We start from the raw sequence: 72,089 nt of genomic DNA on the forward strand, positions 1-72,089 counted from the left end.
ATCTTAATTCTGTGCACATGTGTGTTTATCATTGCTGAACTGTTGCATTTATTATCCTTTCGATTACTGTGTTGCTTGTTTCTTTAATAAAACTTTCTTAGTTCTAGTAATCCAGACTCCAACTGAGTGATCCATTTCTGCTGGTTTGGCAACCCAGTTACGGGGTACGTAACATAAGTGGGGTTCTCGTCCGCGATTTTGAACGCTAAATTTGGGACGGAGTAAATTGATTGGGTTAAAATTCCCGAAAGAAAGAAAAGACAAACAGCAGAAATGGAGGCTGAGGAATTTATAAAGGCGCCGACCTTGGAGGCATTAGAGGATGCCAGGAAATCGGAATTGGTAACTGTGGCCAAACGGTTGAATCTTGCTAAGGGGAAGTCGACAATGAGAAGAGAGGAGATACACAGAGCTATTGTAGAGCACTATGTATCTAAAGGTGTGTTTCCCCAAGGCGAGCTGGGGGTGGTGTCTATTGAAAAACTTGCTGGAGACGCGGTACAGGTACAGCTTGAAAAACTGAGACTCGAGCACGAGTTCCGGGTACGGCAGTTAGAACACGAAGAGAAGCAGTTAGAAAGGCAGGAGAGAGAGTTAAAAAGGCGGGAGAAAGAGAAAGAGGTAAGTCTTTGTCTTTGTTAAGAACAAATAGAACACGTTCTACAAATTGCCTGACTGGATCAGGCTAAACAAGTTACTCCCGGAAAGGGGAAAATAATACAGTATCCAAACAATTCAGACAAACAATTCAGACAAACAATTCAGACAAACAATTCAGACAAACAATTCAGACAAACAATTCAGAAATGTTATCGAATGTACTATTAATTTTGTTGTATTAGATTTAACTAGGTACAAATTGATTTATGGTGGTCAGATTCCAAGATCAGAATAAAAGTAAAATTCGATAGATACATTTAGTAATATTGTTTTGTAATTATGTTTTCAAGTCCCTAATTTTGTTACCATGGTAGCTAATTAAAGATTCTCCTTCTAATGAAAACATCTTGACATCTACCTCCTACCCAAGATCCACACAACCTTATAGTTCCCACACCCCGCACTTCCCGTTTCTACCTCCTACCCAAGATCCACAAACCTGCCTGTCCTGGCCAACCTATTGTCTCAGCTTGCTCCGGCCCCACCGAACTCGTTTCTGCATACCTCGACACGGTTTTATCACCCTTTGTTCAATCCCTTCCGACCTATGTTCGTGACACTTCTCACGCTCTTAAACTTTTCGATGATTTTAAGTTCCCTGGCCCCCACCACTTTATTTTCACCATGGATGTCCAGTCCCTATATACTTCCATCCCCCATCAGGAAGGTCTCAAAGCTCTCCACTTCTTTTTGGATTCCAGACCTAATCAGTTCCCCTCTACCGCCACTCTGCTCCGTCTAGCGGAATTAGTCCTTACTCTTAATAATTTCTCCTTTGGCTCCTCCCACTTCCTCCAAACTAAAGGTGTAGCTATGGGCACCCGTATGGGTCCTAGCTATGCCTGCCTTTCTGTTGGGTTTGTGGAACAATCTATGTTCCGTGCCTATTCTGGTATCTGTCCCCCACTTTTCCTTGGTTACATCGACGACTGCATTGGCGCTGCTTCCTGCATGCATGCAGAACTCGTTGACTTCATTAATTTTGCCTCCAACTTTCACCCTGCCCTCAAGTTTACCTGGTCCATTTCCGACACCTCCCTCCCCTTTCTAGATCTTTCTGTCTCTGTCTCTGGAGACAGCTTATCCACTGATGTTTACTATAAGCCTATTGACTCTCACAGCTATCTGAACTATTCCTCTTCTCAACCTGTCTCTTGCAAAAACGCCATCCCCTTCTCACAATTCCTCCGTCTCCGCCGCATCTGCTCTCAGGATGAGGCTTTTCATTCTAGGATGAGGGAGATGTCTTCCTTTTTTAAAGAAAGGGGCTTCCCTTCCTCCACTATCAACTCTGCTTTTAAACGCATCTCCCCCATTTCACGTACATCTGCTCTCACTCCATCCTCCCACCACCCCACTAGGAATAGGGTTCCCCTAGTCCACACCTACCACCCCACCAGCCTCCGGGTCCAACATATTATTCTCCGTAACTTCCGCCACCTCCAACGGGATCCCACCACTAAGCACACCTTTCCCTCCACCCCCCCTGCATTCCGCAGGGATCGCTCCCTACGCAACTCCCTTGTCCATTCGTCCCCCCCATCCCTCCCCACTGATCTCCCTCCTGGCACTTATCCATGTAAGCGGAACAAGTGCTACACATGCCCTTACACTTCCTCCCTTACCACCATTCAGGGCCCCAAACAGTCCTTCCAGGTGAGGCAACACTTCACCTGTGAGTCGACTGGGGTGATATACTGTGTCCGGTGCTCCCGATGTGGCCTTTTATATATTGGCGAGACCCGACGCAGACTGGGAGACCGCTTTGCTGAACATCTACGCTCTGTCCGCCAGAGAAAGCAGGATCTCCCAGTGGCCACACATTTTAATCCCACATCTCATTCCCATTCTGACATGTCTATCCACGGCCTCCTCTACTGTAAAGATGAAGCCACACTCAGGTTGGAGGAACAACACCTTATATTCCGTCTGGGTAGCCTCCAACCTGATGGCATGAACATCGACTTCTCTAACTTCCGCTAAGGCCCCACCTCCCCCTCGTACCCCATCTGTTACTTATTTTTATGCACACATTCTTTCTCTCACTCTCCTTTTTCTCCCTCTGTCCCTCTGAATATACCTCTTGCCCATCCTCTGGGCCCCCCCCCCTTGCCTTTCTTCCCGGACCTCCTGTCCCATGATCCTCTCGTATCCCCTTTTGCCTATCACCTGTCCAGCTCCTGGCTCTATCCCTCCCCCTCCTGTCTTCTCCTATCATTTTGGATCTTCCCCTCCCCCTCCAACTTTCAAATCCCTTACTCACTCTTCCTTCAGTTAGTCCTGACGAAGGGTCTCGGTCTGAAACGTTCACTGCACCTCTTCCTACAGATGCTACCTGGCCTGCCGCGTTCACCAGCAACTTTTATGTGTGGATCTTGACATCTACGTTGCCATGCTCTCCAAGGAACTAACGTATTTCAGTAAGATTACTTCTCATTCTTCTCAATACCAAAAGATTATAGATCTAATTTCTTTAACTGTTCATGATAGAACAGGCCTCTCATCCAAGGATTAGCTTGATGAATCTCTTTTGGACTATATCCAATGCCCTTATATTTTTTTCTTAGTTAAGGGGGTTTGAAAACTATGCATGGGGCACCAAGTATAGTCTCATTAGTACCCTGCATAACTGTAGTAATATGTCCTCATTGCTAAACTCCAACTCTTGTTGCAATAACAGCCAGCCTGCAAACTTGTTGTGACAATAGTTTAATTGGTTATGGAGCACACTAAGGGAGTTATATAGATGTTCCCTTTTGTCCTGAGATAGGTATTCATGATAGATATAATTGGACATAGAATTAGGCCATTTGGCCCATTGGGTCTACTAAAAAGGTGTATTGTATTACTGGTACTATAGAATCATAATGCCCGAAGTGCTTAAGTTAATTTTTCACAGTAAAATTTCACAGAAAGCAATGAGTTGATTAATCAGTTCACTATTAGCATCACAGATATTCCGTTTGTTTGTGATGTGGTAAAAATGGTATCTTCATCTTTCTCAATCTGTCCACTGCCTTTTACAAGCATGACCATACCTCTTTTCCAATGTCTAACCAGATGGGAGTGCACTTTCATAAAAACAGAAAATACTAGTGATACCAAATGGATAAGCCAATATGGAGAGAGAAGCAGAGTTACCAATTTAAGTCAATGACTAATCAATGACTGCATTAGTATGATTTCATTTTTTCCTGTTCTATCAAACCCAGAGATTGTTTGCAGTGGCTTTCATCCTCAAATCTACATATTCGCCTTCATAATCTTCCAATGATAAATTCTTGCCAACAACCATTTTCTCTTCGAAAAAATAGATTAAGAAGTGGAAGCTCACTAATTGCATAGTAAGATAGTGTCAACAAACTGTTAATCATGAAAACAAAACTTTTGACCCAAGTTGTTCATAAACACTGGTTTTAATGAATCTACAACTGGCAACTGCACTTTTCTGTTGCCTAGACCCCGAACTCTTGGATTCCTTCTTAGCACATTCTCCTTGAAGTTGCTCCTTAAAGCTGCTTCATTGACCAAACTCTAAATTTGACTGTTTTTGGAGGGACATTTGAAACAGTCGTGTATTATTCATGTATGTGCTGAACACTCATCCATGATGCACTTAATGATTAGTGAGGGAACCTATGGCAATTCTGATTCACACCCTTGGTCTAAATTATTCACACAGCTAAAATAAATCAATAAATGGTGCTGCACCCATTTCTGAAGGCAATTAGCACCCAGCAGAAATTGACTCCTCCTTTTGTAGTGGGATTATTGTTCTGTATGATAATTATTTTTCTGGTGTTAAATTCCCCCAAATGATATAAGAAGTAGAGCAATATGGATAATTCACGTACAATGAGATTTTCAAACTCATTGGTTGGTCTGAAAGATTTGTTATTTACTCACAGAAAAATAAGATCTTACTTTTGCACTTCTAAGAATGTGCCTTTTGAAAGGCTAACACTGGAATTTCATTATTTGCGCTCACACAGTTAAATGTCCACAGTTTCATTTTCCTGGGGGTCCACAGATCCGTTTACTGTGGGTGTCACGTGTCACGTGTATTTCTGCTTCCAGATCCATTTCTGGGATGTGCCTGGCAACGTGGTGGAGATGGGACTGGTGTAGCACTGCGCTTGGCGTCGGAATCTCAGATCGGTTATTCAAGATCTCATTGCACTCTAAGAGTGGTGGGAGACTGATGACAACTTTGCCATCCAGCAACTCGAGCTGGAAGCCTTCTGCCTTCCTGCCATATGTTTCTGCGATGCCAGAGCAAGTTCTGAGGTAGTATGTTTATGGATTACCCTTTACGCTGAACAACTTGAAGAACTCTGGTCTCACTAGTGAGCGGTTGCTCTGGTCGTCCAGGATTACATAGGCTTTGATGGCCTTGTCTTTGGCTCCCTTAGGGTATACCTTAGTGAGGCAGATCTTTGAGCACAAACGGCTCGACTGACCTGACTGCAAACTTCTGTGCAGCTCGAGCTGATAATAGTTGTATCAGAGTGATGCCCTCCCTCCCCGCCATCCTCTTGTGGGAGCGGAGGAGCCTTGGCAGTTTGCGGTGACAGGCCGGGATGCATGGCTCCATCGTGATTAGTGCTGTTACATTCTGAGCACTTTACGGGGAATGCACACTCTTTAGCGAGGTGTGAGGTAGAGGAACAGCACTTAAAACATATCCTTTTTTCCTTGAGAAGGGCCTTTCTTTTGTCAAAGGGTGTGTTTCGAGATTTTCTGCATTTTTTGAGGGGGTGGGGTTTGTTGTGCAATGTGCAGTTCTTGCTAGGGTCATCGTTGATTGCGGAGACTTCGGTTATATGCACTGAGACAGGTTTATTGATGACAAAATTTTTCGAAATGGGTTTGACTGGGTTGGTGTGAGTTGTGGTGCTGCCTTGATTCTTCAAGCTGGGGTCGTTTCGCCTCTTCGCCTCCTTGCACACAAACCTACTAAAATACTCAAAGGGAGGGAATTGACCACCGTTCTCTTCCTTGTACTCTGAGCCAATAGACACCCATCTTTCCTGCAGCCCAAATGGAAGCTTGTCCACAATTGGTCCAACTCCGCGTGAGGTATCCAGATACGACAGGCCAGTTAAATAGCCGTCTTCCTTAGCACTTTGAATCTCCATGAGTAAATCTCTGAGTTCTCGTAATTTAGAGTGGTCCTTGGCTGACACCCTAGGAAAATTGCCCAGCTGTTGAAATAATGCCATCTCAATAATTTCACGGGCCGCATAGCAGTCCTGAAGTCTCTCCCATGCTTTGTGTAAGGCTAAGGAGGAGAAGATGGCGGCGCGCCTGCGCGTGTGCAGTCCTCCGGTGAAAAATGATATCGTATCTGTTAAATAGGGGCCGTGGACAATTCTGATTTGATGGAGAATGGATGTGAAAGCACAGAGGAGCTTCTGGAGCATTTTCTGAAACGCCCGTTCGCTGCTGTCATTACTGCGTGGTCGGGAATCTTTCGGAGGGTAGGCCTCAAAATCCCCGGCCTTGCCTGCTTTTGGTGACCGAGAAGGAGGTTGAATCGTTTGGACAGAGATGGCACTCAGTACTCGGTGTCGGAGAGCTGATCAGAGCTCAAAGTTTTCGGATGACTCAGAGTCGGATTGTGGTCGGCATGGCAGGGAGAGTTTTTCTTCCTTCTCCCGTCTGCGTGAGATGTGGGACATTTGAGAAACTTTGAACTTTACTGTGCTCATGGACTTCTTCATCAATGGTATTGTTGCACTGTTGTAACTATATGTTATAATTATGTGGTTTTGTCAGTTTTTCCAGTCTTGGTCTGTCCTGTGTTTTGTGATATCACACTGGAGGAAATATTGTATCAATTCTTAATGCATGCATTACTAAATGACAATAAAAGAGGACTACGTGTCTTTATAATCCTAGCTTGGGGTTGTTGACGTACACTGAGCGTTTGTGTTTCACCTGTTCACTTGATTCCTTTCCCAGCCATTTAGTCATAAGATCCATCTCTTGGATTGCTGTGAGCTGGACTCCGCTGGTGGCACTGGTGAATGAGGAGTACCACATACACAGTAATTTTCAGGCTTATCATCAAACTGGAACAGTCCTGAATCGACAAGGTCTCGTCGCGCTAAATACTGTGCCAAGGGTTCTGCTGCAGGTGGCGTGCTAGCTGAGGGAATATGTTGGGGAACATATGACTGAGCGTGTACGTTCATGATGTGATTTGATGTTCTGACTTCAGCCTTTGTCTCTGATCTCACCAGATCTGGTAAGTTTGGTGTCCGGAAGTATTCGTAGTCACCCCTTTCATACTTGAATTTGTGGCAAGGTTGCAATTGTGAGTTTGTCTTCCCCAGGTGGATGCGATGGAACGGAGCTTCCCTGTGATTTCACATGAGATGGGACGCCAACAGGCAAGTATGGAGAGGGAGAATGAATCTGCAGGTCAATATGAGATTGGACATATTCGCTGGTGCGTTCCAATTTGGCCCTTTCTGACATAGATTTTCCTGTTTCGTCTAGAGCGTGCATTTCTTCGGTGTTTTCCAATACTTGTGCTTCCACTGCAGCTGCATCAGCTTCTTGTTGTAGTGTCAGCACTTCTAGCTCTGTATCTATCCTTGCCCTTTCCAACTGGATTTCCGCTTCTCCGGCAGCTTTTTCCATTTTCAGTTTTGCTTCTTGGTTAGCGTATGACACTCGCACCTTGGCGGCTTCTGCTTTAGCTCTTGTGAGGGAAGCCACACTTGTCGACGTCCTACTGCTCTTGGCGCTGAGTGCAAGCGACTTGGTGCTTGATTGCGAAGGCATCGTACCACTTGTCGAAACGTCTAATGACAACGCGTTTTCACTGTAGTGTTCTCATGCAATGTGTTGAAACTCTGACTAAACACCAAGTTAAACCAGAGCCAATGAGGACAGAGTCATAGTAAGGTTAACCATTTACTGTGCACTCTTCCACATTAACATCGTATGGTGAAAACTGTTGATAAAAAAATACAAACATATTCAGCCTCTGTTTCATTCTGGAGACCACGAGCGCTCTCTTCTTTTAGCGAGTGTCTCCAGCCGCCCCGAGTAGCGGGCAAGGGGGTCGCTTCAAACCACCACCGGGCTCAAGCCAACCCCGCATTTGAAATTGAAAAGCCGGCACGCGTGCCGCCCCAACCACCACTTCCTTAACAGAAACCACGTTAATATTTTTACTTCAAATATATTCTTATGAACTTACGGCGTTGCTTCTATAATGTTTCTTTATGGGTAGAAACAGAGCTCTTCACAATCATGCTGCACGCATGGCACCCACCTTCACACCTTTTGCGAACCGGAGGTTACACATAAGACGCGGCAAAACCGGAGGTGACATCATCACATGCCGCGATATACCATAGAAAATGAATTTACCTTTGTTAGACTGTAACTTAATTATCAACCTTTAACTTTAACTAGAAAATAGTTACAAACAAATCACTTAAAACGTGGACCCAACAAAGTCAAGTAAGTGCCTTAAAGGCAACTCACCAGTGATGAAGCTGCAGGAGCAGTGTTACTACAAAGGGATGATTATGATGGTGTTGACCATCCTGTGGCTTACTTTTCAAAGAAATTCAATGAGCATCAAAGAAATTATTCCACCAGAGAGAAGGAATTATTATCACTTATTTTGGCTTTGCAGTATGTTGATGTGTATGTTTGCACAGTTCAGAAACCACTTGTGGTTTATACAGATCATAATCCATTGGTGTTCTTGAGTAAGCTGAAAAAACAAAAATAGAAGGTTGCTGAATTGGAGTTTGATTTTGCAAGAGTATGATCTCATGATAACTCACATTGAAGACAAAGATGATGTAATTGCCAATTGTCTTTCCAGATGTTAAACTTGCAATGCAATTTTAATAATGGAGTGGAATTTACTATTTCTATATGCTTCTGCAATATATTGTCTTAGTTTGTAGTGTGCTGTATGATAACCATATATGTGTTGTTCTACATATTGTAGATTGTAGTTAAAATTTTGCTCTTACAGATCAAAATTTCCTCTTCTTGTGGGGAGGTGTTAAGTGTCCACAGTTTTGTTTTCCTGGGAGTCCATTGCTTTGTTTACTATGGGTGTCACGTGTCCCCAGTTTCATTTTACTGGGAGTCCACAGTTTCATTTCTGTGAACATTACCTCATAACGTATGCTGACTGTATAAAAGAAATGTGGACATAAATGCTGAGAGGGAGTCAAAGGAAAGAGAGAGAAAGAGTGAAGATCACAGGCTTCGAGCTATCCAGGAACAGCTCAGGATCGAGAAGGGTAAAGTCTAATGCTTACCCAAACCCAAAGGATTGGGTTAATCAGTGGCACACTGTACATTGTGGAGACGTGTCTGTCCTTCATATGATCTATGGGTGTGGATTTCGTGACAGTCACTTTGTGAAATAGCTCTTCATGAACTTTGGAACAGTATTCCTCGGCTGGGATCTTCGGTAACCGTTTCTTCGTTTGCTAGCCTTGGAATCTTTGGAATTCATTGTGATCGCCTTGTCGCTGCATTGGGAATCCACAAGTCTCGCCTCTCACCTATTTCGTGAACTACTGGGACTCTCTGAGCTGCAACTTTAAGACTGTGCTTGAGTAAGATTTGTTAAGAATGGGTTCTATGTTTGACTGTAAGGGAGCAGTAGATGCATAACACTGTTAACTTCTGTTTAAGAAAGTAGTTTATTTAATTTTCTATATTTTTGAGTAGATGTAAATAAATATAGTGGTTTTAATATTAAAACTCGACTCAATTTGTCATCTTTTGCTGCTGGTACATTACGAAATCGTAACAAATTGGGGGCTCATCCAGGATATGTACAAAATTGGAGCTTATTGATTGATTATCGATCTCATTAGCTACTACGCTTTTGATTGACTTGTGTGGGAAAACCAGCAGCAATGGATATTGGGGCATTTCTGGCATTGCTAGACCCTAAGGTGTTGGGAGAGGCCAGAAAGGACGACTTGTTGGCCATTGCTAAGGAGCTGGGACTTACTGTGGTAAAATGAGATATGAAAAAGGTACAGATTCCTGCTGGTACGTTATGAAATCATAACAATACAAACTTGCAGCCTCCTTTGACCCCAAATACAATCTCTCATGTACTGTGACTGCTTTCCCAAGGAAGTCATGGTCATGATCACTCTCAGCTTCCTAGTTTCAGAGTCATCCCAAACTGCTGCTGCCATTTTATACAGCACCTTATAGTTTGCTGCCAACCGTTGCATGTGTGAGGTCATCTCAGCTCAAAACTCAAGGAGAAGAAACCTCATTTACTTTTCCTGTAACCAAAAGGAATGTATATTTATCTATAATGTAGACTTCCCCCAAATTACAAGCACTTACAGATTGCTCACAAGTCTTTATGGAAACTTCCCTGGTGACTACCTGGCTACAATCTGGAGGATATCTGTGGCACCCTTGCAAAAATAAAATTTCTTTGTCACCATTGTTATTCACCAGCTTGTCCAGGTCCCTGAGACCATCAGGGAAAACTCTTCCAATTCTTCCTATCATTGCAGCATTTATTCACTCAGTATTAATGCTTACATCAGAATAGAAGTTGTTGGAAGAATGTTGCTTGCATTTTGGTATGTTGCTTTAAAAGCTGCAGAAATTATACACACTGGGAACTGCAAAGACTACCGAAATTAATAATGCCAGCTTTAGGTCAGTGTACACAGGGAAACCAATCAGTGCTGATCTGTGAATCTGGAAGTTGAAGTTCTTATATTTTAAGCAATTTAAAACACATGAAGTCAGAGTGATCCACAATGCTGCTTCCACAATAAAAACCAGTGTAGAGGAAATTCTAGCCAAATATCCCATACATGGCTCTGTCATATCTGTTTTGTCTTACTAAATTAAAGCTAATAAAGGCAAATTGTTTTTACTCATTCTCATTCAAAGTGTGACATCTGTAATATCATTACTTCCTCAATGTTGAATTTTTGGGATAATCTCATGAATATGTGAAAATTTGCAAATACTTCAGAACCCAGCATGATTTCTACCACAGGCCCATGTAACTATTGTAAAGTGTTTATGGTAACATTCACCACAAAACCCAAAATTTATTGATAATTTCTTTATTTTTGGTGGCAGGATAGGAATACGTCTCTACCAAAGGAGATGTAAGGCACTCCATTCCCTCTGCTAGCAGTTCACACTTGGGCAAGGTGTAGCACCTGCTTAGCTCCAACCACCACCCCCGTACAGAGCAGGGTCGTATGAACAGCTGGTGCACATCACAAGACCTGATAATGTGACCACTGATGCCAGGCAGACAATCTCTGAAAATATTGATAATGGCTGGGGTCACCCGTCTTGGAAAGACACTGCACAGAAAAAGGCAATGGCAAACTATTTATGTAGAAAAATTTGCCAAGAATAATCATAGTCACCCTGATCATCCACATCATATGACATGGGACAGAATGATGATGATGAATTAATTAATGTATTATTGTTTCTTATTTTGTATTTATAGTTTGTTATTTTTTGCACATAGGTTGTTCTGTCCTGTTGGATACCATCCTTCATTGATTACGTTCCTTGGATTTATTGAGTACACCCACAAGAAAATGAATCTCAGGGTTGTTTACATTGACATATATGTACTTTGACAATAAATTTACTTCAAACTTTAAATAGCCAAACAAAATGCAAATATATCTTAATTAATTCATATCTTTGGTTTACATTTTATGATCACAGTTTAAGACTCAAGTGTCTGCACACAGATGGCATTTAATCAATTATTTTTTTTCCAAAAATACTTTATTCAGAAATATTACAAAATAAAAATAATTACATACAAGAAAAGAAAACCATTCGTTGACTGTGAGTCCTTATTCAATACAGTTATTAACAATAAAAATTTTGCGTTGACTCTCTGTTCATTTACAAATGAAAGATGTTTACAGTAAATCATGCGTTTACTCTCAACCCTTGGTCAAGAGTTAAGACTTATTAACAATCAAAATTTTCAACAATAAAGGCAGGCAATGGCTCTAATACTTTCCCAAATTAACAATTCCACCCACTCCTTGGGCACCATGTTGATTATCTGTCCACACCGCTGACGAGGGTAGGTCTCCTCCCCACCCAAATGAGAAGGTGACAGCGTAGATGCTCAGAAGAGTTTCTCCTTTGGGTGAAATTCAAAACAAGAAGAGGAACTTAGCCATTTAGATGGTGATGAGAGGAAGTGTCTTCTCAGAGGGAAGTGAATCTTTCAAATTCTTCACCCCAGACACCGTGAATGCTGATCATTGAATATAAACAGATTTTGGTCAGTGGGAGGTACAGGAATGAACTGGAAACTAGGCTCTGGTAAAATTCAAATATATTCAATGGTTTAGGAGGCGGCTCTGTCGTGAGGCTTGCTGGGAAATGTAGTCCACGTGAGTCAAAGCCTTCAACTCCCGCGACTCCTCATCCATCTGGCGTGATATTGGTCATGTGATCAAGTACTTTCGCTCACGTGACTAGCCGGCTTGTCGCCGCCCCCGATCCCAGTCGACAAGATTACGGTGATCGAGGTGCGAGTAGAGTCGCGGAAAATGAACGGCTACACTTTACTTTACACCGGCATTACCGTGGCCTTCTGGTCCACCATTGTTGTTGTAGGTAAGGAACTGTTGAAGCGGAGGCCAGCTTCTTGAATGGTGCGTCGAGCCGGGTGTGGGGCCTAGCGCGGCTGCTCTGGTGCTGGGAGCCCGGAGCTTTGGGGCATTGATGTTCCTGCACTGGTTCTTCGTTATCCTCTGTGGGATGCCTGCAGTGTGCAAATTATGGGGAAGTCTGTGACGTTAGATTGTCATCTACTGTCTCACCTTGATGATTTTCTTTGAGTGAATTATTCCCCTCGCCCTTTTCCCAAAGAAAAGGTTAAAATTAAGTTACGAAATTCACCTAGAGATAGCCATCTTCCTGGAAATGTTGGTTCTAAACATCGTTCTGTTTTACGGTTAAACTCGAAGACAGAATTTTTCATAAGATAAGAGATTTAACTATTATGTTGTAGGAGAGGTTTTGGCAGTTTCCTTTTAAAACGCCTTTCTTGTCACCCCTGTGAATCTAAGCGAGAATTTGTCCGGCATATGCCAGGCGCGTAGTTGTCCCCTACTTTCGTCGTATATTTCTAATGACTCCTGTCCATTTTTACCCATTTCTCTCTCACATTTTCGTTGTCTTAATTGTGGTTCAATTAGTTTGTAGAATTGCTAGTCTTAAGGGTTACTTTGTGTGGAGAATTCATAAGCTGGACTAATAGAAGATTTAAAATTTTTGAAAATGAGTCGAATAGAAGTAGGGTTTTACTGCTTATGGGAAATTAGGAAAATACATTCCCATAAAGTCAGCAACTGTCATGAACAAAGGCGTTAGGGAGATTTCATAAAATGTGTCGGCATCAACTCTCCACAAATGCTGATTGACACAATTACTTCCAGTAAAATGACATGTGACTTAAACGGGGAATTTGCAAGTGTTGGAAATCTCAAGTGCTTTCTTGACCTTCTGGATATTAGAGGCCATGAGTTTGGAAGATACAGTTGTAGAATCCTTGAATTGTTTTAAAAAAACATTTTGACAATACTCATTCTAGCCATATTTACTAAGTAATTTAAGTTGTTTTATGAAGCATATTCAAGTAAGTTCAGTCTGGTTTTAAATTTGGGCTTTGTTGGAGCTACCCTCATCCACAAATTTGTGTACAGAAATTTAGATCATCACATTGGTGTACGAAATGAGAGACTAACTGGAGGCCCAATTGCTTCTATGGAATTGAGATCTAATGAACAGTAGCAGATTAGTTGATTTATGTACTTGGAGTTTTGGGCCCCATATCTCAGAAAGGATGGGTTGTCATTGGAGAGAGTCCAGAGGAAGTTCATGATGATTCTAGGAATGAAGGAGTTAACATATGAGGGGTGATTGGCAGCTTTGCGCCTGTACTCACTGGAAGAATGTGGAGGCATCTCATTGAGCCCTACTGTATGTTGAAAGGACTAGATTGGGTGGATGTTTTCTATTGTGGGGGTATCCAGAACTAGAGGGCACAGCCTCAAAATTGAGGGGTGACCTTTTAGAACGGAGGTAAGGAGGAATCTTTTTAGCCAAAGAGTGGTGAATCTGGAATGCTTTGCCACAGACTGTGCTGGAGGCCAAGTTCATGGGTATATGGAGGGGCAGGTAGTGTTGATGAAACAGGTAGGCTGCAGAAGGACTTAGACACTTTGGAGAATGGGCAAGAGAGTTGCGAATGAAATAGTGTTGGAAAATGCATGGTCATGCACTTAGGTGGTAGAAATAAATGTGCAGACTATTTTCTAAATGGGGAGAAAATCCAAAAATCTTGAGATGCAAAGTGACTTGGGAGTCCTTGTGCAGAACACCCTAAAAGTTAACTTGCAGGTAGAGTTGATGGTTAAGAAGGGAAATGCAATGTTTAGCATTTTTTCAACAGGTCTAGAATACAAAAGCAGAGATATGATGCTGAGGCTTTATAAGGCACTGGTGAGGCCTCACCTCGAGTGTTGTGGACAGTTTTGGGCTCCTCATCTAAGAAACAATGTGCTGGCATTGGAGAGGGTTCAGAGGAGGTTCACAAGGATGATTCCAGGAATGAAAGGGTTATCATACGAGCTCTGGGTCTGTGCTCGCTGGAATTTAGAGAAATGGGGGGCGTGGGGGATCTCATTGAAACCTTTTCAATGTTGAAAGGCCTAGGCAGAGTAGATGTGGAAAGGATGTTCCCTGTGGTGGGGGAGCATAGGTCTAAAGGACATAATCTCAGGGTAGAGGGCCACCCATTTAACCAGAGATGCTGGGAAATTTCTTTAGCCAGGGGGTGGTGAATTTGTAGAATTTATTACCACAGGCAGCTATGGAGGCCAGGTCGTTGGATGTACTTAAGGCAGAGCTTGATCGGTGCTTGATTGGACATGGCATCAAGGATTGCAGGGAAAATGCCGAGGAGTGGGTCTGAGCAGGGGGGAAAAAAGGATCAGTCATGATTGAATGGCGGAGCAGACTGGATGGGCTATGTGGTCGAATTCTGCTCTGCTATCTTGTGTGTTATTTGTGAGCCAATTTTAAAGTTAACTTTCAGTCTTGAAGTGGGATGAAAAGACATTAGAAAAGAGAAACTTCAGTTTTGTTTTAATCATTGAGTGAGAACGACATACCTATATCATAACACCATCTGTTGACCATGTCACTTTACCTATTAATACCTTTGGACAACACTTATTCCTTAACCTACTGAGCAAAATGGATTACTTGGCATTTATTCCTCGACTCACTGAGTAAGGTACATCATTTGGCCATTATCGCATTGCGCCAACGCCTACTGCACTGTAGAGAGTTTTGGCACCTCCCAAAAAAGACAGACATTATGAAGCAAGAGGGAGCTAAAAGAATATATGGTGCTTTTAATGAAATTCTGATTAAATTATTCGGTAATAGCTATATTGGTATGTTGAGAAGATGGTGTTTCTTCAAATCGCCTAGAACTTTCTTTCTATAGAGTTGAAAATGTGACATTGTGTGGTGTGTGAGGAGCAACAATATTAAGCAGCTATTTTTATGACGCAGCTTACTCACTGCAAGTTACCCAAAAGTGTGTCTGTTAAATAGACTGAATAATTTCCACTTTGTAATTTAAGTTTACATCCATGTGTTAAAAGCGTAGTATTCAGAAATTGTACAAGCCAGCTAACTACACATAAAAGTGTATTAAAAATGTTGTCAAGTGAAATGTTTTGCATAGAATTGTAAATTCCATAAACTACGCAAGTTAGTTTTGTGCAAGTACTTTTGCTATATTTAAACCATAAGACATAATAGAAGAATTGAGCAATTTACCCTATTGAGCGTGCTCTGCCATTCTATCATGGCTGATTTATTATTCCTCGCAACCCCATTCTCCTACCCCTCCCTGTAACCTTTGATGCCTGTACTAATCAAGAACTTGTCAACCTCCACTTTAAATATATTCATTGACTTGGCCTCTGCAGCTGTCTGAGTTCTATAGATTCACCACCCTCAGATTAAAGAAATTCCTCCTCATCTTTATTCCAAAGAGGTGTCCTTCTATTCTGAGGCCGTGCCTTCTGGTCCTAGATCCTCCCATCATAGGAGACATCCTCTCCACGTTGACTCTACCTAGGCTTTTAATATTTGATAGATTTCAAGTTCTAAGTGTGGAGCTGAAGTGGGATGAGTAGATGAAGGAGCTTGCTTTTGAGCAGTGGAGAGCACCACTGAAATTCTATTATCTATAATCACAAAATTGATCTATGCTGCAAGTATTGCAGTATCACCCTTTATCAAAAATGAAGAAATGAGATTTGAAACAAACAGCTTTCATCAGTAGTTGTATTCTTAAAAAATGTGCAGATTTGTTTCATGCTCATAAATGAATGCAGTTTTTAAATAGTTAAGTAGTGACCCAAGTTATTCTGGTATGGTTTACCACTGACTGTTTAAAAAGTAACTTGTGAAATATCTTTATAATGTTAAACTCCAACAAGAAACAAAGAAAGTAATCTGGACCAGAGATGTTTAAGCAATGCTTCCAGACTAGTAACTTTCCAACAAGACATTTTTGGAGTAATACATATGGAGAATTGCATACCTGAATACCAGATTTGTGAGCGTTGTGTGATTCTTAGAAATACATTTGTTGACTAGTTTCAAATTAAATACAAGGGTCAATCTGTTGATCAATAATTTACTTTGCAAAAGTGGGAATATATTAGGTGGTTAAAAGGCCATTTAAAAAAAAATTGGTTAAAATTAAGTAACAGAATGAGAAGTTACATTGGGCTTCTGTTACCAAAAACCAATGTAGAAGTTGTGGAGCAGCAAATCTGCAGGCAACTTTTTTAAAAATCTTAATAGTAGAATACAAACAATACTTCAAGCTCTTTAGTTTGACAGAACGTGTGTGTGTGTGTAATTTGTGTGAGAATACTGCAGTTGAGAGGAATTTATGTCAGTTTTCCAATATAACAGGGTGCGGCATTGGGGGAGATGTGGGTTGTGCCAGATTCCTGACATTGCAATGCACAGGAGTGGGAGCGTTACACTTGGCAGTAAGTTCCCAGCATTAGAGTGTTCAATCTATGCAAATTTTTTTAAGGAAGCTGCAGGGAAATGTGTACCTCTATTTTGAGGACCAAATATTTAAAATAAAACACTGCTCTGTGGGGTAGCGGTGGTGGGGCACCCATATATAAAAATGATGGAATGATGGGTACATAATGGAATAGTTGGATGCATCACACAATAATGCAGGTACCAATTGAGCTCTTTGAATTAGTTGTCATAAAAGGAGAAAATGTTATTGGTCCAGTAATGGAGGCTGTAAATAAATAAGCCATTTTAGCAATTTGTTTTTATGAAACTGGGTAAGTTGCAATATCTAAGTGGAAAGTAGATTAGTGATGGCAGAACCTCCATTTTCAATTTATGGTTTGCAGAGTGATTCTAGTGGAATCCTATTGCAATTCTGATTTTTAAAAAATTGAAAGAAGGATAAACCTATTAACACTAGCCAAGCAAGTTAATTGGAAGGAAAATAAATACGAGCTATTGCCAAGAATAAAATTTACCATAACACAAAGTATGATGCTGGTATGGATTACTGGCACCTGTAGTTTGACAGAATTAGATTTTGTTTTCAACTAAAATGGTTGATGAAGATGGTGTAGCGGATGTGGTATAAATGCACCTGAATGCTGAATGCCATGAATTTTTTTTTAGTAATTCCAGGCTGTTGTACCTCCAGAGATTGCTCAAATACACTTGGATAGTGGGTGCAAAATTTTCATTTTTAGATATTGTATAAATTATATTGGTCTTAAATAGTGAAGATGTGCATTTGTGAAATGACTTATTCATTCACTTTCGGCTGCATCTTCCCAAGAAGAAATTCTTTAGAGGAGATACTTTCTCTCAGGAGTTCTACTTTCAGAATATATTAGCCTTCATTTTTCTTTTACTAATATATAAATGTGTAAAGCTGATCAGAGTATTTAGCTGGAAGTAATCTGCATTTACATACTGTTTTTCAAAGTCTTAAGACATACCAAAGTATTTTAGTCAATGGAGTAATATCTGAGGTATGGTCACTGGGGAAAGACTACATGCAAGTTGTGTGGATCAATGTGTCAAAATAAATAATGAAACAAAAGTCTATTTCAGTGAACTGGTTTGGAGTAGATAGAGCAGAGGGAAGTGAAAGCCATGAGAACATTTATTGATGCACTTTGAGCCCCATATAAGTGGCAAAAGGAGAGTAGCGCCTGTAATCCACATACTGAAGAGGATTGAGTGGTGATTATTTAGTGGTGAAACCAGAATCATTTTGTAATGAGATATTCTGAAATGAATTTTTTTCTATTGCAGGCATTTGTTATACAATATTTGACCTGGGATTCCGTTTTGATATAGGATGGTATGTAATTTTTATTACTTAATTGGACCTTTTTAAACTGGTATGTAGTAACTAGATTCAATAAACTCTAGTGACAATCTCATCAATTCTTAATACTTTACTGGTGTGTTTGTATGCAAATATATGTTTAAATTTGTCACTGTTAAATAGTAAAAGCTCTTTTTCTCAAATTCAAGGTACGATAATACACAAAAAAAATTGTATTGTAGAATAGCAGAATTTTTTAAGGGCCTTCTCTCAGAATTCTTCTGAATTTGTCTGTAGTTTACCAATGCAGTAACGAGAAAAGTAAATTCAAGTCCTGCATTAGTCACTCCTTTGCTTGGTTGTGTGGCCATATTGTTCACTCATCTCCAGTTTGGACTTTATCAGTACTACTCTGTTCTAGCAATGCCAATTTCCTGGAAAATTTAACAAAAACACAGTCAAATCCTAGTGAAATTAATTTACCTTTTGGAATTCATCTGTAATCAACATTATTCCCCTTAAGACTTCAAGCCTAACCCACGGATAAATCTGGAAATCTTCCTTTGTTCGTGGTCTATTTCCAAATGCATTCCAAGTTTTCTTTTTTCTTGTGATTCAACAACAGCACATTTTGTGGCCAAGTTTAGTTTTCATGAAAAATACAGAGCTAGACATTGATAGCAAAAATCTGTCAGTTAGATTTGAAACCTTTGCTGTAGATAAGAAACTTTTAAGACCTGTGTCTTGTCTGTTAGAGCAATGGGTAGAGTGGCAAAAATACATAGTTAAAATCAAAAAAAATCCAAAAATCAGAATTTTGCTTCTTTCTACATTTACTTGGTTTGCTGACCCCTACAGCATGATCAAGACAAAATATGGCATGATGATAATAAAGTTGAAATAGGAAATTTTTATGTCATGTGACTTGTGAAGCCTGATACTGCATGTTCTCTAACTGCATTCCATTCCCGATATAGGTGTAGTCTATAAATTCTCTTTAATATGGTACAGAATTGACAATTCCTGGCCACTGTATCCTTTTGATATTAATATTTTATAAAGTAAATTCCATTTCAAAATGTTTCCAATCCATTATATGTATGATTGTCATTCACACTTCAATAAAAACACAAGACTACAGGTGCTGGAATCCAGAGCAGCGCAAACACTGGAAGAACTCAACAGGTCAGACAGCGCCAGTGGAGGGAAATGGGCAGTCAATGACCCTTCACCTAGATTTCATCATTCCAGATGAAGGGTCGCAACCTGAAATTTTGACTGTCCATTTCCCACCGTAGATGTTGCCTCAGCCTCTGAGTTCCTTTTGCATTTTGTGTGTCGATTCAGACGTGATGTTCAGTTGTGTCTGTTTATTGTCCTACATTATTAAAATTCTGGCATTTATAGAAGTTTAAATGCACTGACTAAATTTCAACTTCCCCTGTGATTTCACCAGCATTGGAGTTAGGAAGTTGCTTATCACATTCTTTGCTGGATTGGATTTTGCTCAGGACCAGAGCCCACTTGAGAATTTTAGGCCAGCTTTAGGTTAACGTCTTTTATTAAAGTTATTCCAAAGTAGTTAAGTTTTTAATAACTACTTTTGGCTTTTTTAAATTCACTAATTTTTGTAGTGAATTTTAGTTTGGCAGGGTGGAGATGCGTCTCTATATTAGGAGGTGTAAAGAACACCTTCCCGCTGCCTACCTGCAGGTCACCCTTAGACAAGGTGTAGCACTAGTTTAGCCCCCTGATCAGGGTCACGTGAAGACATGGGAGCAGGTGGTCCATGTTCATATGAGCAACTGCAGCACATCACAAATCAGACAGTCTCTGAAGATTTTCGATTATGGCTGGGGTCACCCATCTTGTAAAGACACTGCCCAAAAGAAGACAATGAGAAATAACTTCTGTAGAAAAATATGCCAAGAATAATCATGGTCAAAGACCATGATCTCCTATGTCATATGACAGGGCACATAATGATGAATTTTTATAGTGGAAATATAAGCAACTATTAAACTACTGTCAGATAAAAGCTTACCATACTTTCATATAGTAAAGATTTTAGTGTTCTTGGAGACCTTGCTATTGCTCTGGACTCTGAGTTACTTTGGACCACGAGTTCAAAGTAAATTTATTATCAGCATACGTAACTGTATACAATCCTGAGATTTATTTTCTTGCAGGCATACTCATTAAATCCATAATAGAATAAAGAAAGACTGCACCAATTTGGGTGTTCATCCACTGTGCAAAAGACAACACTGCAAGTACAAATAAATAAATAAGCAATAAATGCCGAGAACATGAGATGAGTCCTTGAAAGTGAGTTCGTAGATTGTGGTAACATTTCAATGACAGGGCAAGTGAAGTTGATTTAAGTTATACATACAAAATGCTGGAGGAACTCTGCAGGTGAGGCAGTATCTATAGAAAAGAGTACAGTCAGTGTTTCAAGCTGAGACTCTTCAAGACTGGAGAAAAAAGATGAGTAGATTTAAAAAGTGGGGGGAGCGGAGGGAGAAACACAAGGTGATGGGTGAAACTGGAACTCGCACTCTGGATCTCTTCAGTGATTTCAAGTTCCTTGTCCCCATCTTATTTTCACTCTGAATGTCCAGTCCCTACACACCTCCATCCCCCCCTCTTCCCCCCCTCCCACCAGAAAGGCCTCAGAGCTCTGTTTCTTTATGGACACTAGTCCCAACCAGTTCCCTTCCACCACCACTCTTCTTTCTGTTCAGCAGAACTTGTCCTCACTCTTAATAAATTTTTCTTTTGGCTCCTCCCACTTCCTTCAAACTAAAGGTATAGCTGTGGGCACTTGCATGAGTCCCAGCTGTACCTGCCTTTTTATTGGCTACGTGGAACAGTCCATGTTCCAAGCCTACACTGGTGTCCATCTCCCACTTTTCCTATGCTACTTCGACTGCATTGGTGCTCATTGACTTCATTAATGTTGCCTCCAGCTTCCACCCTGCCCTCAAATTTACCTGGTTCATTTCCGACACCTCCCTCCCCTTTCTTAATCTCTCTCTGTCTCTATCTCTGGAGACAACGCATCTACTGATGTCTGTTATAAACCCATGGGCTCTTTCAGCTGCCTGGACTGTATCGTAAAAATGCCCATACCCTTCTCTGAGTTCCTCCATCTCTGCCATATCTGCTCTTAGGATGAGGCTTTTCATTCCAGAACAAAGGAGGTGTCCTCCTTCAAAGAAAGCAGCTTCCCTTCCTCCACCTCCACCATCAACATTGGCCTTGACTGCATCTGTCCTATTTCATGCATGTCTGCTCTCACCCTATCCTTCTGCCACCCTACCAGGGATAGGGTTCCTCTTGTCCTCACCTACTACCCCACCAGACTCCACATCCAGCATATAGTTCTCTGCAACTTCCACCATCTCCAGTGGGATCCCACCACCAAGCACATCTTTCCATCTCCCCCCCCCCCCCCCCCACTTTCTGCAGGGATCACTCCCTATGCATTTCCCTTGTCCATTTGTCTCTCCCCACTGATCTCTCTCCTAGCACTTACCCTTGCAAGTAGAACAAGTACTAGACCTGCACCGTCTCCCTCACTACCATTCATGACCCCAAACAGTCCTTCCAGGTGAGGCCACACTTCAGCTGTGAGTCTGTGAGGTCATATACTATGTCCGCTGCTCCTGGTGTGGCCTGCTGTATATCGGTGAGACCTGCCATAGATTAGGAGATGGCTTCGCTGAGCACCTATTTTTTTTTTTTTTTTTTCCAAAAATACTTTATTCAGAAATATTACACAATAAAAATAATTACATACAGAAAAAGAAAACCATTCGTTGACTGTGAGTCCTTATTCAATACAGTTACTAACAATAAAATTTTGCGTTGACTCTGTTCATTTACAAATGAAAGATGTTTACAGTAAATCATGCGTTTCCTCTCAACTCTTGGTCGAGTGTTAAGACTTATTAACAATCAAAATTTTCAACAATAAAGGCAGGCAATGGCTCTAATACTTTCCCAAATTAACAATTCCACCCACTCCTTGGGCACCATGTTGATTATCTGTCCACACCGCTGATGAGGGTAGGTCTCCTCCCCACCCAACCTCTCCCCCTCCTACGGGTGATGAACGTTAAACTGTGGTCCTTCCCCACCGGGCCTTCGCGGTGGCTGCACCAAGTTTGAGTGCATCCCTCAGAACGTACTCCTGCAGACGAGAGTGTGCCAGTCGGCAGCATTCAGTCACGGACATCTCCGTCAGCTGGCAGACCATCAAGTTTCGGGCCGACCAAAGAGCGTCTTTCACCGAATTGATGATCTGCCAGCAGCACCGGATGTTGGTCTCCGTGTGCGTCCCCGGGAACAGCCCGTAGATCACGGAGTCCTCGGTTACGCAGCTGCTGGGCATGAATCTTAGTACTGTCCCTTCCATTCTCTTCCACACCTTCTTTGCGAACCCACAGTGTGCAAAGAGGTGAGCCACTGACTCCACCCCATCACAGTCCTCCCGTGGGCAGTGGGGTGTGGAGGAAATGTTCCGGGCGTACAGGAGGGATCTGACTGGGAGGGCCCCTCTCACCGCCAGCCAGGCGAGGTCTTTGTGCCTGTTTGTGAGATCTGACGATGAGGCATTTTGCCAGATGAACTGGACGGTCTGCTCAGGGAACCACGCCACTGTGTCCATCACGTCCTTCTCCTGCAGTGCCTGCAGGACACTACGTGCCGACCACTGCCTGATGGCCCTGTGGTCAAATGCGTTGGTCTTGAAGAATTTTTCTACGAAGGACAGGTAAGGGGGCAACGACCAGCTGACGGGGGCGTTGCGCGGGAGTGGGGCCAGACCCATCCTTCGTAGCCAGGGTGACAGGTAGAACCTGGGCACATAGTAGTACTTTGTGCCCACGTATCTGGGATCCACGCACAACCTGATGCAGCCACACACGAAGCTGGCCATCAGGGTGAGGGCGACATTGGGGACGTTCTTGCCCCCATTGTCCAGGGACTTGTGCATGGCGGTCCGTCTCACCCGCTCCATCTTGGATCCCCAGACGAATCTGAAGACAGCCCGGGTGATTTCTGAGCTGTAGGAGCGGGGGACGGGCCAGACCTGCGCCAAGTACAGCAGCCCTGAGAGCACCTCACACCTGATGACCAGGTTCTTGCCCGTTATCGACAGGGACCGCGCTCCCCACAGTCCCAGTTTCTGTTTCACCTTGGCAGTCCGCTCCCGCCAGTTCTTGTTGCACGCCTCGGCCCCTCCGAACCAGATCCCCAACACCTTCATGTGGTCAGACCTGATGGTGAAGGGGATGCTGGATCGGTCTGGCCAGTTGCCGAAGAGCATGGCTTTGCTCTTCGTGCGGTTGAGCCTGGCCCCCGTCGCTAGCTCGAACTGTTCGCAGATGCTGATCAGCCTGCGAACTGACCTCGGATCAGAGCAGAAGACGGTGACGTCGTCCATGTACAGGGAGGTTTTCACTTGGGTCCCTCCACTGCCTGGCAGCGTCACCTCTCTTATGCCCCCATCCCTCCTGATGGCCTCGGCAAAGGGCTCTATACAGCAGACAAACAAGACGGGAGAGGGGACAGCCCTGCCTGACTCCAGACCTGATGGGGAAGCTGTCTGTTTCCCACCCGTTGACCTGGACTGCACTACGGATGTCTGCGTAGAGCAGTCTGATCCAATTCCGGATTCCCTCCCCAAATCCCATTTTGGAGAGCACGTCCGCCATGTACGTGTGCGATATCCTGTCGAAGGCTTTCTCCTGGTCCAAGCTGACCAGGCAGGCGTCCACCCCCCTGTCCTGCACGTAGGCGATGGTGTCCCTCAGCAGCGCGAGGCTGTCTGAGATCTTCCTGCCCGGTACAGCACAGGTTTGGTTTGGTCCGGGTGGATCACCTGTCCCAGAGCAGACCTGACCCTGTTGGCGATAGCCTTGGACAGGATCTTGTAATCCACATTCAGGAGAGAGATGGGTCTCCAATTCCTAATGTCCTCCCTTTCCCCCTTCTGCTTGTAGATGAGGGTGATGATGCCCTTCCTCATGGACTCAGACATGCTACCCGCCAGAAGCATAGCGTTGTACGCTTCCAGCAGGTCTGGGCCCATCCAGTTCCACAGAGCCGAGTACAACTCAGCCGGTAAGCCGTCGCTTCCGGGAGTCTTACCCGACCCAAAGGAACGGATGGAGCCTGTAAGCTCGTCCAGGGTCAGTGGCTGATCCAGACTCTCCCACTTACCGTCGTCTAAGACCTGCGTGATAGACGACGCTGAGCACCTATGCTGTGCTTGCCAGAAGAGGCGGGATCTTCCAGTGGCCACCCCTTTTTATTCCATTTCCCTCTCCCATTCTGATATGTCAATCCATGGCCCCCTCTTCTGTCGTGATGAGACCACACTCAGGTTGGAGGAGCAACACTTTATATTCCGTCTGGGGAGCCTCCAGCCTGATGACCTGACATCAATTTGTTAAACTCCCAGTAATGCCTTCTTTTCTCTTTCACCCCCCCATTCCCTTTTCCCTCTCTCACCTTCTCCTTGCCTGCCAGTCGCCTCCCTCTGATGTTCCTCCTGCCTTTCTTTCTTCCATGGCCTTCTGTTCTCTCCAATTAGATTTCCTCTTCTCCAGCCCTGTATCTCTTTCACCAATCAACTTCCCAATTCTTTACTTCACCTCTCCCACTCCCATTTTCACTTATCACCTTATTTCTCCCTCCCCTCCCCCCACTTTCAACTCATCTTTTCTCCAGGCCTGCTGAAAGGTCTCTGCCTGAAACGTCGACTATACTCTTTGCTATAAATGCTGCCTGGCTTGCTGAGTTCTTCCAGCATTTTGTGTGTGTTGCTTGGATTTCCAGCATCTGCAGATTTTCTCTTGTCTCTGATTGAGTTAAGTTATCCCTTTTAGTTTAAGAACCTGATGGCTGAGGGGTAATAATTGTTCTTGAACCTGGTGGTGCAAGTCCTGAGGCTTCTGCATCACCTTCCTGATGGCAACAGCGAGAAGAGAGCATGACCTCGGGGTGGGTGGGGGGGGTCGGTTCATGATAATGGATGCTGCTTTTCTGTGACAACACTCCTTGTAGATGGGCTCCATAGTGGGGATGGCTTTACCCAAGATAAACTGGGCCATATCACTACGTTTTGTAGCAATTTCCTTTCAGGGGCATTGGTGTTTCCATACCTATTAATGTGCTCTCCACCACGCATTTGTAGAAGTCTATCAAAATTTTAGATGATATGTTGAATCTTTGCAAACTTCTAAGAAAGTAGGGACACTGCTGTGCTTTCTTCATCATGCCACTTGCATGCTGGGCCCAGGACAGATCCTCTGAAATAACACTGAGGAATTTAAAATTGCTGACCCTCTCCAGCTCAAATCCCCCCCTAGTGAGGACTGGCTCACAGACCTGCGGTTTCCTCCTGAAGTCAGTAATCAGTTCCTCCTTCTTGCTGCATCGAGTGTGAGGTGGTTGTTGTGGGACCACTCAGATTTCAGTCACCTTGTATGCTGATTTGCATTGGCAAATACCTACATTAGAACAATTGTGCCATCACTGGGTTGAGAATGTAGGATGTTCCAAGCTTCTAAAATTCTGACAGATTTAGAGAAAAATGAAGTGACGCAATGAAATTAACTTGAAACTTCCAAGGCCAATTTGGCAGACATATTAAATCCAGTGTATTTTGTTAGAATTTGGTAAAACTGCAAACACAAAAATTCTCTTTTCACTTCCGTCTTCTTTCTTAACTTTTTCTACGAACAGCATGCAACAGCATGGCAGAGTAATACAAAAACTGTACAAGTCTCCTCCAGAGGGACAATCATTATTACTTCCCCAAATGTATAGAATTCAAATATTATACTGGCCTCTTACTACTTGAATGCTCTACTTGGCACTGATCAAAGGAACAATTTCCTTGTGTTATTCAGTTTTGTTTTTTCTTTGGAACTAAATGTTACCTTATTTGAACCCCATTTTAAATAATGTGGTATTTACTGTTCACTTTTCTTTTCCTAGTTTGTTCTAATATAATTGAAACCCAATTGTGGGTTTGAAGACTGCTCCTTTAAAAATGGGGTTGTCCTATTTAAAGTAACCTGGGCACCCTGTTTTAAATACATAGAGTACGAAGGTGATCAATAGATCCTTACTGTTGTGCATCTCTCTTCACTCCCCCTTCCAACTATTGTGTAATACTTTGGACATGTTTTCACTGCTTGTGGATCAAAGTTGGAGGTAAAATAAACATTTGTTGTTCTGTTTGTGCTAATCAGCTTGAACAAAACAACAAACACCTGTGTTAATAGTTACATCAAAACTAGTGAAGATACAATTTTCCGTTACAATTTTTAATCTTGTACAACATGACCATACACTTGCCTACACAGTATACCATCTGCGACTTCTTTACCTATTCACCCAACCTGCCAAGTCCTCCTGCTTCCTCAGCACTACCTACTTCTTCACCTATCTTTGTATCATCTGCAAACGTGGCCACAAAACCATCAGTTCCATTATCCAGATTATTAACATACAACATGAAAAGTACTGAAACCAGCGGAACACCACTAGTCACTGGCAGCCAAGCAGAAAAGGTCCCCTTTATTTTCACTCTTTCCTTTTTACCAGTCAGCCAATCTTCAGTCCATGCTAGCTCCTTTTCTGTCATACCAAAGGCAATCTTTTCAGCAGTCTCATGTGCGACACCTTATCAAAGACCCACTGAAAATTCAAGTAAACATCGACTGACTTGCCTTTGTCTATGATGTCTTCAAAGAATTCCAACTGATTTGTCAGGGAAGATTTTCCCTTGAAGTCATGAAATAAAATGGTCGAGCTAACTGTCCTATCATTTCCTATCTTTTGCCTCCTTACCTTTTAAAGAGTTAAATGATGCTTGTGATTTTCCAGTACTCTGGAGCCATTCCTGACTTGTGAGCCTTGAAAAGTCATTACTAATACCTGCACAAATTCTTCATCTATATCTTGGAACCATGTGGAGGTAGTTAATTCAGTCCGAGTGATACTTACCACCAAAATGACTTTACTAAATGACAATAAAAGGGGACTGCATATCTTCATAATCTAAAGGGGCGTTTTCTGTTTGGCTGCCAGTGACTAGTGGTGTTCCTCGGGTCAGTATTGGGATCGCTACTTTTCAGTGTTTGTCAGTGATTTGGATAATGGAATCAGTGGCTTTGTGGCAAAGTTTGCAGTTAATACAAGGGTAGGCGGAGGGGTAGGTAGTGCTGAAGAAGCAATGTGATTGCAGCATTACTTGGAAAATTGGAAGAATGGGCAAAAAAGTGACAGTGTTGGGAAATACATGATAATGCATTTTAGTAAAAGGAACAATAGTGTGAACTGTTAACTAAATAGGGAGAAGGTTCAAACATCAGAGGTGCAGAGGGACTTGGGACTCCTCGCGCAAGACTTGCCAGAAGGTTAATTTAAGGTTGAGTCTGTGTAAAGAAGACAAATGCAATGTTGGCATTTATTTCAAGGGGAATAGAATATAAAAGCAAGGAGGTAATGCTGAGCCTTTATAAGACACTGGTCAGGTCACATTTGGAGTATTGTCAACAGTTTTAGGCCCCATCTCTCAGGATGTGTTGTCATTGGAGAGAGTCCAGAAGATGTTCACACGGATGATTCTGGGAAAGAAGGGGTTAACATGATTGGCTGCTTTGGGACTGTACTCACTGGAATTTAGAAGAATGCAGGGGGATCTCATTGAAACCTACTAAATGTTGAAAGGACCAGATAGGGTGAATGTGGAGAGGATGGTTCTTATGGTGAGGCATCTAGAACTAGAGGGCACAGCCTCAAAATTGAGGGGCAACCTTTTAGAATGAAGGCAAGGAGGAATTTTTTTAGCCAGAGAGTAGTGAATTTGTGAAATACTCTGCCACAGACTGCAGTGGAGGCCAAGTCCACGGGTATATTTAAAGCAGAAGTTGATTGTTTCCTGATCAGTCAGGGCATCAAAGGATATGGCGAGAAGGTAGGTATATGGGGTTGAGTGGAATGACAGAGCAGACTCAATGGGCTGAATGGCCTATTTCTGCTCCTGTGTCTTGTGGTCTTCAGACCGTTCAGTTTCCCAAGCAACTTCTCCTTACTAATAGTGACAACACGCAGTTCAACCCCGACACTCCGAATTGCTAGCATGGTGCTGGTGAATGCCAGCAAGTAAATGCAGTTGCGAAGAAAGTACAGCAGCGCCTCTACTTCCTTAGAGTTTATGCATATTTGACGGATGGTGTGAAGACTGATTTACCAGAAAGGTGTTCACAACTTTTCATTTTAAGGCATGCTTTTTCAGTTCATTGAGTTGTAGACGTAGAGCTCAGGGGAAAGCAGGAAGTGTTAAATTAAATTTTCAATTGACCAAAAGATCTGATTCACTTATTCTTCCTGTTCCCTTCTTGAATGCAATATTTCATATACATGTATTTCTGTGCTTATTTAAACATAACCGAAGAAGACAGTTGTGAAAGTTTTACTTTCCTGGCATCTAGCTAGCAGTCTTTGTATACTGTATGCAAATTAACTGGATTTACTATTGAAAAATTAACTGCATTAAATACCAAGAATCCTTAAGGATAAATTTTGATCAGTTGCTCATTACTAGGCATAATGGGTATATGCTCTATGTGTTAAATCAGTATCAACTTGAAAGAGGCAAAAAAATCCTATTGCAAAATATTCAGTTTTCATATTGAGTCATTATCCTGCGGCTGCTCCCAGGGCTGAAATGCCCTGTTCTTTGTAGTAGAATCTTGCTTAGATCTTGTTTTTGCTGACTGTGTTTTTGTAAACTTGCTGTTAATATTTGTGGTCTAAACATATGCTGAACAGTGTCCTTGTGATTTGAGTTGCCCAGATAAATCTTCCAGGTTTTCACTTTATTAAGAATGTATTTTTACATGGTATGATTCTAGTAATGTGTTGCCTAATTGCAGAATTGTACATTTGCAACTTTTGTGCAATATCCGAAGGTCTTTATTAATTTATTTACACTTACCATCTATATTTGCTTGAAATCTTTCTTGTGAACAGCTTTATGTACGTACACATTTTGAAAACTTTCACAACATGACTGTACACACTGAATTTTGATTGCAAAGTGAGCAATACATCTTTTCATGCAAACGTATTTTATTATAGGTTTTTAACAGAAACCTCTCCTTTTATGTGGGCGAACCTTGGAATTGGATTGGCTATCTCTTTATCTGTCGTGGGAGCTGCATGGTATGAGTTTCTTTATTAGTGTAGTTGAATAAAGTTAAAATTGTGTTGATTTATTAACCAGCTTTTGTTTTAAATGCATCTCTTTTGAATTGTGAACAGTTTAAAATTAAGCGAATCCTCAGATGTCCTTTCAGTGGCTATTTGATAATTAAACAGTGCATTCAAAACGAGGAGAACATTTGTGCTCGGCCTGATAAGTGGCAAACACATTTTGTACCACACTAGAGACTAGCAATGGACAAGAGTAAGCACCTCTTAATGTTTAAACACAATACTGTCACTAACCCTTCCTTTATTAATATTGCATTTATCAATCTCATTTGTACCAGTCAGTAAATGTTATGGCTCCCACAGTAAATCAAATGGCAAATATTTTGTTAAAGATGGCCCACTTCCTCATTTTCGCAGTTTTTATTGCTGCCTTCCCAGCAACAGAAAAAGGAAATTTGCTGGAAAGAGGAATTTAAAATGCACAGGTAACTGTTTTCTTTTTCCTTTTGATATTTAGGGGTATCTACATCACTGGTTCAAGCATTCTTGGTGGGGGTGTAAAAGCTCCCAGGATTAAAACAAAAAATCTTGTCAGGTAATAGTTTTGAAATATCTTAATCAGTCTTGGTTGTTTTGGTAATAATACAAAGAACTTGTTGGGTGGCTCACCACGCTGGCTTGTTAGCTTGCAGACGTTTCATTACCCCGTTAGGCAACATCATCAGTACAACTTCGAATGAAATGTCGATGATCTACATTGTTCATCTTTTATGTCTCCTGTGATTAGTCCATTTGTGTGTGTGTTGGCATACATGCCCATTATCACCTAATCGGATTGTAACGAATCAATTGCGGATTACATAATTGGTAATCAATAGAAATGGCGCATATCCACACACACACGAGCAGACTAATCACAGGACACACAAAAGATGAACAATGTAGATCATCAACATTTCATTTGAAGTTGCACTGGTGATGTTGCCTAGCTGAGTAACGAAATGTCTACAAGCTAACAAGCCAGCTCGCCGGGCCACTCAACAACATCCTTAACCCGAGATGAAAATCTTTTCCAACATCTTAAATACTATATGAATCAATTGGAAGCACCTCCAGAGAGAAGTTTCTTTGGGTCAGGATCCATAGTGCAACCTCAGTTGTTAGTGATATATGTAAATTATCTGGATGAAAAGGTAGATAGTTGGGTTAGTAAGTTTGCAGATGATTGGTGTTGTAGTGAGCATAGAAGGTGGGCAAAGAATACAGTAGAATACAGATCTGTTGCAGGGTGGAGCAATGGTAGCATCCCAGCCAAATGTGACGTTTTTCACTTTGGGAGACAAAATGTAAAAAGACAGTGCACTGATAATGGCAAGACCCTTAACAGTGTTGATTAGCAGAGGGATCTTGAGGTCCAAGTGGCTGTACAAGTTGATGAGGTAATACGAAGCCATATGGCATGCTTACTTTTAGGTATTCTTTGGCGCCATGGAGATAGAGGAAAATGTGATAAAGGCTTATAGTCATTAGAGGCTTTAATGGAGTACACAGCCAGCATCTTTTTCCTAGGATTGAAATGTCTAATACCAGAAAGTATGCATAACAACCCGAGGTTTGGCTGATTTAAGCACTGGGTCAGATTGAAAAGGTCAGGGTGTTGGGCCCAGAGGCGAGGCACTGGCTAGGGTTCATCTCGCTACTCCATGAGGTCTACTCGTCTCTGCACTGAACTGAGGCTGTGGCCTGCAGTGATGACAGCCTTTATGGCCAGGGACTTGCTTGTGAGAACTTCAGTTCTGATTGTTACTTGCTTTTATTGTTTACACTTAGTTTTTTCCCTTGCGCATTAGGTGTTCGATGGTCCTATTGGGTTTCTTTGTTTTGTGGCTGCCTGGAAGGGGATAAGAATCTCAAGGTTGTGTGTAATATAATACTTTGATAAATGTGCTTTGAACTTTAAGGGGAGGTGGTAAATTCGAAGGAGATGTGCAGAACAAGTTTTTTTCCACACAAGTGGGTGCCTATCAATGTTGGAGACTGAATGGAGAAAATGGAATGATGTGGATATTGTGTAGCCAGAAGGGGTTAGTTTTGTTGGATATCTGATCACTAATTAAATTAATTCAGCACAACATTGTGGGCCAAAGTGCATACTTGTGCTGTACTGCTCTGTTCTAAATAGAAATTTGAGTTCAAATTTGAAAACTTTTTTATCCATTTTGAATAAAGAACTTGTTAAAGCTTATAAAATTCCACAAATGTTGTACAATTTGCATTTCACTGCTTGTCTTTAATGCGTATCTCTGGATATGGTCGATGTCCAAATGTTTGAAATGCATCATCTGAAAGAAATTGTTCTTGCTCTATGTATTAAGTCATTACCAATGTGATACAGGAACAGGCTCTTCAGCTCTCAATATCTGTGCTAAGCACTATTTTGAATTAAACTAAGTCTCATACATCCGTATTTATCTATGTCCTTCCATTCCCTGTATCTATCTGGCAGTCTTTTAAATGACAGGCTTACTTCTGTTACCCTTGACAGCCTGTTCTAGCACCTACTAAAAAGTGGGGGAGGGGCAGAGAAACAAACAGCTTGTTCCACATATCTCCTTTAAACTCACCACCATCCCCCAAAACCACCACCTCTCGTACTTGACATTTCTACCTTGAGACAAAAGCTTTTACTGATAACCTGATCTTTATTTTTCACGATTTTATGAACTTCCATCAGGCCTCCCCTCAGCTTCCAACACAGCAGAGACGACTGTAATTGACTTACATTTTGCTGTACATGTTCCAAAACTCCAATTTTGTTGTCATTTGCAAATGGACCTCAACTAGAATTCCACCCCTCCACTACTGCCCTCCATCTTCACTGGGAAGGACAATTCTGAATCCAGTGGATGGAGTCACCTTGGTCCATGCATCTTAATCTTCTGAATCAGCCTGCCATAAGGAGTCTTGTCAAATAGATTATTAAGATGTATGTGGACAACATGCATTGCCCTGCACCTTCTCTTACCACCTCAAGAAGGTGAATCAGGTTTGTAAGACGTGTCCTGCACAAAGCCACGCTGACTGTCCCTAATCAGGCCATGATCTTTCCAAATGCATGTAAATCCTACCCTCCAGTTGTTTCCCTATAACTGATGAGCTAATCAGCCTATTTTTCAGAATTATCCCCACTTCCTTTCTTGAACAAAAGAACAACTAAGATTTTAAATGTACAAAAAAGCTTAATAGAGTAGATGTGAATGTTTCTATTAGAAATAACCTAGTGCATACGAAACATAAGCACCACATGAGCTATGAAGCTGAATGGCTTGATTTGCACTGTAGCTTCTGTGTAATAATCCCTATCAAATATTCTAAATGAATACATACATGCTAAGAATCTGGACACTTCCCTTTAGAAACTAAAATAGTAAGAATAATTTTGAAAAGTAGACCAGAATTTTACTATTGCAATCTGTTTGAAGTAACTTGGTAATGGAAATGAGGATCAGAAAAAAAAATACTGAGTATGGGCCATGTCAGAGAGCTATCATGAGAGGCAATAATGAACTGATGGTAAATCTACTAGTAGGCTATTTAAAAAAGGAATAATCTTAACATTTTGTATTGCAGCATAATTTTCTGTGAAGCTGTGGCAATTTATGGAATCATCATGGCTATTGTCATCAGTAATATGGCAGAGGTATGTGAGTTTTGAATATAAATGCGCACTTGTCATGCAGCCCATTATGTAGTTGGTGTCAAAATATCAACTGAAATGCAAAATTGTTGGGGTAGAATAAACCATGTATATAATAATCAAAACTATAATAAGTCAGTTTCTATAAACACAAGTTTCCCCCGCCATCCGAAGGTAGAGCGTTCCTATGAAATGGTTCGTAAGCTGAAATGTCGTAGAAGCAATTACCATTTATTTATATGGGAAAATTTTGTGAGCGTTCGCAGACCCAAAAATAACCTACCAAATCATGCCAAATAACACATAAAATCTAAAATAACAGTAACATATAGTAAAAGCAGGAATGATATGATAAATACACAGCCTATATAAAGTAGAAATAATGTATGTACAGTGTAGTATCACTTACCGGAATCAGGAAGACAGTGCCAAGTACACTGATGATGATGTGTTAGGCTGAGTCAGAGTTTGGGTGTGCAGTGGCCCCCACCCTCCAGGCCGCCGAGCGATACATTGCTGCGAAGCATGCAGGGGTCCAGTGGTAGCCGGGAGGCGCACAGCACATCTTTAAGAAAAAAGCTGAAACAAACATGCTAATTAATTAGGTGCCGCCCGGCACGTAATTGTCGGCCCATATCAGAGGTGATTGCTGATTGGGTCGTCTCTGATCTGGGCTGACAATTACGTGTTGGTGGCACCTAATTAATTAGCACGTTTATTTCGGCTTTTTTCTTAGATGTGCTGTGTTCCTCCCGGCTACGGTTGCATTCTCCGCGAATCGGTATCTGTCCGTTGCCTGGGGGTTGGGGTGGTGGGACACTGGGGTGTCATCTGGTCATCGTCTGTTTCCGTTAGAGCAGGCAGCTCATCTTCTTCTATCTCTGCCCGCCTCGATGTCGAAGGTTGAGGTTCGTTGTCTGCTGTGGCAGATGTGGAAGGCTTGCTTGACTGCTGAGCCTCGCGCATTTTTCTATCACACAGTTCTTTGTAAGGACTCAAACCATCTTGCAAATATCCCCTAAACCCACGTACCCTTTCAAAATTAAAGTCGTACTTTATCATTACTCATTCTGTTTCGATTATTGTCCTTTTTTCTTCCAATTGCATCAGCTCTTCATCTGTCAGTTCTTGGTCATGGGATGCCAAAACCTCTTCAACATCATGTTCGTCAGCTTCCACAAGCCAAACTCACGTTGTCCTTACTTCGTTCACCACAATCAAAACACTTAATTATGTCTAGTTTTACACTGTGTAACACCCTTACGAGCTCTCTCAGGCTTTTCCGATACCATGGAACTCATCTTGCAAACGACTGCTCACAGGCTCGTGTTAAAGCAATGCCGTTCCGAATCCGGGGGAGAGCGGCTGCTCAGGGCGCGCGCTGATTTTTTTTCATAACAGTGAAAACATCTTCTGAAAGCGAAAACGATACTAATGTAGGTCTTTCGTAACAGTGAGGTTTCGTAAAGCGAATGTTCAAAAAGCGGGGGACACCTTTATCTAATTGATAAATAACTTGTCAATTTGTGTAAATTATTCATTATTTAATGCAATGTTTCCCCTTTAGCTCTTCAAAACATTGAATGGATGCAAGCTGTGTAACACGATGGCAGTGGCTATTAAGTCTTACAGATGGAAGCTCTTGATATTTGTGTAGATCATACTAGGTTATCATCTCCAAGAATGGGTGATTATTTAGTGGTATTTTCAAAGTGTTAGTAGAACCTGGATTTGCTTACACAATTCTGCACATAATGCAAGTCCAAATTCTTGAGTTTCTTAAAACCAGTTTTAGCTATCAGAGCTGTTGGGCAATTTGTCTTCCTTCATTCTTGTGGTTAAAAGCTATATTGTCTTGAAATGGAAGTAGAATAGAGATCACAAAGTAGATCTTGGATTTAATTTAATTTCCTAGAACTTTTCATAATATTTCTCTATATCAACTAGCTCAAAGTTTGTACATTCTACACGTGACTATATGGGTTTCCTCCAGGTGCTCTGGTTTCTTCCCACACTCCAAAGATGTATGGTTAAGTTTAGTGAGTTGTGGGCATGCTGTGATGCTACTGGAAAATGTGACATTTGCAGGCTGCCCCAGCATAATCCTCACAGATATGATTTTATACAATGTCTTCCACTGTATGTTTCAATGTACATGTGGCAAAACTAATCTTTAAAATCTTTAGATATAACTACAGAAGGCACCCCTTGCATTTGGGTTTCTGACTATTTGATTGTAGAACCAGGTTATTTTAAGGAATTGTGGGAAGGATCTGACAAAATTAACTGAAATAGCTAAACCCTGTGAAAATTGATTCAACTGTGTAACAAAAAGCTTTGCTTAGATGAGTTGTGTTAGATGATGAGCGAATGACTGAAGTTCAATTTAAATGTTTTTCTCCCCACAGCCATTCAGTGGCACTACACCTCAGACAATTGGAGCTAGAAATTATCAAGCAGGTTTGTTTGGTTTTCTCTTTTACAGATTTTAAAATTTGAATATTTTATGTAATTCTTTGAAATGGACGATTTGTTTCAGGGAGCTATTATTCCAGATTTGCAAGATCTTTGGGGATGTTTTTTTCCACATAACCTATTTTCTCTCTTTCATGGCCATTATCATTCTCCTGGTCATCCCATGGGCCATTTAAACTGGAATTAACTTGCAGTATGCCAAATGGTGGTGTAGTGGCATCCACACCGGACTTGGAGGCAAGTGGTCCTGGCTTTGAATCCAGCCGGCTCCTTGTATGCTCTCCATCTGTGCTAGGTTAAGTGTCAAGCTGGCAACTCTGCCTCATTGTTTTTAAAAGACAAAAACTAAAGAAATGGCAAGGTTACTGCCCGATGTGCCATGAGGCACAAAAGGGACAACTAACTTGCAGTATGCAATTAATTTTTGGGATTTTGGAGGAAACTGCTACCTGAGGGAATGTCCAAACAACGATGGGGAGAATCTTCAAGTCCAGACAACACTAAAGCTCAGTCAATCCTGTGTTGCTGGAGTTCAGACACCTGGTCTACTTGGAATGGCACTTGGTGCAGCTGCCAGTAGAAGGTATCCAGGCTGTTCGTAAAGCTTGGTAAGATGATTATATGTTTAATATAAAATCTAGGAGTGCTCTTATCATTTAATTTATTTATTTTTTTGATTTGAATTTATTGATTATAATATTGCCAAAATTGCACATTGTAACTGGTATCTTTAGAAAAGTGGCTGCAAGTAACTGTTTAACCTCCAAGTCCAAAAGAGTGGTGAACCTATGAAGTTCTCTGTAATGAACCAGTGGAGGCTACCTCAGTAAATATATTTAAGACAAGGTTGGATAGATTTTTACATAGTAGGGGAATTGAGAGTTATGGGGAGAAGGCAGGTAGGTGGAGATGAGTCCATGGTCAGATCAGCCATGATCTTATTGAGTGGTGGAGCAGGCTCGACGGGACAGATGGATTACCTCCTTTTATTTCAAACGTTCTATAGAACATAGAATAGTACAGCACAGTACAGGCCCTTTGGCCCACAATGTTGTGCTGACCCTCAAATCCTACCTCCCATATAACCCCCCCCACCTTAAATTCCTCCATATACCTGTCCAGTCGTCTCTTAAGTTTCAGTAGTGTATCTGCCTCCACCACTGACTCAGGCAGTGCATTCCATGCACCAACCACTCTCTGAGTAAAAAACCTTCCTCTAATATCCCCCTTGAACTTCCCACCCCTTACCTTAAAGCCATGTCCTCTTGTACTGAGCAGTGGTGCCTTGGGGAAGAGGCATTGGCTGTCCACTCTATCTATTCCTCTTATTATCTTGTATACCTCTATCATGTCTCCTCTCATCCTCCTCTCCAAAGAGTAAAGCCCTAGCTCCCTTAATCTCTGATCATAATCCATACTCTCTAAACCAGACAGCATCCTGGTAAATCTCCTCTGTACCCTTTCCAGTTGCTTCCACATCCTTCCTATAGTGAGGTGACCAGAACTGGACACAGTACTCCCAGTGTGGCCTAACCAGAGTTTTATAGAGCTGCATCATTACCCCTCTACTAGTTCAGATTTTCTACTGTACTCAGTGCCCTTCCATTCAAATCTTCCTCAAGCATAACATGTCACACTTGTCTGCATTAAATTCCATCTGCCATTTTTCCAGGTCCATATCCTGCTGCAAACTTAGATCGCCTTCCTCGCTGTCCTCTACATACCCATAATAAGATACCAAAACTTATTTTAAAGCAGATGTTTAGTTCTATTTTAAACTTGGTTAACTTAAGTCTAATATTTTCTTCATCTGCATTTATCTGCATTTTTCATATTATTTAATAATCATCTAGTTGAAATACATGATCTGTATTTGCAGTCTTTGATTATGGGTGGGAATTTCAGCCAACATTTCAATGGATTAACAATTTCTGATCTCACTGCTAAAGGTGCTTTAAGACATGCTAGCCATGTACATTGAGATAAAACAACTGTAATAACTGCCAATTTGTTGCTTCACAATGCATTGGGTGGATATTTTTGTTCCTTCCATTTACTTTGGTGGTTAGAAATATTGTATTCAGATGACATGCAATCTCTGCTTTCTGAAAGAATGGTTGCACATTGTTACATATGCATTTTGGAGGGGGAATGGTTGTATGGTTTTACTGTTTTGCTTCCACTTCAGTAGTTCTCTTATTGTTTTTTCCTCTAGGGTTCTCTATGTTCGGGGCAGGCCTAACTGTTGGATTTTCTAATCTCTTCTGTGGAATCTGCGTTGGTATTGTGGGTAGTGGTGCTGCCCTGGCAGATGCCCAGAATGCCAGCTTGTTTGTTAAGATTCTAATCGTTGAAATTTTTGGCAGTGCCATTGGGTTGTTTGGAGTCATTGTGGCTATTCTACAGGTAAGCAACTGTATATTTCAGAAGATATGTTGGTAAGGAGCTGGATATGCACACTCCAAACATGGGTTCAGATTTAATAATAGTGATAGTCACAGAACACTACACCACAGAAGTCGGCCCTTTGGCCCATCCAGTCTGTGCTGAACTATTATTCTACTTGGAACCATAGCCCTTCATTTCCTTCCCATTCATGTACTTATCGAAAATGATTTGTGTGTGGCAATGATTGGTATAAGAATCTATCACATGGTCAGTCTGCTGAATTCATTTGAGAGTTTGGTGTGATCATGAAGTGGTAGCTCAATATGTATAATTTTGCTGATAGGACTTGGCACAAAAAGCTAGTCTTAGTCATAGTCATACTTTATTGATGCTGGGGGAAATTGGTTTTCATTACAGTTGCACCATAAATAATAGTAATAAAACCATAAATAGTTAAATAGTAATATGTAAATTATGCCAGGAAATAAGTCCAGGACCAGCCTATTGGCTCAGAGTGTCTGACCCTCCAAGGGAGGAGTTGTAAAGTTTGATGGCCACAAGGCAGGAATGACTTCCTATGACGCTCTGTCATAGGCTATGAGTCTCTGGCTGAATGTACTCCTGTACCCAACCAGTACATTATGTAGTGGATGGAAGACATTGTCCAAGATGGCAAGCAGCTTGGACAGCATCCTCTTTTCAGACACCACCGTTAGAGAGTCCATTTCCATTCCCACAACATCACTGGCCTTACGAATGAGTTTGTTGATTCTGTTGATGTCTGCTACCCTCAGCCTGCTGCCTCAGCACACCACAGCGAACATGATAGCACTGGCCACCACAGACTTGTAGAACATCCTCAGCATCGTCCAGCAGATACTAAAGGACCTCAGTCTCCTCAGGAAATAGAGACGGCTCTGACCCTTCTTGTAGACAGCCTCAGTGTTCTTTGACCAGTCCAGTTTATTGTCAATTCGTATCCCCAGGTATTTGTAATCCTCCACCATGTCCACACTGCCGCCCTGGATGGAAACTGGGGTCACCGGTACCTTAGCTCTCCTCAGGTCTACCACCAGCTCCTTAGTCTTTTTCACATTAAGCTGCAGATAATTCTGCTCACACCATGTGACAAAGTTTCCTACTGTAGCCTTGTACTCAGCCTCATCTCCCTTGCTGATGCATCCAACTATGGCAGAGTCATCAGAAAACTTCTGAAGATGACAAGACTCTGTGCAGTAGTTGAAGTCCGAGGTGTAGATGGTGAAGAGAAAGGGAGACAAGACAGTCCCCTGTGGAGCCCCAGTGCTGCTGATCACTCTGTCGAACACACAGTGTTGCAAGCACACGTACTGTGGTCTGCCAGTCAGGTAATCAAGAATCCATGACACCAGGAAAGCATCCACCTGCATCGCTGTCAACTTCTCCCCCAGTAGAGCAGGGCGGATGGTGTTGAACGCACTGGAGAAGTCAAAAACATGACCCTCACAGTGCTTGCTGGCTTGTCCAGGTGGGCATAGACACGGTTCAGCAGGTGGACGATGGCATCCTCAACTCCTAGTTGGGGCTGGTAGGTGAACTGGAGGGGATCTAAGTGTGGCCTAACCATAGGCTGGAGCAGCTCCAGAACAAGTCTCTCCAGGGTCTTCACGATGTGGGAGGTCAATGCCACTGGTCTGTAGTCATTGAGGCCGCTGGGGCACGGCCTCTTTGGCACAGGGATGAGGCAGGATGTTTTCCACAGCACAGGACCCCTCCGGAGCCCCAGGCTCAGGTTGAAGACTTGGCGAAGTACTCCACATAGCTGAGGAGCACAGGCTTTGAGCACCCTGGTACTGACACTATCCGGTCCTGCAGCCTTGCTTGGGTTGAGACTTTTCAGCTGTCTTCTCACCTATTCAGCTGTGAAGCCCACGGTGGTGGTTTTGTGTGGGGAAAGGGTATAGTCATGAGAGCAGGGTTGGGGGACTGTGAGGAGGGGTAGGAAGGGAGAGTGGAATATTTTTTGGTTGGGGGCTGACAACAGATGACTCATATGGGGGATGGGCAGGGGCCACAATGTCAAATCTGTTAAAGAACAGGTTAAGTTCGTTGGCCCTGTCCACACTGCCTTCAGCTTCTCTGCTGTTAGTTTCCCAGAACCCAGTGATGGTCCTCATCCCCCTCCAGACCCCTCTCATGTTGTTCTGCTGGAGTTTCCACTCAAGCTTCCCCCTGTACCTGTCTTTAGCCTCCCTGATCCCGGCTTTCAGGTCCCTCTGTATTGCCCTCAGCCCCTCCATATTTCCATCTCTAAACACCCTCTTTTTAGCGTTCAGGATGTCCTTAATGTCCTTTGTTACCCATGGCTTGTTATTTGAATAACAAAGGACAGTTCTTGTCGGAACATTGCAGTCCACACAGAAGTTGATGTAATCAGTGATGCACTCTGTGAGCCCATCAATATCCTCTCCATGTGGCTCACAGAGTGCCTCCCAGTCTGTCACCTCAAAACAACCCTGGAGCGCCTCCGACCATTTTCTCACTGTCCTCGAGGTTGCAGGTTTACTCTTCACCAGAGGCACGTAGCAAGGTTTGAGATGCACCAGGTTGTGATCTGACCTTCCCAATGGGGGGAGGGGAGAGGAGCTGTATGTATCCTTAACGTTAGCGTACATCAAATCCAGAGTCCTCTTCCCTCTGGTTGTACAGCTCACATACTGCGTTTAGTGAATAATGTTATTGTTTAAAGTTTCAATATTACTTTACAAAAGCTGAAGAGACTTGCTGATTCTTTAAGCCTGGCCCATAGATTGCATTGGATGATTGTACCTATGATAAATCCCAGCCATATGACTGAATAATCACCAGATGTGCTAGTTGTTGCTAGTTCATGCTTTTGATGTCAGTAACTTCTGCCCTTCTGAATTCAAACTAACCAGCATTTCAATGTTCGAAATATTTTTTTGGATCCTGTACAATATCAATACTTGCTATAATTTTTTCCTGAGGTACTGTATTCTGACATCCACTGTCATTGCCATCATCATCCTCTAAAAATCTGCATTGCCCCATCTAAGGACTGGCTGCTTCCACCTGCCATCGGAACCTTGTGAAGCCTGCAGGCCCTAATGTTATAATAGCTTCCCAGTGTGCCTTCCATCCTCAAACCGTGTCAAATTCTAGCTTGCTTAGATCTTTACTGGGAACTTCTTATTCCACTCGAATTTCTGTTTGTCTAGTGTTCCATTCTCAATTTTCACTGTGGTTTGTTGTTCGTCCATCGTTGACGTCGATGAGGACCTCGACACCATAATGATGGTGTGGAGACTAGTGCGTGATTTGGATTTAAGTGAGGGAGAGTTGCGCAGCGTCAGCCTCACTCTCGCTTCCCAATTCCCATCTGGGTCCAGTGGCAAGACAGAGTCTAGATGGCTGGAGATGGGACTAGGCGCAGTGGATGACCAGGACATCTTCTGTGTCTTGTCCTGCTCTACACGTTCCACGACGCTTGCAGAGACCGCCTTCTCGACTGTTGGACCTTCCATTGGTCTTGTCCGCTCAATCCACCAGAGTCTTATCTTCACATGCTGGGATAGACAACTCCCTATCTCACCGAGGGTTTGAGACCCGTCGGCTACCCTCACCTGGTTTAGCCGGCTTGTCGAAGCCCTTGCCCGGGGTGTGGCCGCTGTCGCATGCAAACAGCTACGGGGAGCCACAGGTGAGAGCTGAGTGCCAGGTGGGGACCAAAGGTGGACTAACCGCCCTGAAAAGGATGCGACATGTTCCCCCACCAGAGGTGCTACCCCTCCCTGACACCCCATATACCCCACTATGGTTTAATATTTGTTTTGCTTCCCTGACTTAAGAATTTAAGTTTCCATATCATGTTTCCCTTCATACTAACTAACGTAAGTCTACTAAACATTTTTGATCATTCTTATATCCATTATTTTAAATGCAGCAGATTCAACAACATTGTAATTGACCCCTCATGAGTAAACAAATTGCTGGAGATGTTCAGCAGATCCGGTGGAAATTGTCAAGCATTCATGAATATAATTCTAATATATTTTTGCATTTAAGAGTAGAATACATCCTTGAATGCGAATCACTGTACTCGGTGTAACAGTGCAGAATGAAGATGCTAAGCGTCATTAGTTAATAGGTTATTTGTGGGTTGGTGGGGGGGAGAAAATTCTAGTTATCCCTCACAAACTTGATGCTGCACCTGCTTTAAAAAAAAAAAATTGCTCTATAAAATTGAATGTTACCTTTTTCATTTCTGCAGACATCCAAAGTGAAAATGGGAGACTAGAGTTCATGAAGACTTGGAGAGTCTAAAGTTGTGGAAATGAGACCAAGATTTGTTGTAAATAATTTATTTAAGTGTATATTTTCCCAATATATTATTTGTGGTTTTTAAACTCATCATTTGCTTCAAGAATGATTTGTGATATATTTGGATGCAATTTCTGATCAATTCTGCAAAACAGGCCAGGTGCTGTCCAACAGTATTCCATAGTTTAGTCTGTAGTTTAATGTGACAGTTTATTGCCCACTTGGATTTTGCGATGGGAATGGATCTTTGAGACTGAATGTTGAAGACTTCTTTCATTATCACGTTCAAATGGTGAAGTTGATCCTTTTTTGACTGGTATACGCAAGAGCTGAAAATATTGATGTAACATCACCATGATCTCAATATTAGGCCTGTGAGGCTTATGGAGATCATACTAAAACTGTAATGAACGAGACATACAAAAATCAACTGTTGTGTACCTCAACTGAACTGTGTTTTTCTTGTAAATGTAGTGGAGAAAATGAATGTTACATCGAAATTACAAATTCAGAAATAAAGAATTTGTATGTGGGTCTTCAGCAAACCACCTCTTCTCGTTCACACCATTTTGTACGCATTTTACCCAATGCAGTTTTTAAAGTATTGTGCATGTTAGTTTGTACTTGCATTGGAGAGTTTATCATTGATGTACCAACACCAATTAAGATTGAGTTACTCTAGCAAATGCAATTTAAAATATCTAGTTCCCTGACAGTATTTTAGGCCTTATTAAAACTCAACATGATGAAAATGATCATTTTGGTTCTTCAGGCTGCAACTGTTTAAAAAAAAAAATAAATTGCTTGATCTTTATTCATTTTCATTGCACAGTAGTGTAATAATGTAACAAAAGTGGAAGTTTCAATACAAATTACCTCTCTGGCTCCCTGGGATAATCAAAGGTGCATTAGTTGGCTAACTTTTATTGGTTTTAATAATAATTATTCTCTCTGCCCCGCCCCCGCCCTGGAGCAATGAGCGAGTAACTGGGGGTGTCTTTGTTTGAAAAGCATTTGAAAATTGCAATAAGATATGATCAATATTGGTTGAATGTGTTGCATTCACAGCCAGTTTGATTTTTTATTAATTTTGTACACTGAGATTTAGCTGTAAAATGATTCATTCTTTGCAGATTAGTTACAAAATTTGATTCACATTTTTCCAGGTTAACTAAAGTGAAAGATAAATTACTTCCATAAATCATCTTTGTTTGGAAATAGTTTGCTGAATAATCAAAGGAAGTTCTTAAATTACTTTAGTTTAATTGACGGTCTTTTACTAGTACTGTGCCATGTATGCAAGCCTTTGTATTTCTGATAATAGTTATTAGATGCTATGCTAACTGTTGGGCAGAACATAAAATTATAGATTATACAGAAAATCATAGATTCATTTTCTTCTAAAGTGCTAGTTGGTTGGTTGAATTGGAACATTTGGTTAAAACTCTGTCCTTATTGAGCTTTGTAATGCTGTTGTTGAGTAGGCTACAAAAGTTCAGTGTTTAAATTGTTGTCCCCATAATCTGCTTTAGTACTATAGCAACAAATTAATCAAAGGAATTTGGTGACACAGAATTAGTTTTATTAAGGTGGGTGATCAGCTGGATGATTTAACTGCTGGATGTAACTTGAGAAACATGGTGCATATAGTGGTACCAATAAATATAAATAATTTTATTATTTTAACTTGGTTTCCATGTAAGGTTATTATGTAAACTTTTTGGGTTTCCAGCTGGGTGCAGGTATCGATCTTTAACCAATGTTTCGACGTCAAACTGTGCAAATCTTCATTGGGGATGATGCCGAGTCATGTCTTGTCCTGTGGTATATGTTCCCGTTGTCCCTCCTGATTGGTTAGTCCTCATCCAATCAGGTTTCTGCTGTCCCACCTTGTTTGAAATTGAATTCCAGTTCTTTCTTGGAGCAAGACTTTGTCTTTGTTAAAATTCTTTTCCTCTGGTTTTATTTCAATGGCTTCCTTCACCAGGTGGTCCAAAGAGCCATGGGTACGGCAAAGGAGGGATGGATGATGGCGGTGAACACCGGACTACACATGCCTCGGCATTATCCCTGATGAGATGGCAGAGTTGTCACCAAAATGTCAGTTAAAATCTATACCTGTACTGGCCGGAAGTCTGAGAGTTTATTCATCGTATATGTCAAGAAAGCACTAGATCTTTTTTTTTCTAAGGTTGTTATACAGAGTAAAGTTGAAAATAGGCAGGTTAAAATGCAGTTGTGACCCAAGTTTGAAATGGAATTTTTGTGGAGGGGGGGAACTAATTGCTCATTGCTTGAAGATTTGTCACTAAAATGTGTCAGAGCAGGAGGTTGGATAGTGGGAAAAGGCATGCAGGTTGATGGCTTCTAAGACCGTAGTGAGTGGTAGAATCTAGGGACGGAGGGAATTGATGTGAAAGTGGAGAAAAATGAAGTGAGATTTTTATTTAAAAAAAACTCATTTGATGGTCGATAGGACTAAGTGAGCTGAAGAGCCCATTTCCATGCTTTCTGATTTGATTCTAATATTAAAAGCTGAATATTTGAGGAATTAATCATAAACTGGGAACTTCAGACAGAATTTGACATGCAGGATGGACTTGATGGTAATGAATGGAAACAAATGTTACAACAGCACATTTTTTAATGTAGAAATTTGAGGTTGAATTTTGATTATACATTGGGTTAATCATGCTTGGACCTAGTTATTTATTATTGTTTGGTGTACATTAACTGTAAACTGTGATCTGATTTTTCTATCCCTGCCATTAAGATGCATTGGTTTGAAATGACTATCTTCATTTGCTTCAACACCTGATTTTGAATATATCTGCTTGTATATACAGATAAAGATTAAAAAGCTTGCTGGAAAGTAAACATACAAGCAGATTAAAGATGTTTCACTGCTTTCTTAACTAAACATTGAAAAGTAATTGTATTTTAATTTCAGCTTTACATGCTGAATGGTAAATGGCCGCCTATCAATCCACTTAGAATGTGATTTCCAAATGTATTTTATGCTGAAAAAAGACAGTAGTGCTTTCCCGGCAAACAAATTCTTCTCTGGCTTCCAGCCGGGTACAGGTTATCGATTGTCATCGAAACATTTGTTATAGTCAATATTTAGACCCGTCTGGAAGCCCAAGAATAGTTCATTCATATTTCATGCTGTCTTAACTTTAAATATTGAAGTTATTTCAAGACAATGGCTATTACAACCATTGCAGTACTCTGAAACACAAATCAACTGGAATTATATTAATTGTCCTATTACTTTAACTTGCAGGGTTACTTTTTGTTAGCTTAACTATATACTGATCTCTTAAGTTGAAAATGTTTCGTTATTATGAATATCTGAGGTAACTTTATTTCTAGTTTTAATTTTTATTTTGCGGAAAAGAATTGAAACAGTGGAACATGGTGTTTAGTGGTATACCATTTTGGGTCACAGCCTTTGTCATTTGCCAATATATATGAGGTTGAATTTGACTGAATAATTTGATAAAATGTATCTTTCATAGAAATGTATTAATTGAAATGAGTTAATGGGTCATTTCCAGTGGGCCAAAACATTTGAACAAACTTTAGAATTATCTTCACAAATCATGAAGTGAATAGAAAATTTGTAAAAGGGTGCTGCAATTATTTAATACAAATAATTCAAAGAAAAAGTAGATCAAAACACTGTTATTGTGAAATCCCATGTTTAGTGCACATGCTAGGTGAAATTTATACTTGAAAAGGGAGAGGGAAGTTTATTGATTAGTGCTACATTTAAGTACATGTAACTGTTCAAATTGTTTTCAAATTGAGATCTGTATTAATGTTATATTTGCACAGGTAGCTGGACTGTAAGGTAAAATTGTAGTTCAAACTATCTTAATCTTCGCACACAATTTGACTTGTGGTCTTTTGTTGAAATATTCACTTGAAATAAAAGTGCTGGTCAGCTGTAGGACTCTTTAGCTTTGTTTTAACTGTTAGTTTGGTGTAATTAAATACTTGAAGTCTTTCCTACTTTGACTCAAGAATATTTGATGACAGAGTAGTGATAATCACAGTACATTGAGTTTTTGTTTAAATGAATTTTTGGGGTATCTGAAATCCAGAGCTGCTGTTCTACACTAGATAATACAAAATAATAATTCAAAGAGAACTTTCTAGTGGAGTGGGGAAATTGACTTTTACATCATCTCAAGCCTGGTCTTGTGGCTAAATCCAGTTTTCTATCCAAAACCAAGCAAGCCATCAATCTGATTTACAAAAGTTGTAGAACTAAGTGGCAAATCAACAAAGTCAATTCTTCCATGGAATAACTATTACTGGAATACTCATTTTGCATCATAAACTTGATAAAATGATTAGGCAGATAGCTTTCAAATTACAGTTGAGCAGTGCACTAGATTTTTTTTGTGGATATTATTGGAAACATAATTTTTTTAAAGCAAATATTTACTTTTCAATTTGTATTCTAAGATCAGTTCAACAGTATTTCGTCTTGTGATGGAACTCTGCAAGGGCATACTTGCCACCATGTGAAATTGGAATAATATGTTAGTTAAATCCAATACTTATGGATGAACAATACTCTTTATCGTACAGCACCCTGGTTTAATGGTATATATTAAAGTACTGAGAACTTCTCTGGTAGATATCCTACACCAAAATTCAGTTAAATTTGAAGAAAACAGTCTCCATCGTTAATAGGAAATTTATCGACCTGTTTCTGCAGACATGCAACAGATGATCTTGGGTGTCAATATGGTGACTTTCTCATGGATCCTTTAATAGCTTCTTACAGATAGTTAAGTGCTTATTTGAGATTGTATTTTCTGTTTTTATTTTGCTGTATTTGTGTAAAGTTGCTCTAAAATGATATCTGGCTTCTTTGCAATTGACAGCTACTTCAGACACTTTGTGATCCTGTTGAATGTATGAGTGGTTATCTTTGTGAAAAGCCTTTTGAGAATATGTTCTCTGTGGACTCCATTACAAAATTCAACTTGATAAAGGCATAGATAAATTAAAATTATATTGGAAAAAAACTGCCATATTTTGTTTTGTCAAGGCTGGTTAATTGCTGTAATGTTCTTCTGATTTTTTTTTTACTGATTCAAGGTGGACTTTGAAAATGGTACTCCAGTTGCTTTTCCTCGTGTCTGGTAAAAATTGATACAAGACAAATGAATGATTTTACAGAAAATTGAATATTGCTGCTGGGTGCTTACTGAATTCATTCAACCAGAGGAGATACAGTAGTTGAATTTTTTTTCCCCACCACATTGTTCAGTTATCTCCTGTTTGAGTGCTTCCACCATTTCTGCTTCTGTCCAGTATTGGACATCTACACTTTATGTCAAGGTTCATTTTATTGTCAAAGTATGCATGTACAATACAACTGATATTTGTCTTAACCAGATAGCCATGAAATACACATGGAAAAGTAAAACAAAACTCAGACCCCAGAATCTTCCACAACAATAACAATCCCTGACCCCCCCACAGAAAAGTGACCAACCCCCTCTCCCTAGAAATAACAGTGACAGTAGCATCAAAGAACCCCCATCCCTCCCCCCACACACACACAGAATTTGTAGATCAACCACCCGCCAATTGGCCACAAGAAAGAAAATGACGAAAAACAAGGAAACCAATATAAAATGCAGTATATATGTAACAATTGTTTTCCCAGCTCAGTTCAAATTATCAACCATAGAACCTTGTCATTATACAGCTACAATATTGGATCATTTTTCAATTCAATAGAATCAAAGAGGGATAAAAGGACTTGGTCTCTACACTTTGAGGGGCATAGACAATACATGAATACAAGGTTTGTATTAAATAATAGAGATCATTCATTCACAGAGTAGTTGTGACTTGAAAAATTATTATTGGCCGTTTCCATTTTCCTCACTGAACTTTGTACCTTGAGCTTGTTCAGAGGGCAGTTAAGGATTCGTCATATTTGCTGAATCTGGAATTGCATGTAGGCTAGACTGGGCAAACATAGATTTACTTCTGTAAAGGATCTTAGTAACCCATGTGGGGTTTTGTGACAGTTATCTAAATAGTTGGGGAGCTAGTTTAGATTCTGAGTGTTTATTTTTTCCAGAGAATATGGAGTGGACAGTGAGCAGAGAAGACTGATCTTAATGCTGTAGAAATCTTAGTCATGCCAAGCATTGTTGCCATCTGCAGGATTTTGGGAGGAATTGCAATTTTTATTTATTTTCTGTGGGGCACATGCAACAAACAAATTTCACAAATTACATGCATTATAACTGAGAAAATGTGACAGTTCAGATGTAAAGCTGTATGTACAATAACAGCAGAGTTTCTGCTTTTGAAAGGCAACAGTGTGGGATTTATCCAATGTTTATAACAGATGAGACTGAGTTGCCATCTTTGTTAATTTATTTACAGAATGTGGCTGTTGGTTGCTCCCCTGAAGTCCTCAGTAGCCCCTTTGTCCATTTCAGAGAATATTAAGGGTTTTAATTAAATTTGTGTGTCTGGAGTTAAAGGCCTATCTCTCTTTTTTTGAGCCACTGACCAAAAGATGTGATGGTGTTAGATATTATCCTGGAAGCTCCCAGAAAGTACTTTATTATTCACTTCAAATATTTATGACATTTGGGCAGCTCTGTATCACGTCAAATAATTATTTGATTTTGGTCTTGATTCAACAGGTTGTGTCCCTTTTTCATGCAAAAGTGTTTTTCCATTATAATGATTGTTCTAAAATAGTCTGGATTCTTTTACTGTTTTGCAAATACGTATTTGACTTCTATTCAGTCTGTCAGTTTCCATGTGCATTTATTGTTCTGGTACTCCAAAATGTACAGTGTGATACAGAGATTGCAAAGAAAAGTCAAGAGAAACAGCTATTCTGGGAATTATGTTTCTTGTATTTTTAAACTAAAATTCATTTGGGAAGTAACACTAATTTCCACAACTACTCCCTCCATATTGTGTTGACCACGCTATTCACCAGCCTTTACCATTTTCCACTGTACGTCTCCACTGTGGCTATACAAGACCACCTGGATATAGAATAGCTTTGTGCCTCCATTGTAACAAACAAAATGCTACAGGAACTCTGCAGGTCAGGCAGCATCCATAGAAATTAATGAACAGTTGCCAGGCCAAAGATTCTTCAGGAAGGATCTCAGCCCAAACTGTCAATTGTTTGTTCACTCCCACAGATACTGCCTGACCTGCTGAGTGTTGTGTGTGTTGTTTTGGGTTTCCAGCATCTGCAGACTTTCTCATGTTTGATTTGTTACTCCAAAACTACATTTCAATAGCAGTGGATTTGCATTTTATTGTGGCACCAAGTATGTGATGTCCTTAGATGGGTATTATGCATTCTAATGAATGGAAATATACTTTTCCATAGGGATCCACATTAATCCAATAACTTTGTCTAACTTGTACAAAATGGTCACCACCTTGAATATTAACTCAACCAATGCTGTCTAATTCATAGTGATTTTTGTCTTGAAAATGGAGTACAGAAACAGGCCCTTCAGTCTAACTGTTCCATGCCAACCAACATACCCTATCCAAGCTGGTCCTATTTGTCAGTGTTTGGCCAATAACCTATACCCTTCCCATCTATGCACCTGTCCAACTGTCTTTCAGATGTTACTGTATGTGCCGCAAACAGAACAGTGCAGCACAACTGTACAGCACTTCCTCTGGAAGGTCATTCTATACAAATAAAAAATCCCTTTAAGTTCCTCTTTAAATCTGATTCCACAACTCTGGGATCAAGACTGAGTGCATTCACTCTATCTGTCCCCCTCATGATTTTATACATCTTCCTGAGAGACTTTTGTCTCCTACACTTCAGGGAATGAAGTCCATAAGACAAAGGAGCAGAAATTAGGCCAGATACCAGCTCCCACCTCCCACCTCCCACTCAACCCCATACACCTGCCTGCTTGCCATATCCTTTGATGCGCTGACCAATTGGAATGATCAGCTTCTGACTTGAATATACCTATGGACTTGGCCTCCACTGCAGTCCGTGGCAGAGCATTCCACAAATTCACCACTCTGGCTTAAAAAAAAAAAAAATTCCTCCTTACCTCTTCTAAAATGTTGCCCCTCAATTTTGAGGCTGTGCCCTCTAGTTCTGGAAAACCCCACCCTAGGAGAACTATCCTCTCCACATCCACCCTATGTAGTTCTTTCAACATTCAGTAAGTTTCAATGAGATCCCAGCCCTGCATTCTAAATCCTAGTGAGGACAGGCCCAGTGCTGCCAAATGCTCCTCATGAGTGTCCTTCATTTCCGGAATCATCCTCATGAATCTCCTCTGAACTCTCTCCAATGACAACACACCCTTTCTGAAATATGGGGCCCAAAGCTATTGACAATACTCTTAGTGTGGCCTGACTAGTGTCTTATAAAGCCTCAGCATTGTCTCCTTGCTTTTATATTCCAGTCCCTTGAAATAAATGCCAACATTGCATTTGCCACCTTTACCACAGACTTGACCTGTAAATTAACCTCCTGCAAGTCTTGCACGAGATCTAAGTCCCTCTGCAGCTCTGAAGTCTGAACCTTTACCTATCTTTGTATCATCTGCAAACTTTGCCACAAAGCCATCAATTCCATTATCCAAATCATTACAAACAATGTGAAAAGTATTGGTCCTGGGGAACACCACTAGTCACTGGCAGCTAACCAGAAATGCCCCCCTTTATGCCCACTTGCTGCCTCCTGCCTCTCAGCCATTCCTCTATCCATTCCACTATCTTTCCTGTAATGCCATAGGATTTCGGCTTGTTAATCAGCCTGTCTTGTCTAGTCTCTCCCTATAACTCATTTACTCAAGTCCTAGCAACTTCCTTTTAAATCCTTCCTAAACTCTTAACCAGTTGCATAACATCTTTTCTGTAGAGTAACTAAAATGGAATACTCTAGTTCTGGCTTAACAAGAATCCTGAACTATGACTTGCATATGACCTCCCAATTGTTGTGTTTATTGTTCTGAATTATGAATGTCAGTGTGCCAAAACCTACTTTCCCCACCCTAACTACTTGTAACTAGTTTGTGAACAATGTACCTGTACTGCAATGACCCTTTGGTTCTACAACACTCCCCAAGCACCTGCTATCACTCTAAAAGTCCTACCTGGATTTGACTTTCCAAAATGGTACACTTATTGGAGAGGAATTAAACTCCATTTGCCCTTCCTCGGCCTACTTAGTTGATCAAGACCACCTATAGATTTTGATAACCTTCATTGTCACCTTTCAAATTTACTAAACATTGTCTTCTACATTCATATCCAAATCATTGAATAACAATGAGACAGCACCTGCACCGAAGGCACATCAGTAGTCACAAGCCTCCAGTTCAAGGAGTAACCTTCCACCATCACCCTCTGCAATTCTACTATCAAACCAATTGCACACCCAGTTCTCCTTGAATCCCCTGAATTGTGCATCGTTTAGTGGTAATTTGTATATCACTGACATTTAAGGAGATGTTACTTTGCAGCATAGCATACTATCAGAAAGGTGATAACAATTTTGCATATCTATGATATGTTAATGGTGCTGTCTTTCAAGCCAAGTTGTGACAATTTATGAGTTCAGGAAATTTGGTTGCCCCATTTCTCATTTATCTGAAATACTCAACTGGTAATTAAACACCTGAAGTGATGAGAGGCACAATATAAATGCAAATCTTGTTAGATTTATGATAGAAAAAATTATAACATTTTATTCCAAAGTTACTTCCAGGTGTAGATTTGAATGGCACTGAAATAATTGCTTCAGGCATGCCTGTGTATATGTGATTAATATAGAGCAGAGGTTCCCATCCTTTTTTTTTAAAATGCTGTGGACCATTAAGCAAGGGGTCTGTGGACTCTGGGTTGGGAACCCTGGTATAGAGTAGAGCATGGAAATGGTGCCTTTGGCCCAACTTGGTCCATGTTAAATACATTGGCCCTTCCCCTCCATTTTAAATCCAGGATCTTGCCTGGATTAGAAAACCAGAATTGTAAAGAGATTAGCCACAGTGGATCATTATTCCTTGGTGTATAAGAGAATGAGGGGTAACATCAGAAGTTTTCAGGCATTCTTGCAATTGTACCTACCCCAACCACTTTCTCTGGTAGCTCATTCCAGGTACAATCTTCTATGTACCTTTTTAGGTTCCTTTTCAATCTCTCCCCTCTTGCTGTATCTGTGCTGTCTAGTTTTGAACTCTTCAACCTTGGGGAAAAGACTATGACTGTCCTCATTTTCCATACCACTCAAGATGTTATAAACATCTGATGTTTCCTACACTCTAGGGAATAATGATACAGAGGCTAATCTCTCTTTATAAATCCCTTCTGCAACCTCTCAGCTTGATGACATCTATAACAGGGTGACCAAAACTCTACACAGTACTAGATGTGTGGCCTCACCAATGACAGGTATAACTGCAACATGATATCCCTCTCTGAAAACTTGAAGCCCTGACTGAATGCCAGAATATTAAATGCCTTCTTCACCACCCTGTCCACTTGTGTGACTGCTCTAAGAAAACTCTGCATTTGTACTCCCAGTTCCCTCTGTTCCATATGCAAATAGATGTCAAAACTACCTTGGAGATTTTTAATACCAATAGCATTTTAGAAACCTATTTGCTCAGATACAGTGCCCATAAGAAGTTCACCCCCACCCCTGGAAGTTTTCATGCTTTATTGTTTTACAACATTTGAATCACAGTGGATGAAATTTGGCTTTTTTGACATCGATAAACAGACTCTTCTGTGTCAAAGTGAAAACAGATCTCTACGAAGTGACCTAAGTAAATATAAATATAAACAATTGATTGTATATGTATTCACCCCCTTCAAGTCGGTGTTTAGTAAATGCACCTTTGGCAGCAATTACAGCCATTAGTCTGTGGATGGGTCTCCATCAGCTTTGCACATCTGGACACTACAATTCTTCCCCATTCTTTACAAAACTGCTCTAGCTCTGTCAGATTGCATGGGGATCATGAGGGAACCATCCTTTTCAAGTCCAGCCTCAGATTCTCGACTGGATTGAGGTCTAGACTCTGACTTGGCCATTCCAGGACATTAACTTTGTTGTTTTTAAGCCATTCTTACTGGAAAACAAATCTCCAAATTTGCAGTTCTCTTGCAGACAGCATCAGTTTTTCCTCCAGGATTTCCCTGTATTTTGTTGCTTTCATTTCACCCTCTACTTTCACAAGCCTTCCAGGGCCTGCTGCAGTGAAGCATCACCAAAGCATAAGGCAGCCACCACAATGTTTCACAGTAAGGATGGTGTGTTTTTGATGATCCGTGGTGTTTGGCTTGTGTCAAACTTAGCTTTTTGGCCTTCAGACTAAGCAGTCCATTTTGGGTTCATCAGACCATAGAACCTTCTAGCTGACTTCAGAGTCTACCTCATGCCTTCTGGCAAACTCTAGCTGAGATTTCATGAGTTATTTTCAACAATGGCTTTCTCTTTGCTACTTTTCCATCTCAGCCACAGAAGTGTGCACCTCCTTCAGATTTGTCACAGGTCTCTTGGTGGCCTTCCTCCCTAGTCCCCTTCGTGCATGGTCACTCAGTTTTTTGAGGACAGCCTGCTCTAGGCAGTTTTACAGATGTGCCATATTCTTTCTACTTTATGATCAACTTAACTGTACTCCTAGGGATATTCAGTGACTTGGAAATTTTCTTGTATCCATCTTCTGGCTTGTGCTTTCCAATAACTTTTTTGCAGAGTTGCTTGGAGTGTTCTTTTGTCTTCATGGTGTCGTTTTTTTTCCCTGGGGTACTGACTCACCAGCAGTAGGACCTTTCAGATACATGTGTATTTTTACTACAATCAATTGAAACATCTTGATTGGACACAGTGATCTCTATTTAATTAATTTTGTGACTTCGAAAACCAATTGGCTGCACCTGAGATGATTTGGTGTCATTTTAAAGGGGATGAATACTTATGCAATCATTTTGTTTTGTATTTGTAATTAATTTAGATTAGTTCATAGAGATCTGTTTTCACTTTGGCACTTTTTCCGTTGATCAGTGTTTTTAAAAAAAAAACAAATTAAATACACTGTGATTCAATGTTGTAAAACAATAAACCATTAAAACTTCCTAAAGGGAGGTGAATACTTATAGGCACTGTACATCTGAATATGACATGGACGTGTTGTCATAGGTATTAACCTAAACATGACCTGGCAATTGAGAAGAATATCTATTAATATAATCCTGTTTCTGGAGGCAACGTCAGGAAGAGTCAAGAGTGATTAATTATTTAATGAACTAAATTGGATTCAGTGAGAAATATGATTTTTTTGCATTTAGAAAGTAATTCATTTAATACAACTGGGAATTTATTTATTCCAGGTAGTGAATTAAGTATTTATTAGCTTCAAGGCAATTGTTTTATGCAGTGAGTTGTTTAAATTTTTCGATCTATTTATTTTTTCACAAATTATTATTTACTTAAGGCTTAAACTGTTAAGGAATGTCATAGCTGTGTGCTGTACTTTCATAATGACTTTTTTTAAAAGAACTTTTGCTAAGTTAAAATAAATTACTTGTTACACCTTGTACATTGCATTCCCCATTTTTCATGAAAACGGGCAAATTGTTTCAGTCCTCGACCCCTCAAATTGTGGGAGGCAGTTATGTCAACTTGTGTAGCATTGTAAACTACCCAGCATCCACACCAGGACCACTGGAGTCAAAAATTACTTCCCCAAAGCCATCAGGCCAATCAACACCCCCACCACACTTCCCACCACGACTACATACACATCACCTAGCATCACCTTACCCACATGCAATCAGTCAATGTACGACTAAGATTGATTTGCACCTACTGTACTTTAGAAGAATGAACAATGATCTCATTGAAACAATTTTCGGGGAGGGTTTGACATGAAAAATGCTAAGGGGGTTTCCACAAGCAGACCGATGGTTTTAGAAAGTGGTTTGGTAATTAGTGATTTTTTTTTGTGTGAGAGGGCTGTGAATGCTCAGTCTGAATATTTAGGAATGAATGGTTAATTGCTTTAAACATTATTGGATTGGATTGAGGTAGGAGGGGATTAGTTGGGGAGAGACACGGCACAAAAAATGGAGTTGAAAGACATCTTGGGTAAGGAACCTGCCTTGATACTGAATGATGCAGCAAATTCAGTGAATTGTTCTTTACGATTATTGACAAAAAATATTTAAACAATTTGGAATGAGTTGCCCAAAGGGTTTGAAAAAATACAGTACTGTGTGAAAATCTTAGATACATATGTATATAGGTAGGGTACCTGAGACTTGTACAGTACTGTATATTGTGTCTTCCCAGTTTCCAAATGACACTTAATACTACTTAGCTAATACAAAGCTAAGTACTATTATTTCTGTTTCCCTTCCTATTTAACCAACATACACACTGCAAGTGTATTTGGCATGCTAGCTATATATATGTGCCGAAGACTTTTGCACAATGTTGTATCAATGGTAAATTTCAAGAGAATTGAATATATTTATGCAAGAGCGCTTGGGTCTTAGGATTGAGCAAGGGAATTGATTGTATAACTTTCAACGTCGCAGTATGGGTATGGTGAGCTGAAAGTGTTTTCCTGCTTTAGATTTTCAATTACCTCTGGTGGGTCAGTCCAGCTGACATGATTTAATACAGTCTCTCCATCACAAGTCTTGGTTAATATTGGGTGTCAAAACTACAATCTGCTTACATCAGGCCCCAAGCTGGTGCTTACGGTTCTTTAAAGTGAGACGAAGACTACAAGAAATACTGCTGGAAGAACTCAATGCATCAGGCAACATCTGTGGAGGGAAATGGACAGTTGGTGTTTCGAGTGAAGACATTTTACCTGTTTTGTTTAAGTCTTATTTGATAGGTCTCAGAGGTGGGGTCTGAGCTGGGGTGGCAGTAGGCGCTGGTGGGCTCATAGAAAGATCAAGTGAGGAACGGTCCTGAAGAGGGTGAGTAGTGACAGGGAGTGGTTGACTTTGCCCTGGGTTAGAGTGAGTGCCCTGTAGCTGGAGAATGGAGGTAGTTCAATAGGGTTAGTGGAGAGGGAATGAAAGGTGGATAAAAGGGAGATTGATGGTGGAATGAGGGAAGTGGAGAATTTGCCAATGCTGGGAAATATTGGTTTTGTTGTTTTCTGGGGATGTTTTTCAGGGGCTTTACAGATCTTAAATGGCAAACCAGTTGGGATTTTGAGAGGGGCAATGCAATTCTTGAGGAGTACAGTACTAGAGAAGATGAGCAGTGACAATTGAGAGTCTGGATCGGTCTCAAACCAGGCAAAAGTGAGCAGCAGCAGTTAGAGCTGTGGGTAGCAGAACATGATGCATTGGTGGGGTGGGGTGGGGTGGGGGGGGGAGGGTGTGGGAAGACAAAAGGAGCTGAGGTAGATGAGAAGAGAAATGATTTATTAAAAGGGAGGTATACTGTAGAAGGAAGGTGTGGATAAGTGTGTGTGTGTCTGTGTCCGTGTCCGTCTGTCCCCACCACGGTCTTCCTCACTTTTTGCCCTGGAGGACATCTTGAAATAAGTTTCAAGTCTCTGGGAACCCTTTGGTTCATTAAAAAAAATTATATCTACAGCTCTCAGTATGATGGTGTGATCAGTAAATTGCAGATATAATAATCCAAAAATAATTGTCAATGCTTCTTGAGTAGAAAATAAATTTGAGACAACCTTTCTTGAAAAAAACAGGTAGTTAAGCTTCGTTTGCCTTTCTTGAAAGTAATCTCTTCTCATTTAATAAATTTTAAAAACTCATAAGGAAAACATAGTAAATTTGTTAAATAACTGGCTTAAGCCAAAGTAGGATTTATATTTCTATAGGTAGGCTCAGTAGATTTAATTTAAATAAAGATTGTAAATTGATTCTAATTAATGCTATTTACAACATGAAAATGTATTGATAATGTTGAATAATAAAGTTGCTGAAAACCATAAGCCAAAGAAAATGAATAAATTAACACAATTTTACACAAGACTTTGAAAAAATGCTTTTGCAACAAGATCAGGCTCAAATATAGGCCTAGCATATGAAACCTGTGCTTGTTTTTGCTGCGCAATTAGTCGATTCTGGGTTGAACTTGAGATAAGCACACATGGAATTTACCTTCAACTGAAATGAAATGATTTTTAGCCATGCTCTTGATGCTTGTAACACAAGAAAAAGCTTGCTCATACACGTAAGAAGTTGAAGACTACAGCAAAATGTTCATTGCTTTCCTATGAATGGCAGGATACTCTCCTTTCATAGAAATCCAGAACTTGACCAGGGACAGGTCAGTAAATCTCATCTTGAGTGCATGATTGGACTGCAGCTCATAAAGTTCCTCCTCTTCTCTCAAAGTCAAGATCTCAGGCTGAGCAGGAGATTCAGAGAAAGGATCCCTGACCCAGTCATACACTTATTTGAAAGGGAGGGAAAATGCTGTTCAATTTTGTTCAGCAGTTCTTCCAGGTGGTTTTCAATAAGGTTCGAGACTTACTGATATCTTTTCTCACGCTACAGCGGTAGGGTTTGTTTGCTCTCATAAGTCAGTTGGCAGTGCATAAGGGGAATTGGCGGAGGTAATTTGGGAGGTTGACATCACAGCCCAAGTTCCATGAGTCCATTCAATGCTCAGAAAATGCACTTCACACTCTTCAGCAGCCTACTGTCCTCCCTTCCATGCAATACAATGCTCATTAATTACTAACATTCTCTCCGATCTTGCGTCAAAAACTGAGAATGGACTCAACCAAATAAACACAGTTAGCAATGCTTAGAGTACAAAGAGTGAATCCTTCATGCTAGATGGCTTTTTGCACACAAGCTAACCCATGATCTTGAAAAAACAAATAAATGTTGACTGTTTATAGGCTCCTTAATAGTGTCAGCTCTGTGGAAGTCAGAAAATTGGAGATACATATAATGAGGATAAGATGGGTGATTATTAATCTTCTGTTAGACTTGGCAAAATTTGCAGTAAGAGCATTTGGGAATGAGCTCATAGAAAGTGTTGAAGATGGTGATCTTAAAGAGGGACAACACACTGGATCACTGTTACACCATCATCAAGAGCACTTACCATGCTATCCCACACCGACACTCTCGGAAGGCTCATCATTTGGTTGAACTTCTAATCCCTGAGTATGGACTCAGAGACTGAAGACTGCAGCACCAATAGCAAGGAACAAGAAGGTATGGTCAGGGGAGGCACAGGTGTGCTTACGGGATGGCTTTGAACAGATAGGCTGGACTGTATTCAGGATTCATCTTCGAGTCTGAGTGTGTATGCCACAGCTGTTCACTATGAGAACATACTGTACGTACACATATCAAAAGCTGTGGATGAGCTAGGAAGTTCATCATCGGCTGTGGCATTCAAATTCTAGGTCTGTACAAGAAAACCAGGTATGGCTTGGGGAGGACTATCTCAAGAGCAAAGGAACAATTCCAAATGAGGATGGGGGTGGAACTGGATGTACGTCAACTCTGGCAGGGTTTCCAGGACATTATTTCCTGCAAAGCGAACCTGAACATCATGAATGTTAGTAATGCTTCACTCCCTTTCGAGCTTATCACCTTTTATGCAGGGAGACAGGCCATAAGACATAGGAGCAGAATTAGGCCATTCAGCCCATTGAGTCTGCTATGCCATTCCATCATGGCTGATCTCAGATCCCACTCAACCCCACACACCTGCCGTCTCACCATATCCTTTGATGTCCTGACTGATCAGGAAATGATCAACTTACGCCTTAAATATATACATGGACTTGGCCTCCACTGTAGTCTGTGGCAGAGTATTCCACACGTTTACTATTCTCTGGCTAAAAAATCCCACTTTACCTCTGTTCTAAAAGCTTGTCCCTCAATTTTGAGGCTAGTTCTGGATACCCCCACCATAGGAAACATCCTCTCCACATCCACCCTATTTAGTCCTTTCAACATTTGGTAGGTTTCACTGAGATTCCCTCTTCCCCGCCCCCCCGCATTCTTCTAAATTCCAGTGAGTACAGACCTAAAGCTGCCAAACACTCATAGAAACATAGAAAACCTACAGCACAATACAGGCCCTTCGGCCCACAAAGTTGTGCTAAACATGTCCCTATCTTAGAAATTACTAGGGTTACCCATAGCCCTCTATTTCCCGAAGCTCCACGTACCTCTCCAAAAGTCTCTTAAAAGACCCTATCATATCCGCCTCCACCAGCGCCACCAGCAGCCCATTCCACGTACTCACCACTCTCTGCGTAAAAAAACTTACCCCTGATATCTCCTCTATATCTACTCCCAAGCACCTTAAACCTGTGCTTTCTTGTGGCAGCCATTTCAGCCCTGGGAAAAAGCCTCTGACTATCCACACGATCATTGCCTCTCATCACCTTATACATTCCTCATATGTTAATCCCTTTGTTCCCAGAACCATCTTCGTGTACCTCCTCTGGACTCTCCCCAATGACATCACTTCCTTTCTGAGATATGGGGCCCAAAACTATTGACAAAACTCCAAGTGCAGCCTGTCTAGTGTTCTAGTGCCTTAAAAAAGTTCAACATTATCTCCTTCTTTTTATATTCTTTTTCCTTTTAAATAAATGCCAACATTTGACAAACAATGTGAAAATTACTGGTCCCAATACTGATCCCTGAGGAACACCACTAGTCACTGGCAGACAATCAGAAAAGGCCCCTTTTCTTCCCATTGACTACCTCCTGTCTGTCAGCTATTCCGCTATCCATGCCAGTATCTTTTCTGTAATGCCATAGAATTTTATCTTGTTAATCAGCCTCCTGCATGGAACCTTATCAAACACCTTCTGAAAATCCAAGTGAATGGCATTCACTGCTTCTCCTTTGTCCACCCTGCTTGATACCTCCTCAAAGAACTCTAATGTAGTTATCAGGCAAGATTTCCCTTTTCAGAAACTATGCTGACTTTGACTTATTTTATCATTAGTCTCCAAGTACCTTGAAACTTCATCCTTAATAATGGACTCCAACACTTTCCAACCCTCCAATGCTAAGTGTAGGCTAACTGTCCCATAATTTCCTTTCTTTTCCCTTCCTCCCTTCTTGAAGAGTAGTATAACATTTGCAATCTTCCAGTCCTCCAGGACCATGCCAGAATCAAATGATTCTTGAAAGATCGTGACTGATGCATCTGTTATCTCTTCAGCAAGCTCTCTCAGGACTCTGGGATGTAGTCCATCTGGCCCAGGTGACTTATCCACCTTAAGGCCTTTGAGTTTGCCTAGTACTTTTTCCTTTGTAATAGCAATTGCAGTGGCACTCACTCCTGCTTCCTGACACTCACCAACCACTGGCACGCTACTGGTGTCTTCCACAGTGAAGACAGATGCAAAGTACTCATTAAGTTCATCTGCAATTTCTTTGTCCCCCATTACAACCTCACCAGCATCATTTTCCAGTAGTCCAATATTAACTCTCACCCCCATTTTATTCTTTATATCACTGAAAAAGAACTTTTGGTACCCTGCTTTATATTATTGGCTTGTCTGCCCTCATATTTCATCTCTTCCCTTCTTACAGCTTTTTTAGTTGCCTTTTATTGGATTTTAAAAGCTTCCCAATCATCCAACTTTCCACTGACTTTTGCTACCTTATATGCCCTTTCCTTGGCTTTTATGCAGTCCTTAACTTCCCTTGTCAACCACGGTTGCCTACTCCTATCATTTGAGAACTACTTGTTCTATAAGACTTATCTATCCTGCGTTTTGTGAACTACTTCGCGATGGAGGACCTGGTAGTTCTCTGAAAATCCGTGCCAACCAGCTGGTGGGGGTGTTCAAAGACATTTTCAATCTCACATTAATACAGGTGGAAGTGGAAGCTTTAAAAGGGCAACAATGGAGGGAGGAGAAGATGGCACGACACAGCACGCGCGGCCATTCTGAATGAATATCGATATGTGTAACTAGGGGTGCCGGGCACAATCCGAATTTGATGGGGACAGCTGTGAGAAGTGCAGAGGAACATCTGGAGTAACTTCTGAAATGCCTGCTTTGCTGCCACTGCTACTGTGCAATTGAGAATCTGCAGAGACGAAGGCCCCAAATCCTTGGCTTTGCATATCGCCTGTTGCCGGGGTCGGGGTCAAAACGCTCGGCAGAGATGGTGCTTGGTGCTCGGGGTCAAAGAGGTGGTCAGACGCTTGGAGTTTTCGGACGGACTCTGAGTCAGACTTTGGTTGAATGCTTCCGGGATGCTGCATCAGCAAGTTGGCAGCGCTGGAGGTTCACTGTTTACGTGAGATGTTGGGACTTTTGAGAGACTTTGAGATTTTTACTGTGCCATGGTCTGTTCTTATCAAATTACAGTATTGCTTTGCACTGTTGTAACTATATGTTATAATTAGTGGTTTTTGTTAGTTTTTAAGTCGGTTTGTCATGTGTTTTCGTGATAACATTCTGGAAAAACATTTTTATCGTTTCTTAATGCATGCATTACTAAATGACAATAAAAGGGGACTGCGTGTCCTCATAATCATAATAATCATAATCAATTATACCAGTGCCCAAGAGGAGCAGGGTGAGCTGACTTAAGGACGACAGGAGCACTCATATCTACGGTGATGAAGTGCTTAAGGAGTTTGGTTATGACTAGAATTAACTCCTGTCTCAGTAAGGATCTGAACACACTGCAATTTGCCTATCGTCATAATAGGTCTACAGCAGATGCGATCACATTGGCTCCAGGTGGCCTTCGACCACCTGGACAATACAAATATCCAAGTCAGGATGCTGTTTATTGACTATAGCTCAGTGTTTAACACAATCATTCCTTAAGTTATGATCAAAAAACTCCAGAACCTGGGCTTCTGTACCTGACTCTGCTACTGGATCCTTGACTTCCTAACCAGAAGACGACAATCTATGTGGATCAGAAATAACATCTCCACCTTGCTGACTATCAGCACTGGTGCACCTCAGGGATCTGTGCTTCGCCCACTGCTCTAACCTCTGTACACACGTGGCTGTTTGGCTAGGTACTGCTCAAATGCCATCTATAAATTTGCTGACAATACAATTCTTGTTGGCAGAACTTCAGATGGTAATGATAGCGAGTACAGGAGTGAGAAATGCCAGCTAGTTGAGTGGTGTCGCAGCAGCAACCTTGCACTCAACATCAGTAAGACCAAAGAACTGATTGTGGACTTCAGAAAGGGTAAGACAAGGGAAGACGCATCAGTCTTCGTAGAGGGATCAGAAGTGGAAAGGGAGAGCAATTTCAAGTTCCTGGGTGTCAACATCTCTGAGGATCTATCCTGGACTCAACATATCGACGTAGCTACAAAGAAGGCACGGCAGCAGCTATATTTCATTAGGAATTTGAGAAGATTTGGTTTGTCACCAAAGACGCTCACAAATATCTTGTCCAGTATAGGGAGTGTGGGGTGGATACTGCACAGGATCTAAATAACATGCAGAGAGTTGAAAACTTAGTCAGCTCCATCTTGGGCACTAGCTTCCATAGTATCCAGGACACCTTCAAGGAGAAATGCCTCAAAAAGGCAGCATCCATCATTAAGGACCCCCATCACCCAGGTCATGCCCTTTTCTCATTGCTATCCATCTGGATGGAGGTACAGGCACACAAAGGCACATACTGTAAAAGTCGGGAACAGCTTCCTCCCCTCTGCAATCCAATTTCTGAATGGGCATTGAACCCATGAACACTACCTCACTATTTTTTATTTTAGCGCTAATTTAAGTTATACATATACTTACTGTCATTCATGTTTTTTCTATTATGTATTTCAATGTACTGCTGCTGCAAAGACAACAAGTTTCATGACATATGCCGGTGTTATTAAACCTGATTCTGATTCTGGAAAGGAAAAAAAGGAAACAGGCTTGTTTAATGCAAGTTGAAACCATTGCTTTAAAAACAAACACATGGATATTGAAGATAAGTTGGCCTACAGTATGCTGGAACATCACTTAAATGTAAGGAGATAAATAACCATTGGCAAACATCTGAACAAGATTCATAACCTTTAACAGATACTCCCGTGGGAAATAACAATTCCAAGGAAAAGTGGTTCAACTCTGTTTAACAAGTTGAAGGTAGATTAGCTTGAAGTGAATTGATTGTAAAATTCAGGAAGGCAATAAAACATTCACAAGGATTTGTTATCTATGCTATCATTTTTTGTGTGTTTGCATAGCCGAGCGTTTGCACCACAGCCACTGTATTTGCAATCTTTTTTTTAATAAATTGAGTGGGATTTATCTATGACTGATCATTCAAAGAGGAAGGCAGAGGCTGCATTACGAAAAGAGGCAGGTTAAATGACGGGGTATGGGTGGGCAGAAGGCATATATCGTGTTATCTAAATTAGAAGCAAAGCTAGAAATACTTGTCAGAATTCAGTAGGGAGTTTTCACCAAGATATCCTTCATCTGTATGACACCATCATTATGAATCTGGTTATATTCAGAATAGTTTTAGCATTTTATCTGAGCTGCTGCTCCTGGCATGCTCCTTTGATTCTCCATGATGCAGTCAGTCAATATACTCTCCACTGCACATCTATAGAGGTCTGTCAAAGTCTTAGATGTCACACAGAATCTTTGCAAGTTCCGTAGCAGGTAGAGGTAGTGCCATGTTTTCTTTATAATTGCACCAATGTGCTGGGTCCACAACAAGTCCTCTGAAATAAAAACACTGAGGAATTTAAAGTTGCTGACTCTGATCCTTCGACGAGGATGCTCATGGACCGCCAAAGCCGAAGTTTAAGCAATTCTACAAGCAATAGATCTATTCAAGCTCTGTAGCCTATCTTCTGGTGGGCACCTAAGCAAATTGTGGGAGGAGGTGGCCCAAAATATTGATAAAGTAGGCTTAAAGCATTTGTATTTATTTTCAGTCACATCATTGGCATTTCCTGAGACCGGGTATCACAGATTGCAGAGTTTATACAATTTTAATCAGTAGAAATATGTACAGGTGCTTAATACACAAAAGACAACATCCTGTATTTAGAGGTGCTCCAAATGCAACTGTGGATCTGGCCAGCCAGTTCCAGTTCAGACAACAGTGGCAAATACCCTAGGATCTATTAAAGTGATCATTTACGCAAAAAAAAAGGAATACAAGAAACATACAATGCAGCTCATTGCTATCATATCAACCTACTGTCATTTTTCAGCAAAGAAATAGCACTCCTGATGATAACTTTCATCAAGCTGTACTTGCTCAACACTATTGTCCTTCATTTTGGTTCTATCTGGACTACGTACCTGCTGGCTTCATTGGACCTGCTAAATTTCTACAGAGCTATATGTTTTCCTTCAGATTCCTGGAATTGCAGTCTCCCGAGCCTTCATTATAGCCTTTGTTCAGACTTGAAATTAAGATGTTATTTGACTGAATATTATCAACAATCCTGAGAAAATCTGCTTTAGTGATTGAAAATTGAGGGGTAAACTTCCCACTGCCGGGAATTATTCTTATCACAAAGCAAGCCACCTGTGGTTAGTGGAGGAATCAATTATCTAGCTAAAGGGCACAACTACAGGAGTTCCTCAGGGTTCAAACACCTTCAACTAATCCATTAGCAACCTTTCCTGCATTATAAGTTCAGAAGTGAGAATATTGGTTCAACTTTCAACAATATTCACTTCCATTTGTAACTTGTCACATAATGAAGCAGTCAAACAACTAGTTTTGAATTTTGTTCATGCATAGGATGATGTAGTAAACAGATTTTGCAGCACAAGGTAATAACCATAAATACAATTCTGCAGATGCTGGCAATCCAGTGCAACACACACAAAATGCCAGAGGAATTCAGAAGGTCAGGTAGCATTTATGGAAGCCAATCAGCAGTCACCATTTTGTATGGAGACCCTTCACCATTTCCACAGATGCTGCTTGACCTGATTGAGTTCCTTAAGCATTTTGTGTGTGTTGCTCGAGTTGGTAATAACGATCTCTGATAACTGATAGACAAGCCAGCTTCCCTTTACTTTCAGTGGCATTATTTTTGCTAAGCAAGCAAATATCAATGTTTTTGAGGTCACCAAAAAAACATGCTTGAGTAACAAGGGTGTGTATATTAACATGTGGACTAATCAGTACTTGGCATCCCTAATCCAATGCTCCAATATTAGGGTTTTGATGAACTTGTGTCTGTCTGTTCTGTTTACTTACTCTCTTCCATAATCCTGTTTAGGTACCACCAGCGGCTGACTATAACCAAGTGCTTGAGATACCGCATGATGCCAAATCCAAACAAGACACATCTTGACACATTTCAAATCATAGTCAGGGACTTCAAACAGATTTACTCGAAGAAAATCCTGCCCAATTACCATCAGCATATAATCTGTTGCACCAGAGATCCCAACACAGTGAACCACTTTATAGTAAGATACGGAATACCTACTGTTCCGTGCCCAGACGGCATTTCGGATAATCGGATCACATGGCTGTCCTTCTCTTACCTGCATACAGGCAGAGGATAAAGAGCAAAGCTCCAGAGATAAGGACAACAAAGAGGTGGTCACCGGAGGTAGTGGAGTGGCTACAGAATTGCTTAGAGTCGGTGGAATGGGGCGTGTCCAAGGATTCATCTGTGGATTTGAATTTCCTACATCAACTCAGGAAGTGCAACCTGCCCCTGGAGCTGCTGATTCAATTCTATTCAGGAATAACCCAGTCTGTTCTCTGTTTGTCCATCACTATCTGGTTTGGATCAGCGACCAAGCGACAAGAATAGACTCCAAAGAACTGTCAGGGCTGCGGGAAGGATTATTGGTGTGAAGCTGCTCTCAATCCAGGACTTATATGCATCTAGAGTCAGGAAGCCAGCAAGCAGCATCATTGTAGACCCATCACACCCTGGACATCACCTGTTCCAACTCCTTCCCTCTGGTAGGCACTTTAGATCACTGTATGCCAGGACAAATAGGTACAAGAACAGTTTCTTTCCGTATGCCATCAGTCTTATGAACACTTGAATTTTACTCTATTATATACCAAGTCCACCTGTACATACACAGGTATACCTCATTGTATATAGTTTTTTTAGTCAGAGGGTGGTGAATCTATGGAATTTGTTGCCACGGGCAGCAGTGGAGGCCAAGTCATTGGGTGTATTTAAGGCAGAGATTGATAGGTATCTGAGTAGCCAGGGCATCAAAGGTTATGGTGAGAAGGCAGGGGAGTGGGACTAAATAGGAGAATGGATCAGCTCATGATAAAATGGCGGAGCAGACTTGATGGGCCGAATGGCCTACTTCTGCTCCTTTGTCTTATGGTCTTATGTGTGGCACCTTGTCAAAGGCCTTCTGAATATTCAAGTACATAACATCAGCTGATTCTCCTTTGTCTATCCTGCTTGTTATTTCCTCAAAGAATTCCAACAGATTTATCAGGCAAGATTTCCCCTGGGGAAACCATGCTGGCTTTGGCCTATTTTATCATGTGCTTCCAAGTAACCTAAGAGCTCATCCTTAAGAATTGACTCCAAAACCTTCCCAACCACTGAGGTCAGACTAACTGCCCTACAGTTTTCTTTTTCTGCCTCTCTCCCTTCTTGAAGAGTAGAGTGACATTTGCAATTTTTTGGTCTTCTGGAACCATTCCAGAATCTAGTGATTCTTGAAAGATCATTACTAATACCTCCACAATCTCTTTAACCACCTCTTTCAGAACCAAGGGGTGTACACCTTCTAGTCCTGGTGATTTATCTAATCTACCTTCATACCTTTGAGTTTCCCAAGAACTTTCTCTATAGTTATGGTAACTTCACATACTTCATGACCCTTGACATTTGGAACTTCCACCATACTGCTAGTGTCTTCCACAGTGAAGACTGATGCAAAATACTTATTCAGTTCATCTGCCATTTCATTGACCCTCATTACTACCTCTCCAGCATCATTTTCTGGTGGTCTGATACCCACTCTTGCCTCTCTTTTACACTTTATGTATCTGAAGAAACTTTTGGTACCCTCTTTAATATAATTGGCTAACTTACTTTCATATTCCATCTTTACGTTCTTAATTATAAGCCCTCTCTTTGGCTTTTATGCTGGCTTTGACTTCTCTTGGTAGCCACGGTTGTGTCAGCTTTCCTTTAGAATACTTCTTCCTCTTTAGGATGTATATATCCTGTGCCTTCCAAATTGCTCCCAGAAATGTCAACAATTGCTACTCTGCTGTCATCAGTGCCAACCAATTCTGGCCAACCCCTCTCTTATGCCTCTGTAACTCCTTTTACTCCACTGTATTATTGATATATCTGACTTAGCTTCTCCTTCTCAAATTTCAGGGTGAATTTGATCATATTATGATCACTTTCCTTTAAGAGTTTTTTTTTACCTTAAGCTCTCTAATCAATTCCAGTTCATTGCTCAACACCCAAACCAGAATAACTGATCTTCTAGCGGGCTCAACCACAAGCTGCTCTAAAAAGCCATCTCATAGGCACTCTTGAAATTCCCCCTCCTGGAATCCAGCACCAACCTGATTTACCCAATCAACCTGCATATTGCAGTCTCCCATGACCATTGTAACATTGCCCTTTTGGCATGCATTTTCTACCTCACATTGTAATTTGTAGGCTACATCTTTACCACTGTTTGGGCGTCTGTATGCTATTCTCTTCTGGGTTGTTTTACCCTGGAAGTTCCTTGGCTCCATCCACAATGATTCAACACCTTCTGACCCAATGTCACCTATTTCCAATGATTTGGTTTCATTTCTAACCAACAGAGCAATACCGCCCCCTCTGCCTTCCTACCTGACCTTTCGATACAGTGTGTATCCTTGGACATAATATTCTTTCAGCCATGATTCAGTGAGCCCTACAACATCATACATGCCAGCCTGTAACTGTGGTGCAGTTCATCCATCTCATTCCATATACAGTTCATATTCAGACCTGTATTCACCATTTTTGGTTTTGTCCACCTTTAATATTGCAGCTCATCCTACTGACTGCAATTTTGCCCTATCAACAACCTCTCTTCAGTACCATAGCCTCTGTCTGTAAACCAGCTACTTCACCTTCAGCACTATTATACGCCTTTCCTACAATACTTCTTGCATTGACATATATGCAGCTCAGAACACTGGTCACACCATGCTCAACCTTTTGATTCCTAATTTTGTCTGAGGTCTTATCAACATTTGCCTCCAGAATCTCTCCACTAAATGTTCTGGCACCCTGGTTCCCTTCCCTCTGCAGCTCTACTTTAAACCCCACCACGCACCATTAACAAGTCTTCCCATTAGAATATTAGTCCCCTCCAGTTCAGGTGAAAACCCTCCCTTCGGTACAGATCCCACTTTCCCTGGAAGAGAGCCCAATGATCCAAAATTCTTATGCCTGCCCTCCTACACCAACTCCTTAACCACATATTAAACTGTATAACCTTCCTATTTCTGGCCTCACTAGCACATGGCATGGGTAGCAGTCCTGAGATCACAACCCTGGAGGTTCTGCCCTTTAACTTAGCATCTAACTCCCTGAACTCCCGATGCAGAACCTCATCACTTGTCTTACCCACGTCATTGACCATGACTTCTGGTTGCTCACCCTCCCACTTAAGAATGCTGAGGACTCGACCTGAGATATCCCAAATCCTGGCATCTGGGAATCTCATTCTCGCCCATAGAAACTCCTGTCCGTCCTCCTAACTAACAAATCTCCTATCACCACCCTCTTCTCCCTTTCCTTCCGAGTCACCGAGTTAAACTTGGTGTCTGAGATCCAAACCTGTGACTTCCTCTGTTAGGTCATCCCCCTACCTACCCCCTCCCCGACAGTACATACAGTGCCTATAAAAAGTATAACCCCACCCCCCCCCAAAAGTTTTCATATTTTATTGATTTACAACATTGACTCACAGTGGAGTTAATTTTGCTTTTTTTTGACACTGATCAACAGAAAAAGATTCTTTCATGTCAAAGTGTAAACAGGTCTCTACAAAGTGTTCTAAATTAATTACAAATATAAAACACAAAATAATTGTTTGCATAAGTATTCACCCCCTTTCATATGACACACCAAATTATCACTGATTTAGTCAATTGGTTTTAGAAGTCACATAATTATTTAAATGGAGATCACCAGTGTGCAGTCAAGGTGTTTCAATTGATTGTAGTAAAAATACACCTGTATCTGGAAGGACCAACTGCTGGTGAGTCAGTATCCTGGCAAAAACTACACCCTGAAGACAAAAGAATACCTCAAGCAACTCTGTAAAAATGTTATTGAAAAGCACAAGTCAGGAGATGGATACAAGAAAATTTCCAAGTTACTGAATATCCCTTGGAGTACAGTTAAGTCAATCAATCCGGGGACAAGATCCAAACACAATTCTCCACCAACAAGACACGCAGCTTATGGCAAGGTCTGCACACCATTGCAGACTTCAAAGCTAAATGCATTCCTGCCTCTCTCCCAGATGAACTATATCTTTTTTACACTTGATTCGATGTTGCCAACACTGAGCCCCTGAGGAGAGCCATTGAAAAGGCCTGCAACTTAGTCACCTCTGAGACTGAGGTACGCAGGTGTTTCCAACAAGTGGACAGTCACAAAGCTGTGGGGCCAGATGGCATCCCAGGGCAGGTACTCAGAATGTGTGTGGCACAACTGACAGGCGTGTTTACAGATATTTTTAATCTCTCCCTCTCCCAGTGTAGAGTGCCCTCCTGCTTCAAAATGTCCACCATCTTCCCTGTACCTAAAAAGACCAAGGTAACATGTCTGAACGACTGGCATCCTGTCATACTCACCTCAATAATAAACAAATGCTTTGAGAGGTTGGTCAAGGACTACATCTGCAGCATGCTACCATCCATGCTGGAACCTCCGCAATTGGCCACCGACACAACCAAACGACGGATGACACAATAGTCACAGATCTACACACCGTCCTTATACACCTGGAGAAGAAGGATGCTTATGTGAAAATGCTGTTCTTGGACCACAGTTCAGCATTCAACAACATAATTTCATCAAGGCTCAACAAGAAGCTCAGAGACCTCAGCCTTCACCCTGCCTTGTGTAGCTGGATCCTGGACTTCCTGTCAGATTGCCAGCAGGTTGTAAGAGTGGGCCCCCTCACCTATTCCCATCTGACCCTGAACACAGGTGCCCCTCAGGGCTGTGTCCTAAGCTCCCTCATTTATTTTCTGTATACCAATGACTGTGTTGCCACGTGCAGCTCCAATCTGCTAATTAAATTTGTTGATGATACTACATTGATTGGCCTAATTTCAAATAATAATGAGGCAGCCTACAGAGGAGAAGTCATCACCCTGACACCGTGGTGTCAAGAAAACAACCTCTCCCTCAATGTCGCAAAAGCAAAGGTGTTGGTAGTGGACTACAGGAGGAATGGAGACAGGCTAGCCCCTATTGAGATCAATGGATCTGGGGTTGAGAGGGTGAACAGCTTTAAGTTCCTCGGCATACACATCACCGAGGATCTCACGTGATCTGTATCTGGCTGTGTGGTGAAAAATGCGCAACAGTGCCTCTTTCACCTCAGATGGTTGAAGAAGTTTGGTATCAGCCCTCAAGTCCTAAGAACTTTCTACAGGGGTACAATTGAGAGCATCCTGACTGGCTGCATCACTGCGTGGTATGGGAACTGTACTTCCCTCAATTGCAGGACTCTGCAGAGAGTGGTGCAGACAGCCCAGCGCACTGTAGATGTGAACTTCCCACTATACACGACATTTACAAAGACAGGTATGTTAAAAGGGCCAAAGAATCATTCGGGACCCAAGTCATCCCAACCACAAAGTGTTCCAGCTGCTACCATCTGGGAAATGGTACCGCAGCATAAAAGCCAGTACCAAGAGGCTCTGGGACAGCATCTTCCTCCAGGCCATCAGGCTGATTAATTCATGCTGATACAATTGTATTTCTATGTTATATTGAGAGTCCTGTTGTAGATACTATTTATTATAAATTACTATAAGTTGCACATTTAGGCGGAGACATAACGTAAAGATGAAGGATGTAAGTAATAAAGTCAATTCAATTCAAATCATGAAGAAATGGAAGAAATATTGGACAGATGTAAATCCGCCTGGAGCAGGCCATCCTCAAAAACTGTGTGACCATACAAGAAGCGGACTAACGAGGTAGGCCATCAAGAGACCTATGACAACTCTGGAGGAGTTACAGGCTTCAGTGGTTGGAATGGGAGAGACTGCACATACAACTGTTGGCCGGGTGCTTCACCAGTCCCAGCTTTATGGGAGAATGGCAAAGGGAAAGCCGCTGTTAAAAAATACTCACATGAAACCTCGGCTAGAGTTTGCCAGAAAGCATGTGGGAGACTCTGAAGTTAACTGGAAGAAGGTTCTATGGTCTGGTGAAACCAAAATTGAGCTTTTTGTCCATCAGACTGAACTCTATGCTTGGCGTAAGCCAAACACCACACATCATCAAAAATACATCATCCCTACTGTGAATCATGGTGGCTGCTGCATCATGCCGTGGGGATCAGAGTTGAAGAGGGTCAGCAACTTTTAAATTTTCAGTGTTATTATTTCAGAGGACCTGTCCTGGGCCCAGCACATAAATACAATTATAAAGAAAGCACAGCAGCACCTCTACTTCCTTAAGAGTTTGTGTAGATTCAGCATGACATCTAAAATATTGACAAGCTTCAATAGATGTGCAGCGCAGAGTGTATTGACTGGCTGCATCACAGCCTGGTATGGGATCACCAATGCACTTGAACAGAAAATCCTACAAAAAGCAATGGATATTTCCCAGTCCATCACAGGTAAAGCCCTTCCCACTATTTAGCACATCTACATGAAACTCTGTTGCAAGAAAGA

General features: G+C 41.3%; 1 protein-coding gene and 1 long non-coding RNA gene across 2 annotated transcripts; both read left to right on the top strand.

Annotated features, from left to right (window-relative positions):
• The first annotated feature begins 388 nt into the window (after nt 1-388).
• LOC140206306 (uncharacterized) lies at nt 389-4,885 on the top strand. The gene is made up of 3 exons (XR_011888110.1): nt 389-621; nt 2,989-3,080; nt 4,738-4,885. It is a non-coding gene; the product is annotated as an uncharacterized lncRNA (long non-coding RNA).
• Nucleotides 4,886-12,147: 7,262 nt separating this feature from the next.
• Nucleotides 12,148-46,182, top strand: atp6v0b (ATPase H+ transporting V0 subunit b). The gene is made up of 8 exons (XM_072273641.1): nt 12,148-12,303; nt 18,091-18,139; nt 29,273-29,356; nt 29,865-29,942; nt 32,978-33,047; nt 35,453-35,504; nt 37,735-37,925; nt 42,178-46,182. The coding sequence occupies exons 1-8, from the start codon at nt 12,237-12,239 to the stop codon at nt 42,202-42,204; spliced, it is 618 nt and encodes a 205-aa protein (XP_072129742.1). The 5' UTR covers nt 12,148-12,236; the 3' UTR covers nt 42,205-46,182.
• The last annotated feature ends 25,907 nt before the right edge of the window (nt 46,183-72,089 follow it).

The sequence above is a fragment of the Mobula birostris genome, chromosome 12 (genome assembly GCF_030028105.1).
Source record: "Mobula birostris isolate sMobBir1 chromosome 12, sMobBir1.hap1, whole genome shotgun sequence".
NCBI classification, from domain to species: Eukaryota; Metazoa; Chordata; class Chondrichthyes; order Myliobatiformes; family Myliobatidae; genus Mobula; species Mobula birostris.

Coding starts and splice junctions, on each gene's coding strand:
- atp6v0b (XM_072273641.1), top strand. CDS start 12,237: ATGAACGGCTACACTTTACTTTACACCGGCATTACCGTGGCCTTCTGG. Junction 12,304..18,090: donor GTCCACCATTGTTGTTGTAG/GTAAGGAACTGT, acceptor TTTCTATTGCAG/GCATTTGTTATACAATATTT. Junction 33,048..35,452: donor TCATCAGTAATATGGCAGAG/GTATGTGAGTTT, acceptor TTCTCCCCACAG/CCATTCAGTGGCACTACACC.